Genomic DNA, 67,883 nt, shown 5'->3' with positions numbered 1-67,883 from the left:
GAAGAAAGAATTCATTTTTAAAATACAATCAACAATTAAATATACTAATAAATTAAGAAAATTATTCATTTAAAGATAAAATATAATTTTGATCCTCCTATTATTTCTAACTCACTAAATAAGTTATTTTATTTTATTTTTAAACAATTTTTATCGCCATCTCTAATTTTTGTCCAAAATAATGCTGATGTATAATTTTTTTAATTCGTGGAAGTTTCTTAGACGTGGCATGAGACTAATTATATTCGAGTTAGTTTTATATTATCCAAAAGTAATATTTTTGAAAATAATATATTAATAATCAATTAATTAATAATATTTTTAAAACATATAATAATTAATTAATAAAAATTTTAAAACATATTATTTAGGCCTAAGGCTCCAGCTCTCATTAATCCATTGTCCTGTGGAAATTTTCCTCCTTTTAATTATATTTTGTCCTAGTCCTCCCATTTTGAGAATTTCTCACCCCATTCCTTAGATCTCTCACGCACCACTGATTTGATAAAATTGTTTCTCTACTTCCGTAGATGTATCTCCGGAAGCATTCTTTTTTTGTTTGTTGTTTTGTTTCGTAGATGAACTTACAAAAGCTTCTGTAAATGCATCTAAATAAGTATTTGATGTTTTATTCGCATTAGACTATTCCTCTCCCCCATTCTTCACTTTCTCATTTCCAAAATCTCACTTTCTCTCAAACTCAAAAAACAAACTTCCAAACAAGTTCATTTCTTCCTCTCGAGTTCACCCGGGAACGTCAAGGTCAACTACCAACACATTCCAACAAGTTCCAAACTACATTTAATCGGTAAGTTTTCGACGTTTTGAGTTATTTTAGAGTTTTTTTAAAATAAAGATTGAATTCAATTTTTAGGTGTAGGAATGATTGAGTAGTGTTAGAAATGAGGTTTAACTATAATGTAGGTCCTGTTTCAAGTGTAAAATGGACGATCAATCCATTAAAAAGGGGTTTTAAATCCTCTGCAACAGTGACCAGACGTCATTGTTGTGTTTTGAAGGTTTTAGAACCTTCCGTAGATGAATCTACGGAAGAGTGACACATTGGGTCCTTCCGTAGATGCACCTACGGAAGAAATCCAAATTTTCAAATGTAAGACACTTTCGTAGATGCATCTACGGAAGGTTCTGTGCTAATTTTTTTCTTTCTTTTTCATGTTATAAGTACCGATTTTATTAAATGACAATGCAGACATTATGATCGACCATCCTGGCAGAATTATTCATGGGAGGACTGCACAACATGCACCCTTGCGACGTAAACGGATGCGTGTAGTATCACAGGTGACGTATGAAGCACCCATTTCAGTGGATGTACCTGCTACACCTGTGCCATCCGGGCTTTCTCCATCAGTTCCAGTTGACGAGCCTTCTCCGTCTGTTCCAGTTGACGAGCCTACTCCATCTACTATTGCATCACAGAGGCCTCGGGATGATGCGGAGGGTTCCTCACAGATGCCCGCCGCCCACATATGTCAATGGGGCAATTCTTCTAGGATTGTGCTTGTGTCAATGACGAATGCTGCGAGATCTTCAGTGCCATCTGCTAAGTTACGCGAGGATGATCCGGTGTCGAAGCCTGTCTAGTACCCGAGGGGTCCTTTAGATACGTCCCTACTGACAGAGTATGCAGATCATCTGGCTAGGCATATCTGAGAGAGGGAGGTAAATTTTCTTTGTTTATTAGTTTTTTTTTTAATTTATGACTTTGCTTGAAGGTAATAGTGGGAGAGGGAGCCCCAAAGGTTCTACAACCATGACCAGAAGATTGATGCTCTTGCACATTCTAACGAGTCGTGGTTCCGGGATGCACTGGCAGCTTTTGGTTTGAGGGACCTCTACACGGTCGGTTTACAGACGATCCATAACGGTATGCTAATGGAATTTGCATAGAGGAGGCATCCAGAGACCTCGTCCTTTCATCATCCTCATGGTGAGATCAACATTACTGTGGACAACATTGCATGCCTCCTACATCTATATATCAGGGGTACCCTCCTTAGTAACGGTAGGCTGACGAAGGAGGAAGAGATGGAGATGGTGATAGAGGAGCTGGGGGTTGATCCTGCTGATGCGCTTGAGGAGGTGGAGAGGACCCGCAGAGCGCACGTGAGGTTTCACACCTTGTAGTGGATATATAATGTGGAGCTTCTTGCGGCACACGAGGTTGCTGGTGACGAGGCATAGGCAGATATACACAGAGAGTGGGTGTTGAGATGTTACTTTCTATATTTGTAGGCACTCAATTCTTTGTGGACACGAGCTCGACCTACACAAATGTCGTTTACCTGACGTACTTTTCGAACATTGCATGTGTCCGTAAGTACAACTCGGGAGCGGCTATGCTGGCTTACACCTACCACCAATTGGGAGAGGGATGTTTGTGGAAGGCGAGGACTGTAGCTGGTAGCTGTACCCTCTTAGTGATAACAAACTTTTATCCTTCTACATTTTCTCAAAGTTTATTATATATTTATGATAGTATATTTGATAACCGTGTTTTTTTCCAGAGCTAGATACTACAACACTTCCTTGATATTATTGGCTGGGGAGAGGTGCCGGGTTACACTGAGGACATGCCGCGTGCCAGAGCCTTGGTTCCCCTTAGAGGAAACCAAGTGTCGGATCCTTGTTGGCGCTGTCTTGGCCGCATGGTTGCTGAGGACGTCCACTACGGCTGATACGCTGATCACCGTGAGGCAGTTTCATTTGATGAGATCGCGCTATATTCGCGATGGTTGGCTGCCAGTTCGACCATCATTGTTGGTTATCTTCTAGAGCGCGTCACACGTCAGTTTGACTACCAACAGACGATACCTCGCGACTCACATGTCTCCGCTCCTATCGCCATTACCCGTCGGCAGCTAGATGATGTATATGCAGACTTGGAGCACCACATGGTTCTTGCCGAGGCTCGGGCGACCACATCAGAGAGAGACTGGAGTTGCGCCTACGGGTACATCACCTGGTACTATAGAGTGTCACACCCATACATTTTTCCCACCACACCTGGATCACTGCCCATACCAGCACACGAGGAGATTTTGCAAATTCATCAGGCCGAGATGGACCATAATAAGGATGTTCTTCCTCGGTGTCATGAGATAGCTGACATGGGGCGGGCAGGCATTACAGATGGTTTTTTGCTAAGGGGTCTGATGGCAAGCGTGTAGTGGATGGTATGATTAGGATGGTAGAGGAGGCATTTTTGTATCGTAGAAACCGTGTTAGGACAGGTGGGGCACTTGACGGTAAAGGCAGAGTAGCCAGCAGACAGCATGGTGGACGCAGAGGCGGAGGCTCAGCCAGAGGCAGGGGAGAGGCATAAGATGATGTCCGACACACACAGTAGTGATGCCTATGATTTTTTGCTATATCTGTATTTTGATTTCACTTATGTACGTTTGTTTGGTGATGTATTTGACATTATGACCGACTATTTATACGATGTATTTTTTGGTGTACTATTTCCTTTAAGTTGTATTACTTTAATTTACTATAATTTGATTTTTCATTTTTTTAATAAAAATTGAGTTTTAGAATGAAATGTATGTCATTTTAAGAAATAACATACTGTTCTGTAAGTACATCTACAAAACACTCTGTTTTAACACGTTCCGTAGATGCACCTACGGAAAAACAATTTTTTTGAAAAAACAGGTGTTTTCGGATGTGTATCTACAAAAGCAGGGGGAATAATTGGAATTTCGTCAGGTGGTTAAGAGATTCAAAGGGTAGATTGAGAAATTCTCCCCATTTTTATGTATATCTTTTCTTTATCACTATATGGTCTTTATTTAAAAAGTCTCCTAACACACATAAGCTAACACTCTCCTGTGATTGTGAATGCTACATAAACACTAAGAAAAATAGAACAAAAATGAGGTGGAACTTATTCTATGAATGTATTTCTTCTTTCGTTCCTCAAGACAAGAGCTGGAAATTCGGGCTACCCGGCCCGTGACGAGCTCAGGATTTTGGCGGCTTGGACTTAAAAGTTTGAAATTTAAACGGGCTAAAATTACTTTGTTCAAGCACGACCTTTCACGGGTTACGATTATTTGGGCCGACCCGGGTTATATTGAATATTTATTTTTAAAGTTAAAAATTAAAATTTTAATATACTATATAGTTGTTCTGGTCTGGGCCGAGCAGACCCATAGGCGAGTAGGCCTAATCCGGTGTCCAAGCCCAATTCAACGTATGTTCCTTGGTGACCATTGGAGCTTCAGCCCCACGTGCTCCACGAAGAGCACGTGGTCAACCCACTAGCGGGAAACTCGATCATCACCTCTGAACCCTACGGTCGGTTCAACCACGATATGAGTCACTTGTTGACTCTGCCATATCAAGTGGAATCCTGGCAGTTTCTTATGTTTGGGCCTCCAACAATCCAGCCCAAAATAGGGAATCTTGGTCCAGCGCTGGGGACTATAAATACTCTCTTTCACTAAAGGGCCAGGTATTCATTATTATCCTCATTGAACCTTTGTACTTGCACTCTGTTTTGCTCTCCTTATTACTTTGGCATCAGTATCTTGCAGGTACACCCCCGTCTCAAAAGATCACCTGTTGCAGACCATTGACGACCCATTCTGATCAGGTAAGATCAATAGTAAAAACTAAAATATGTATAATTATTGAGTACCAAAAATAATATATTTCAACTACATACATAACATATTAGATAACCCCTATGGGTTGGCCTAGTGGTTGAGGCTTGGGCCTTGAGAGTGTGCTCCTCTCAAGGTCTTAAGTTCAAATTATGCTAGGTGCAAACAATTCATGTGGGGCCAGTCTATACAGAACTTTGCTCTGGCTTTAAACAGGACCCCTGCAAGTGGACGGTGGGATTGGTCCTCTTGGATTAGTCAGTCGCAAGCGGTGGAGGCTTGGGTCTTGAGAGTGTGCTCCTCTCAAGGTTCTGAGTTCGAATCCTACTCCCTCTTGAATTAGTCGGTCGCAAGGGCCAGATACCAAAATTTCCAAAAAACAAATATACATAAATAAAAATAATAATTATATATATATATATATATATATATATATATATATATATATATATGTATTAAAAAAATAAAGGCATTATTAGTAGAGTATATTAGAATTTATGTAATAAAAGAAGTTAAATAAAATAAGCCCCGCAATTCAGTCGGACTAGCCCGGTTAGACTTCGAGTTTTTAACAATCAGGTTTAAAAGCCCGGATAATAAACGAGTTCAAATTTTTCTGTTCAAGTGCGAATTTTTTTACGAGATTTCTGAACGGCACGGTTAATATGGCCTGTTTTGCCGGCTCTACTCAAGAACATACTCATATATTGGCAGGTGTTCACTGTTCCAAGCATTGATTCCCACTGTTGCAATATCCTGTTCACTGTTCCAAGCATTGATTCCCAGTGTTGCAATATCCACCATAGCTACCTCCACCTCAGGATTAAGAATCTCTCTTCCCCAGTCTCTGATATGAAAACTGATGGTGTAACAAAATTATTCCCCATTACCGCATTCACCTAGGTGATCAGGTAGAAGAATGGGACGAAAAATTTCAAAGAACTATTTTTTATATGTAAAAAACAATTAACAATACCATTTGGTTCAATTTTTTTTCTTTATATATATATATATATATATATATATATATATATATATATATATATATATATATATATATATATATATATATATATATATATATATATATATATATATATATATATATATATCATAAGAAATAATTTATTTTTTTAAAATACAATTAACAATTATATAAACTAATTGATTAAAAGTTTGATTTATTTTCCAATTAAAAAAGTATAAAAATTTATTTTTTCAATCTAACAGACCATTAACAATAATTATTTTAAAGTTTTATTTTTTGAAAATATATAAGCATTCAAAGTATAGAAACATATTGGAACATAATATTTTTAAAGAGAAAAAAATATCTTTATATATAAACTAATTGAATAAATATCTAAGTTTTTAATAAATAAATGCCAAGAAATAATCTATTTTTTTAAAATACAATCAACAATTAAATAAATTAATAGATTAAATTTTGGAAATTTCTTTACACACCTCCTAACCTTCTTGGTCACCTCTGGTGAATTTACCAAAATACCCCTTGTTTCGGAAGTTCATTTCCGAAAACGTATTATTATTGAAAAAAAAGGTGTTTTCGAAGATGTATCCCCGAAAAGGTGTTTTTTTAATGAAAAATGTTGATTTCGGAGATGCATCTCCGAAATAAAGTTGTTTTTCAGAAAAGTGGTGTATTCGGAAGTTCATCTCCGAATTCACCCCCTTTGGAGGAACTCGGTAATGTACTTCCGAAATAAGGTTTGGACCGAAGAAAAATAACAAACAAGAACGATTCGCTTTATTTAATCGGATGAAGATTACATCGATCACATTACATAAGATTAAAGTTACATATTGTTAAACACAGTAGGTGAGGATGAGTCAACATTTTGATAACATCAGCCCCCGATCTTTGAAGTTTCGCGTCCAACTCGATCGGACCCTTCGAAGAAAATCGGTCGAACGTTGTTCACAAAACTGCTAAATCTTCTTCGTTCTTGATCTCAAAAGGTGTGAACTCAATGTCTCCCTCGTCGTTAAGCGATGGCGAGCGGTACTCGAGCTTGACAACCTTTCGATTTTCGGGATATTGCAATAGCGTGTTGAGCGACGTTATCAACTCCGCAAACGGCGTGTCACGCGAGAAGCGAAATTGGAACGACATCGGGTAGCCGGTGGTGAAGTAGACGAATGCTAGGTGGGGGTAGGTTTGTGTCATTTGTGTTTTCTGGTGTGAAGAGGATGAAGAAGAGTGTGTTGTATTTATAGACTTATTGGAGCAATGATGGCCCAACAAACCTTATCCTATCAACCACAACACCGACTTTGATAACTTTACCGTTTTCATCCGGCCTATCTTTTGTCCCAACCGCGAGTTTCAACTTACTTCTCGCGTTGCAAGTTATGTGATACCGACAAAGTAACGCGGTCGATGTCGGGAAGACGGTATCAACCGCATTCATCAAAGCATTGTCCCGGTCGGTGACAATGATGTTTGGCACAACCTTTTGATCAACTAACAAAGACTTGCATATTCCCAAAGCCCATGTAAAGTTTTCTTCTTTTTCACACTCCAAAAAAGCTAACCCGACCGAATAAGTCTTATCCGTCGAGGTCACACCAACTATCTCTAGAAGAGGAAGCCTATATTTGTTTGTCTTGTATGTCAAATCCATGACAAGAACGGTTGGAAATTTGTTGAATAATTTGATACTTTCGGGATGAGTCCAAAATATATCACGCACCGTAACTTTGTCCTCGGACGTTCGGAAGCTTGACACATATTTGTTATCGCCTAATAGTTTCAAAAGTTGTTGCATTTACGACCGAGGGCCCATTTTCAAAACTTTGAGATTGTGTCGTTCATTGTAAACTTGCTTGATATTTGAAACTCTATCCGGTTTTTTACGCTTCAAATCGGCAAGTATGTTGCGAGGCGCCAATTTGACTATCGTTAAATCCGAAATCACATTCTTCTCTTCGCGGGACAAACGACACACCATTGGATGTCCGTGTAACTTGGCATCCAAGGCATGATTATGAATTCCATAAATTACGGTTAAACGCCACAAATCATAAACCCTCCGAGTCGCGCGCAACTTAAATGGACACCCACACTTTCTCGATCCCGTGTCTTCGTGTTTTAGCACCCGGTTTGATTGTGCATAACTCCCACCCCGTTCGCAATTCAAAACAACAAAATCTTTCCGCCTACTATTTTCATTGTCGGACCTTAAAATAACAATTCCAAATCCAAGTTTACTAGCTTCATTCCGAACCCAATCAATCAATTGTTCGCGACTACCGAAGCTCCGATCATTTGTAAATTGTTGCCGAACATCAACCGCATTGATCATAGATTTCACGTCGATAACCGGATCGTTATTAACGTTGACAACTTCCGGAACTACTACGTCATTGTCTTGCACAATATTGTCCGGATGCACCATACCTAACATATGCAAAAATTAGCAAAATTGGCCAAAACTGTTTTTTTAACTGCCAGGGCATATTTCGGAAGTTCATTTCCGAAATTTGTTAGGTAATATATTTCGGAAATGAACTTCCGAACCATCGCAGGTTTCAGCATAAATTTGTTGAATCAATATAGTGAAATAGGGGATGAAATGAGAGATGTTTACCTCAAATTGTAGCTTTCTATGCTCCCTTTAACGTGATCAACGGTTTGAAACTTGATTTTGAGACGAAAAATGGATGGAGATTGATTGAGTTTTGGAGAGGGTTTGGAGAAGTTGAGGAAAAAATGATGAAATAGTGAAGGAGGGAAAATTGTATATGCAGAAATGTTTTCGGAAATGAACTTCCGAAACATTCACGGTTTTGAATTTTTTTTGACTTCGAAAATGCATCTTCGAAAACACCACTTTTTTGGTGTTTTCGGAGATGCATTTCCGAAATGTATGAAAATTCAAAAAAAAAAAACTTCGGAGATGCATCTCTGAAGCAGCGGCAATTGGGGGATTTTGCTGGAGGTGACCCCTATAGGGAGGTGGGTAAAGAAATTTTCTAAATTTTTATTTATTTTTAATCTATAAATCATACACAATGATGTATTTTTTTTATAAAAAATAATTAACAATATTAATTGGTTTAAAACTTGATTTTTTTCCATTCCCAATATATATAAATCCCAAGAAATAGTATATTTTCTTAAAAAAAAATTAACAATCAAGTAAACCCATTGATTATAATTTTTTTTAGTTAACAAGACATATTTAAAGAGGTGGCTATTTGTCACTCACACATAGGAGAATAAATATGCGGATGTGCTTACGAGTATGGGTTGAGGAATTTGCCATAATAGAGTGCTTTTTAATGTTGTTCCATATTGCATTATGAGTTTTCTCGAGGAGGAAGCTAGAGATGCCTCCACCACTAAACTTGTATTTTAGATTTTTTCTTTACCCACCTCCCTATGGGGTCACCCCCAGCGAAATTCCCAACTTACCTCTGCTTCGGAGATTCATCTCCGAAGTTTTTTTTTTATAGATTTTTTTAGATTTCGGAAATGCATTTCCGAAATGCATCAAAATTCATTTATTTTTTACAATCAGGTAAGAAAACTATTACAGGACAAAAATTGTAATCAACCTGATTTGAAATTTCGAAGTGCCTTTTCTTTCTCCCCCACCACTCTCAGACGGTTACCTTCTAAGAAATGTGGTAACACTTTCCTACTTAAAAGCCTACGTAACAAAAATTGGGAAGCTCCAAAGCCACGCGCTAATTTCATTTTGTTACTTACAGTACGTAGTACGTATTTTTATTAAAAGAATAAAAAAACCTTTTGAAATTTCGAAGTTCCCTTTTCCTTCTCTCCACCACTCTCAGACGGTTAACTTCTAAACGCTTTCCTATTTAAAAGCTTCTCACCCATTTTTCTTTCAAAATATCCCAAATCATTTTCAATCCTAAGTCTTCTTCTTGGTTTAACGTTTTCTATCTCTTGTTACTGCTTTCATCACAATGTCTCGTCGCGGTGGAGGAAATCATCCCGAAAATCGCCGGAGTCAACCATCTCCTGCACATTCTCAACAATATCCGTCAATGCTGCAGGATCAGGCCGTGGTGATGGTGGCCGTGGCTCTCGCGGTGGAAGTACCTTTGGTTCTTCTTCCTCCGGACATCCACCTCCTCCGTCATATGCTCCGGCCCCGGTTACCTCTCCTCCGTCTGTTGTTGCAGTTCCGGTTGTTCATCCATCTGTTTCAGCGCCGTTTGTTCCATCTGTCGCAGCGCCGGTTGCTTCCTTGAGTTCGGCTCTGATCTCTATCGAGAGCCTGACTGCCGAAGTTAAACAGAAGGCTACTCTAGAGTCGGCTCCGTCGTCTCAGAAGGCGGTTAGGTTCCCTAACCGACCTGGTTACGGTCAATTGGGAAGGAAAATTCAAGTTCGTGCTAATCATTTTCAGTTGCGAGTGGCTGATAAGGATCTACACCACTATGATGTAAGTATAGTTTGCTCATAAGTTTTTTGTTGTTGTTTATTATGTTGGTAAGTTACAATGTGGTATGGATTTCTAGAGGATCAGGACTTTCTAACCTGTTGCAGCGTCTCCTCCATCGTCTTCATCCGATTAAATAAAGCGAATCGTTCTTGTTTGTTATTTTTCTTCTGTCCAGACCTTTTTTCGGAAGTGCATTTCCGAATTCCTCCAAGGGGGTGAATTCGGAGATGAGCTTCCGAAAACACCACATTTTCTGAAAAATAACTTTATTTCGGAGATGCATCTCCGAAATCAATATTTTATATTAAAAAAAACACTTTTTCAGAGATACATTTCCGAAAACACTTTTTTTTCAAAAATAGTACGTTTTCGGAAATGAACTTCCGAAAATAGGGATATTGTCGTAAATTCACCAGAGGTGGCCAAGAAGATTAGGAGGTGGGTGAAGAAATCTTCGTATTTTATGCGCGTAGTTTTTTTGTTTTCGAGCTTCAGCCTCCTTGTAAAAAAAAAACTATTTTTTTCTCTAAATGACAATTAACAATATTTATTGAATACATATTTGATTTTGGAAAGGAAACGAAATTGCATCTCCTAGCATCAAAAATCACAATATAGTCTGATTAAGACTTGAAAGATAAAAAAGTACATTTTGTTCTCCTAGAGAAATATGAATAAATAGATCGTTGGAGGTGGAAATTGTGATTTTTCGATTGTAGGCAAGAGTTCTTAAAAATGAAGAAACTGTAATCAAATTTGCATGTTATCTAGTTGTTTGAAATGTTTTTAAGATTGTGTATTGCACTCAGCTTCATAACCAATTTTTTTTCCTTATTATCTTTCATGTTAACATTCTTTACTTTGTGATGCTTCATAACAACAACTTCAAATTTGTTTGCATATACAACTATTATCTTACTTATTTAATCAAGCACATTATCTTTATAAATGTTTGCCAAAGAAATATTTTAAAAGAGAGATAATATGAAACAAAAGAAATGTTAACTGAACTACTATCAAGTATTGAATCCTTTGAACTAGCAAATAATACTCATTTAACTCAATTATAATTCATATAAGTTAAACTATATCACCTAATCAAATTTTCAATATATAAAATATATTAAAATATACAATTAAATAAAGAATCTTACATGATAATTTATCCTTAAAAACATATATGAATCTCAAAAATAATATATATAAAAAAAATACTAAACTAAATAAGGAATCTTCCATAATAATTTATCCTAAGAACATATATATAATTCTAAAAATTAATAATAAATTCATAAATTCACTTTCAAGTCTAACCTACAAACAATATAGGAAATTTCTTTACCCACCTCCTAACTTTCTTAGTCCCCTCTGACGAATTTACCAAAATACCCTTTGTTTCGGAAATACATTTCCGAAAATGTACTTTTATTGAAAAAAAAGTGTTTTCGGAAATGCACTTCCGAAAACACGAAAAAAGGTGTTTTCGGAGATGCATTTTCGAAAACACCCCCTTTTTGAGTTTTCGGAGATGCATTTCCGAAAACACAATTTTTTTGAGTTTTCGGAGATGCATTTCCGAAAGAGTAGTGCTATTTAGTACGAAGCAATTTGAAGAAGAAATGCAAGAATGAGTATGTGTCACTATTTTAGTGGTAAATTTTAAATTAATTTTAAATTTAACTTTCATTTTTAATAGGAATTATAGGGTGGTGGTGATAATGGATGGTTGAGATCTATTCTTACCTTTCTTGTTTTTCTATTTTCTTACTAATAAGCATTTTCCTTTCCGAAAACACCCTTTTTTGAGTTTTCGGAGATGCATATCCGAAATATCCCCGGATCAAATTGGTCTTGGAATGTTTCGGATACACATTTATGAAATAATTCAATAATTATTAAAAAATTAAAATCAAGGTAAATCAATACAATTAATAGGTATAAAATGAAGGTGAATCAATAAAATCAAGGTGAATCAAAATTTTCTAAACAATTTTAAAGTTAAAAATTATTTTACTAACTTATATAAATCAAAAACATTTTAATTTCATAAACATTTTAATTTCATAAGTAAATTTTGAATTATATAGAGTTAAATATAAAATTTATTCATTAAATAAAATTAAGACAAAATCTTTTTTTAATTTTTTTAAACTAAATAAAAAATTATAACTCATTTTTAATTATGAATCAGAATAGAAATATATAAATATATAATAATATATATTAATTTTGTAAGTGAAATATATAAATATATAATATATAAATATATAATAATTATTATAAATTAAAACACTCAATTTTTTTAATTTTTATAATTATTATATAAATATATAAATATATTTATAATTAATATATAATAATTATTATATAAATATATAATAATTTTTATAAATATATAATAATTATTATAATTATTATATAAATATATAAATTAAAACACTCATTTTTTTAATTTTTTTTGAAAATATATAATAATTATTATAAATATATAAATATATAAATATATATAATAATCATTTTGTAAGTGAAATTATTTTAATTATTTTAATTAAAATTATTTTAAATTTTAAAATATGAATCAAAATATAAATATATAATAATTATTATTCATAACTCATAAATTATATCAACATATATAATTATTATTATTATTCATTACTCATAAATTATATCAAATTTATGATATGTGAATTAATTAATATTTTAAAATTAATTTTTGGGATTTTTTTTTTTGTTTTTTCAGAGATGTATCTCCGAATTAATCAAAATCCCAATTTTTGGGATTTTTTCGGAAATGCACTTCCTCTAGGAAAATTTAGAATTTTTTTTTTTTTTTCGGAAATGTATTTCTGAAGCGAGGTAAAGTGGGGTTTTCGTTGGGGGTGACCCCATAAGGAGGTGGGTAATGAAAAAACCACAATATATTATTTTATCATGGTGCAACTAAGCTTGGTACAATTGTTGCTTGCAGTTTACCATCTATTCTCTCGATAAGGATTAAGTGATCATTCTTGAAAGTGCCTAGAGGTGGTAAAATACTTTCTTGATCAATTTGAAGAGCGTGATAACTAAGTTTCAACAAATGAGTCCATGAACTTTCAACTCCATACTCATTCATTTGCCATAAAACAAAATGAGTTCTATTAATATCATCATAAGAGAAACACAATTGATCTTTCAAAATTCCAAGACCTGGCTTAGCATGACCACCATTGACACGATGGACTTGATCAAAACAAGAAGGCAGTGAAAATTGTTTATACGTTTCGTTGCCAAGATGAAGTGAAACAATATAAATAGGATTGTTACAATGAAAGTTATAAGTTGCAAACCAATTAATAGTGTCATTCAAATATATTCCCCAAGTTATTCCTAAAACGGTAAAACCAGGAAAATTTTGAATATTTCTCCAACAATTATCACGATTATTAAAAATAATTACTTCGGAATCTCTGATACATCTTGAACTCTTGAAGTGGACAACTACGACTTTGTAAGTATCGTATAAACTATCATAACCAAATCCAAACATAACGTAAGAATATGGATAAGAATGAACTAAAAGACCAGGTTTATAGGATTTTGACATGGTGATATTTTGTAGGTTTTGAATAATTTTTTGCTACCAAACAAACCAATCCGTTACACGAACCAACAACTTCTTTAAACTTGAACTTTGATTTCAATTTAGAACCAAAATTAAAATCCTCAACGATTGTGGATAATGAGCCAATATCTAAATCAAGAGTTCTAAAGCAATGTCTGAACTTGCATAGTATGTTGACACTTTTTTGTGAATTTAGAAGATGTAATTTCACAAAAATTGGATTAGAGATTAAGGATTTCAAAGAGTTAGATAAACATTGGAATCGGAGAAGAGATTTCGCAGGAAGATGTGCGAATATTTCAACTAGGAGATCTTCACATAAGAAGGTTTGTGAATGTGTCATGTTGATATAACTTTGAGGTATTGCAATTTCAACTCTTATATAGAGAGAAAACAACAACAAAATAATTCAAACTCTTTTTAAAACCTTTGAATAAATCTTTTTTTTCATAACAAAATCTAACAGTATTTTCGAGAAATTTGGTCTTTAAGCATTATCAACATAAACTCAAGGAGAAGATGTCACAATAGTTATATATTAGAATATTAAACATAACTATTTTAATAAAAATATTAAACATAATAATAATTTAAAAAGATTAACTATGAAATTTGTAATAATAAAATAAGAGTTTAATTTATATGTACTAACAGTGTAAAATTATTTTACACTGTCATCCAATAGAAAACTAGCAAAGTGTCTTGTCATTAAAAGAATTTTTAATTTAAAATGTGATTTATTCTAAAACAAGGTTGTGATTGGTTGACAGTGTAAAATAATTTTATACTGTCAGTGTCTGAATCTTTTTCTCATAAAATAATTACCCCCACTACTCAATTTATCCCACTATTCAATTTAATTAACTAATTAAAATAAAATAATAATTATTTATTATTTACTATTTAGAAAAATGGGTGAAATTTAGTGAAAAATTATTATTTGTGATAAAGTGTAGCTAATGTGAAAATATATAGTGAAGTGAGATTTAGAAACCTCCATATGCAATTCTCTCAATCTTGACAATCTTACATCTTAACTATTTAATTTATCTAATGATAAAATAACAAAAGTGCACGTGCTAACAGAAATATTTTTTAATAAAATCTTTTTAAAGAGGAAAAATATTTTTATATATAAATAATTAAATATTTGATTTTTATTCAATAAATATTAATCATAAAAAATAATTTTTTAAAATACAGTCAACAATTAAATATACTGATAGATTAAGAGAATAATTGTTATGTATTGTTAATGTAAAATATTTTACGTAATCAATGCATAACAGCCATTCACTAATAATATTTTATATGTGATTAAAAAAAAGTCAAATATCTACTAAAATTTAATAATTATAATTTACTAATAGTGTAAAACTTATTTAGAGTGTATTCCAATTAAATTCATAGAGTAACAAAAATTAATATATAAATCATATGTAATGTTCTATTTTTTAATTCCTCTAAAAAAACAATTTACAATACTAATTGGTTTAATTTTTTTCGTTATATGTAAATCATAAGAAATAATTTTTTCTTTTAAAACACAATAAACAATTGAGTACACTAATCGATTAAAGTTTAATTCTTTTTCAATTAATAAAGCATATTAAAAGATCTATTTTTCTCTAAAAGACAATTAACAATACTTCTTGATTAGAAATTTGATTTTTTTAATCTATAAAACACACAAAACAAAGAGAAACATATTTGAACACAATATTTTTAAAAAGAAACAACATCTTTATATATCAACTAATTGATTTAATATTTTATTTTTATTTCAATCTGTAAAAATCATAAGAAATATATTTTTTAAATACAATAAACAATTAATATGCAAATAGATTAAATTTTTAATTTCTGTCAATACATAAATCATACTCAAAGATCTATTTTTTTCTAAAAAAAATTAATAATACTAATTAGTTTAAAATTTGATTTTTTTCAAAATATATATAAATCATAAAAATTATTATATTTCTTTATAAAATACAATTAACAATTAAGTATACTAAGCGATTTGATCTATTTTTTCTCTAAAAGACAATCAACAATACTTTTTAATTAAAAAAAAAAAATACTTTTTTCAATATATAAAGCATATGAAATAACCTATTTTTCTTAAACACAGCCAACAATTAAGTATACTAATTATTTTAAAATTTATTTTTTTAATATATAGAGCATTCAAAAAAATCTATTTATCTCTAAAAAGTAATTAACAATAATTATTAATTAAAATTTAATTTTTTTCTATATAAACACATACGAAAATCTATTTTCCTCAAAACAATTAACATTTAAGTATACTAACTGAATTAAAATTTTTCAATGAAAAATTGACAAGTCTCCTCAACTTACAATATTGCATCAGTATGATTTTTTTTGAAGACGTGGTAGATAAGAGGTTTATGTTTATTTTATTTTTAATCAAGTAGGAATTTGTTAATATGAGATTCTTTAATGAAAGGAAATATTACAAAACAAATTAGGAGGCAAAGCCGAAAATCATCAGGAAGTACAAAAATTAAAAGCATGCAATTCTAGCCTATTTTGCACAAATTTCATTCTAATGCCTATTGAGATTGAATTAAAAAAAATAAAAAAATCTATCTATCTATAATATAAGAAAACAAATGTACATGAAAAAGTCAAATTTTATCCCATGCTCTTTTGCCAATAGGGGTGGGAATAGGCCAGGCCGGCCTACAGGGGCCTACGGCCCAGCCTACATAGGCCTAGGTCAGGCCAGGTCTATTTAATAAAGAGGTCAGGCTTAGGCTTTTTTAAAAGCCTATTTTATTAAATAGGTCAGGCTTAGGCTATTAAAAAAGCCTATGAAGCCTTATAGGCCGGCCTATATTTTCATATATATATATATATATATATATATATATATATATATATATATATATATATATATATATATATATATATATATATGTTAAATAAGTTGGTTCATGTATATGCATATATATTAGAAAAAAAGCTAAATAGGCTACCCTATATATATATATATATATATATATATATATATATATATATATATATATATATATATATATATATATATATATATATATATATATATATATATATATATATATATATATAACAAATGCTAAATAGGTTCACTTATATATGTATATATAGGCCGACCTACAAGACTTCTTAAGTTATATAGATTAATTGAAAACTTTAATGAGATACAGGCTTTTTAAATAGGCTTTCAGGCCAGGCCAGGCTTTTAAAAAGGCAAGGCCAGGCCAAAAAACTGAGCCTATGATAGGCCTTAGGCCAGGCTCAGGCCTTTTAAGTTTATCGTAGGCCAGGCTCAGGCCTTCTAAAGCCTAGCCTAGCCTAGCCTATTTCCACCCCTATTTGCCAACACCTATTTAATTTTGATTATTTATTGTTTTTTCTCATTTTTTTACATATTTTATAATTATTAAATTGAATTGGTCATTTTATATAAAGGCTATTTTATATAAAGGCTAAAACATTGTTTTCTACATTTGCAAACTTCTCTTTCTTTTCTTCTCACGCTTTCTCTCTCTTTTCCCAATCACTTTTCTTTTCTTCTCACGCTTTCTCTCTCTTTTCCCAATTACTTTTCTTTTCTTCTCACGCTTTCTTTCTCTCTTTTCCCAATCACTTTTCTTTCAATCTAATTTCTCTTCCTACTTTTTTTTTAAGCTAGAATATATTGAAAATGAGTACTAGGTGTACTCAAAACCCAGATACAAAAAAGGGGGAAAGGCCAAAAGAAAATTATAAAACCAATAGAAACTTAAACAAGATAGTACAAGGGATCTTTGCAAAAGTTGTAAAAATTACTATTGGTATGAGTAATATCCCCCACCGTCAGCCATTTCCATGCCGTGATCTTGATGTTCCACCGTAAATCCGACATCGAGAAAGAATCTTGCTTAAAAATAATCGCATTGCGAGTGTTCCAAATGTTCCAACAAACCACCAACCATATGAACTCTTCCTTTCCAACCTTAGTTTTCTTGCTACTGAAAAATTCAAACCAGAAATTGAAACTATTGCATAAGGATAGCTCTTGTTCCGCTCTAATGCCAAACCAATTACCTATATCTTCCCATATCCGTTTTGCAGAAGGACAAGAAATCATAATGTGGTGCAGTGATTCTTCAGCATTAGAACAAAAACAACAAGAAGTATCTGTTGTGTTACTCGCGAAACCTCTTATTGAAAGAAGGTCTTTTGTAGCTACTCTGTTCCAGAAACACCTCCAACCAAACGCTTTGACTCTATACAGAATTTTAGTTTTCCATAGCCTATCGAAAACATTTATTTGAACTGCCTCCACCACTCTTTCATTTGCCTCCGGTGGAACAAACAAGTTGTCGTATCCTTCCTTGGCCGTGTAACCCTCTGAAGGATGGTTCCTCCATAAAACTCTATCTTGTTCCTCACTGCTTAACGTAACTACCTGCAAAGAACAAAATAATTCTTCCAGATTAACAGATTCAGCATTATCCAAAGGAAGCATAATGCCAAGGTCTCCCCAAGTCCAATGATTCTCAATAACCTTCCCTGCTTCTGCGACACTAATATTCTTCTTAGAACTAAGCTCAAACAGATTTGGATATAAAGATTTCAAAGGAAAATCTTTTAGCTAAGCTACCTTCCAAAAAGAAACTGAAGATCCGTTGCCCACCTTGAAACTGCAACTGCTCAGAAAATCCTCTCTGTTGTAGCGATTTTCCAGCTTTGTTATATCACTCCACCAAGAAGAAGATGATCTTCTGCACCTCACATCCTTGCCGTTTTGGATAATCATCTGGATATTCCCATATCTAGCGGATAACACTTCTCTCCACTTAGCTTGTTCCCCTCCGAGAATCCTCCACTTCCATTTTAACATCAAAGCCGAATTGAAATCCTCTATGTTTTTCATACCTAAACCGCCTTCTTTCATGGGTAGACATGTGTATTTCCACCCTATCCAGTGGACCTTCCTCCTGCTGCCGTCACCTCCCCATAAGAAACGACTTTGAATGGAGTTTAACTATTGACACACCTTTTTCGGAGCCCTGAAAAAAGAAAGATGGAAAATAGCCAAACTATTAAGAACAGATTTAATGAGAGTGATTCTGCCACCTAGAGAGAGCATCCTTCCTTTCCAGCAGCTAAGACGGTCTTTAAATTTCTTCACCAGAGGAGCCCAAGTGATAATTTTTCTTGGATTTGACCCTATAGGTAAATCGAGAAAGTTGAACTGTTTATCTTCAACTTTGCAGCAAAGGAAATTAGTTGCTGCAGAGAGGAAATGAGGACTAATGTTAACTCCGATGAGTTTGCTCTTATGGTAATTGACTCCCAGTCCCGAGATCAATTCGAAACCTCTGAGAATCGTCTTCAGACACCAAACTTGCTGCCAACCACTCTTTCCTATAAGCAAGGTATCGTCGGCGAACTGTAAAATGTCCACCGAGCATGCGCCCATGACCTGAAAACCAGAATAATCGCCACGTTCAGATGCCTTCCTAACCAAACCTGCTAGAGCTTTAGCCACCAGAATAAAAAGAAAAGGAGAAATGGGGTCTCCTTGATGAAGGCCTTTCTCGACTCTGAATTCTTTCGTTGGGCTCTCGTTCACTAGAACGGATAGGTTTCTAGAGAAGACGGTCGCTTCCATCCACCGCTTCCATCTATCACCGAATCCTATATTATTCATCATGTGCCTAAGAAATTGCCAAGTGACCCTGTCGTATGCTTTCTCGAAGTCGGCCTTGAAAAGCAAGCACTCTTTTTTCTCCTTTGTGGCGAAATCAACAACTTCGTTCGCGATTACTACTCCATCCATAAGCTGCCTTCCAGAGACGAAAGCAGTTTGAGAAGGAGAGATAATTCTGCCTATAACTCTTTTAATTCTTGCTGATAGTAACTTAGAGATTATCTTGTATAAGCATCCCACCAAACAAATAGGGCGGTATTCTTCTAATCCAAGAGGAATCTGCTTCTTCGGGATCAAGGTGAGAAATGTAGAGGAAATAGCTTTGGACAAGACATCATTCTCATGGAAATCATTGACAATACGGATTATGTCCTCTTTCATAAAAGACCAGCACTTTTTGAAAAAGAAGAAATTGTAACCGTCCGGTCGCGGTTTTTTGGAACTGTTGCATCCCCACACTGCATGTTTGATTTCAATCTCTGTAAAAGGAAGCTCCAAAGAGATAGACTCTTCTATAGATAAAGAGTTAAACACCATTCCTTCAAGGACAGGGCGATTATGTTCCTCTTCTTTGAAGGTAGCAGAAAAAAATCTCCAAACTTCATCCTTAACATCCCTAACTGAGTGAATGGTACCGGATGAAGACGGTAAAGCTCCTATATAATTTCTTCTTCTCCGCTCCTTCAACTTACTATGGAGGTATCTACTGTTAATGTCTCCTTCATTGTCCCAATTTGTTCTTGATTTTTGAAAAATCATATTCTCTCTAATTCTGATGTCCAACCACACACGGCTAACAACTTCACTACGAATTGCCAATATCTCTTCTGAACCTTCTTCCCTGCAAGATTCAAGGAGATTATCTACCTTATTTATAGCCTTCACGTTAGATTCAATCTCCAAGTTCCTCTTCCCAAAGACCATCTTGTTCCACTCTACGAGCTTGATTTTCAGAAATCATAATTTCTCTTTGATAACGTAGTCCCCTCTTCCTGAAACTTCTATGCAATTCCATTCTTTCTCGACGAAAACTAAGAAATCCTTATTACCAAACCATTCGTTGCTGACACGATTTGGTTTAGGACCCCAATTCGATCCATCAACCATAAGCCAAACTGGGCAGTGATCTGAGATGTCTTTGTCCCCAATCAATTGTCCCACTATGTTCAAATTAGCAATCAGATTCTCTAATACTAAGAAATGGTCTAGTCTGCTCATTGCTCCTCCTTTCCCTCCGTACCAACTGAACCTTTTCCCTTTCGTAGGAACGTCTATCAAATTGCTTTCTTCGATAAAACCTGGAAAACCTGATATTTCCGCTCCTCTAATAAGCTGGTTGTATCCTTTCCTCTCGCTACTATTGGACACAGAGTTGAAATTGTTAGAACAAGATTTGTTCTGATCAATATTCTTAGTTTTGATGATAACAAGCATATGAATTTTGTATGAGATAATGTGGTACTCTAATACTATGCAATTTCCATTTCAGGAATTATATAAAGAGTATGCACAAAATCAGCGCAAGAATCACTGACTCAGAAGGTTCAGCATGCAACATCAGAACATGGTCTGGCAAGACATCAGAAGATGGTCAAGCAGAATCAGAACATGGGTCTATGGAAGCATCAGAAGAACTTGAGATCAGAAGCAGAAGCACTGAAGTTCTCATGGTATCACGCTCAGAAGCACTTCAAGGTCAGAAGACAAGAAGATGCTCTACACCAAGCTGTTTGACTCTGATGATATTCAAACGTTGTTTATACAAACATCAGATCAGAAGCAAGTACAAGATGGCAGGCTATGCTGAATGACAAAAGGAACGTTATAAGCTATTAAAGGCAACGTCAGTAGATACAGCGAAAGCAAGGCTCGAGGTAGTTGACAAAAGAGTGAAACATTAAATGCAATGTTGTAAGGATTACGCAAATCATTAAATGCTTCCAACGGTCATCTTCTCAAGCGCCTATATATATGAAGTTCTGATGAGAAGCTAAATACAACACTTGCACAAATATACAGAAACGTTGTTCAATTCAAAAGCTCTCAAACTTTATCATCAAACTCACTACATTGCTGTTGTAATATCTTAGTGAGATTAAGCTTAAACTTAAGAGAAAATCACAGTTGTGATAATAGCTTTATAAGAAGCATTGTAACTCTTAAAAGAATTGTTTACATTAAGTTGTAAGAACTAGAGTGATCAGGTTGTTGATCAGTATACTCTAGAAAGTCTTAGAGGGTATCTAAGCAGATTGTTCCTAGAGTGATCAGGTTGTGATCAGTATACTCTAGAAGACTTAGAAGTTGTCTAAGTGGAAAACCATTGTAATCTCGTGTGATTAGTGGATTAAATCCTCAGGTGAGGTAAATCACTCCAAGGGGGTGGACTGGAGTAGTTTAGTTAACAACGAACCAGGATAAAAATCATTGTGCAAATTGTTTTTATCTTACAAGTTTTAAAGCTACACTTATTCAAACCCCCCCTTTCTAAGTGTTTTTCTATCCTTCAATTGGCATCAGAGCGCCGGTTCTAAGGTGCAAGCACTTAACCGTGTTTAGAAAAGATTCAGGAAGAGAAAAACGCTTCAGTAAAAGATGGCTGGTGAAGATCCAACAAATACATCTACATCTGGCTCTGCTGAGCAATGCAATGGAAATGGTAACAATGGTTATACTAGACCACCAGTATTTGATGGTGAAAACTTTGAATACTGGAAAGATAAACTTGAAAGTTACTTCCTTGGTCTAGATGGTGAATTATGGGATCTTCTGATGGATGGTTACAAACATCCAGTGAAAGCTACTGGCGTAAGGCTTACAAGACAAGAAATGAATGATGATCAAAAGAAGCTTTTCAAAAATCATCATAAATGTAGGATTGTTTTGCTTAATGCTATCTCTCATGCTGATTATGAGAATATATCTAATAGGGAAACTGCCTATGATATATATGAGTAATTGAAAATGACCCATGAAGGAAATGCTCAAGTCAAGGAGACCAAAGCTCTTGCTCTAATCCAGAAATATGAAGCCTTCAAGATGGAGGACGATGAAAACATTGAGAAGATGTTCTCAAGATTTCAAACGCTAACTATTGGATTAAGAGTTCTGGATAAAGGCTACACCAAGGCTGATCATGTAAAGAAGAACATCAGAAGCTTGCCGAGAAGATGGGGTCCAATGGTGACTGCATTCAAGATTGCAAAGAATCTGAATGAGGTGTCTTTGGAAGAGCTAATCAGTGCCTTGAGAAGCCATGAGATAGAGCTGGATGCAAATGAGCCTCAGAAGAAAGGTAAGTCTATTGCTTTAAAATCTAATTTTAAAAAATGCACTAACGCTTTTCAGGCTGACGAAGTAGATTCTGAAGAATCAAAGTCAGAAGAAGAAGAAGATGAACTGTCCATGATCTCCAGAAGCGTAAACCAACTCTGGAAGAGCAAGCAAAGGAAGTTCAAGAGCTTCAGAAGTTCAAAGAAGTTTGAAAGAGGAGAATCTTCTAGTGGCAGAAGATCAGACAAGAAGAAGGTCATCTACTATGAGTGCAATGAACCTGGACACTTCAAGAATGAATGTCCAAAACTTCAGAAGGAGAATCCCAAGAAGAAGTTTCATAAGAAGAAGGGTCTTATGGCAACATGGGATGATTCTGAATCAGAATCAGAATCTGAAGGCGAGCAAGCTAACTTTGCACTGACGGCCACAGTGGATGATGGATCAGAATCTACATCAGAATCAGATTCTGAAGAGGTATTTTCTGAACTATCTAGAGAAGAGTTAGTTTCCAGTTTTACTGAACTTCTGGAACTCAAGGCTCATCTTAGTATCAAATACAAAAAGCTTAAAAAGCAATTTGAATTTGAAACTAAGAAGCTGGAAGTGGAAAACTCTGAACTGAAGGAAAAAGTTTTAAAATTATCCAAAGATATTGGATCTCCTTCTGAATCAGAAAAATCCATTCCTAGTCTCAATCATATTCTGAAAGAATATAATTCAAGCTTCAGAAAGTTCCTATCTAGAAGTATTGGCAGAAGTCATCTTGCTTCTATGATATATGGTGTTTCTGGAAACAAAATGTTTGGTTTTGGCTATGAGGGTGATACCTCACATAAATTTGAACCTGTTGATGATTTGAAAATCACATACAAGCCATTGTATGATCAATTCAAATATGGCCACTCACATGATATTAGGCTCACCTCACATGCACAAAGTTTTCACTCTACACACACCAAGAAGCATGTGACACAACCTAAAAAATATCATGCTGCCAAACCTAAAGAATATCACGTTGTTCCTCCTGTTAACTATTATGCTAAACCCAAGTTCAATCAGAACTTGAGGAAAACTAACAAGAAAGGACCCAAGAAATTGTGGGTACCTAAGGAGAATATAATTTTTGTTGCAGATATCCTTAGCAACAAAGAAGACAAAACACAAAATGTCATGGTACCTGGACTCTGGGTGCTCGCGACACATGACGGGAAGAAGGTCTATGTTCCAAGACCTGGTGCTTAAGTCCGGTGGAGAAGTCAAGTTTGGAGGAGATCAGAAGGGCAATATTATTGGCTCTGGAACCATAAGTATTGGTGACTCTCCTTCCATAACTAATGTACTTCTTGTAGAAAGATTAACGCATAACTTATTGTCCATAAGTCAATTAAGTGACAATGGTTATGATATAATCTTCAATCAAAAGTCTTGCAAGGCTGTAAGTCAGAAGGATGGCTCAATCCTATTTACAGGCAAGAGAAAGAACAACATTTATAAGATTGATCTTTCTGATCTTGAGAAGTAGAAGGTGACTTGTCTTATGTCTGTCTCTGAAGAGCAATGGGTCTGGTACAGAAGATTAGGACATGCTAGTTTGAGAAAGATTTCTCAGATTAACAAACTAAATCTGGTCAGAGGACTCCCAAATCTGAAATAAAAATCAGATGCTCTTTGTGAAGCATGTCAGAAGGGAAAGTTCTCCAAACCTGCATTCAAATCTAAGAATGTTGTCTCTTCCTCAAGGCCGTTAGAACTTCTTCACATTGATCTGTTTGGACCAGTCAAAACAGCATCTGTCAGAGGGAAGAAATATGGATTAGTCATCGTAGATGATTATAGCCGTTGGACATGGGTAAAGTTCTTAAAACACAAGGATGAGTCTTGTGGTGTCGTTTTTTTACCTCCCCGTTTCACTTGGGAGGACGGCACGCTAGACCCTTCACGCGAAATTTGGAAGGAGAATGCGCCCGTGACTGGATGAATTTTATTTCAGTTCTTCCTACGATATCACACGAACTTTCTTATTGTCCTACGAGTAGGAAAGGGAAAAAAATATCTCAACTAAACCCTAAGAGTTTGCTAAGTGTGGGGATTTCACCTAGACTAGAAATTCTGGAGTCCGGAAGGTCGGTTATACATAGGGAAGTGTTTAAACACCCTACATATCTGTAGTACTCTACAGGAACCTTCTCTGTGTCATTTGTGATTGTGTTTATTGCTAATGATTGGGAAAGTTTCTCCTTTGTGTTAGGAGAGAGAGTTGAATTGATTTTAAAAGACAGACAGACAGATAGACAAACTGACTATTTTTGGTATTTTATTAGCTCGCTGAGATTCCTTGTGAACCTCATGCCTACATATCCCTAGTGGAAGTCAGAGCTTAATGTAGTTCGGGGAACTAACTAGGGAAGTTAATTATTTTTGGTGCCTTTCCAGGGGTTTTTATTGAAATGAAAGAATGTGTGGAGGCTAACCCTTTCCAGGGATTTTTGTTAAAAATGAAGGAATGTGTTGGCTGAAAGATTATCTAGTGGAGACTTCTTATTTTAAAGCCCAAGATGAAGGCTGACTCTTGCTGAGGAGAAGCAAACATAGATCCTAGACTCTGCTAAGGAAGATTAATGAAGATAAGGGTGACAGAGACTATCCATGTCTCTCATTCCAAAAAGTGTACTCAATATGAAATTGAGACAATCTTAGCTTGTTTAAAGTCTGGTTTTAAAGAGTGGAAGAAACTCACCAGGATAGGCTAAAAGGTGACTAAAGACCTGTTCCTATGTTTATAAGAAACCTGATGGGTCCTTGTATACAAGCTCAAGAGGAAGCTGGAAATGCTTTTAAGAAGCCTGTGGGTCCTTGTACAAAGCCCAAGAGGAGGCTAATCGAGGGTCCTTGTTATAGCACAAGAGAAAACTATGTGGTTTTGAACTTATTTTGGCTTTAAGCAAATGGGTAAGAGGTTTCACCGGGAATAATTCCTCTTTGGGTGGATGTGTCCTATTTTTTGTTCTAAAGTTTTTGCCAAGATGTTTCACCGGGAATAATTCATCTTGGGGGTTTGAACTACAGATCTCTAATTAGGAAAGAGCCTTCACCGGGAAGACATTCTCAATCCTAGGCCATATTCCTATAATATATATATAGTTTAACTGTCCTAGGGTTTACACTCAAACGTAGTTTTAAACAAATATATGCACAGTTTATATTTGACAGTAATTTAAACAAACACTGTAAATTGAAAACTTGTAAAGCCTAACCTGGATGGAGTGGAGGCCTTTGAAGAAGTATGTACAAAGCCTTACCAGCAATTTTTGTTGTTTTGTTGATAACAGTTGAATATTTATCATAAGCAATTAAGGGTTTTTGAAAACAGAAGAAGTGAAGATGGACAAAGGTCACATAGGTATCTGAAGAGTTTCACCGGGAATAATGCCCTTCAAATACCAAAAGAATGTTTTGAAAACAGAAAGAAGATTTTGAAAATACAGTTTTGAAAACAAACTATGAAAAGAAAGAAGGTGTTAGGTCTTACACTCTAATAGAGGCCCAGAGATTATTTACTGTTTGTGAAGTAGTGAAAATTAAGATTGGAATGATATAAGTTTTTGTTGTTTGAAAACCTTAATCATCTTATTTAATCAGAGATTGAAAACAATTTTGAAAATTGACAAAAAGTCAACTTAATTAAGGTAAAAATAAAGATTTTTACCTAATTAAGACCTAAACAATTAGGGTTTTATCATAAAATTATCCACAAAATAATTAGGTTAAAACAAAATGAGTATATACATTTAAAGTATTTAAGAAAACACTTAAAAACATACTATTTTAAACCTAATAAAAATATATGAAATAAATAATATTTTTATGATTTTTTTGACTATTCACAAAATAGATATATTAAATAACAAGTGTGTGAAAAATGAAGTGAAAATGACTTAATTTGATAGGTGAATTAATTGTGTGAAGTTTGTGAGAAAAATGAAAGAAAATGGGTGTAAAAAAAATAGTTTTGGCCCTTGGAGGATTTGAACCCACGCCCTCTAGGTCACACACCCAAAACAAACACCACTGAGCCAACGCGCGTGTGGTGATAGTAAGCTGGTTTCAATGCAATTTATATAGTGTTCAAGTGTATAGAAGCAAAAAAGAAAATAAAATCAAAAGGTCTGAGGCGAGGGGGATTCGAACCTCAGACCTTGGGCATGAGGAGACTAAGAGCGCATGTGTGGCCACTGGGGCAAGTTATTCATTCGTTTATGAAACACATATCATTAAATATAAAATAAACTTTGCCCTGAGATTTGAAAAATGGCGCCACCCTCCATCTTCGTCTTCAACCTCAAGCTCCAACATTTTTGAAATTCTGATTCTCTCAAATCTCAACCAATGGCCAAGGTGTAAACACGAAACTTGTTCTAAATTCACTCACGATTCTAAATATGTAACTAACATAAATTTATATTAACTACATCTAACTAATTTACTAGAAAACGTGAAGAACCCTAAAATTTAAAAATCAAATTAAATGGCTATACTGAAAGATAAATGAATGATGATAGAGGGTTTTCAATCCTCTGATGATGCTGAACAAGATAGAATCGAGCTTTATCACAAAGAGTGCTTAAATTAAAGAGGTGGAGTTCAGAAACTTACCTCTGAAACTGAAGGTCGTGAGGATGATAGAGAGCACCTGGGTTTGTATGAATGATCCTAAAAGCTTCCTTGGGACTCAGTGATGCTAACTGGATGCTTGTTATGACCTGAATCCTTCTGAATTGCTCTACTCGACTCCTTCGATTTGAGCTTCAAGTGGACATGGAGGGTGATGAATCTTGAGTTGCAGATGAGCTGCAGCCATCCACTACTAGAAATTTGGCCTACGACCACGCTAAAATTTTCCACAGCTCATAAACTGTGGCCACATATATGATTTGGCCATGGTTATCAAAGCGTAGACGTATGTTATAGAATATTGAATCCGGAGTGTAAAACTGTGGCCCGTACTTCAATTGCCACGGTTATATAACGGTAGATATTTTAAGCCGCAACTAAAAAACTGAGGCCTATAATTTTCAGTTCAAACTGTGGCCAAAACCCCAAAAAAAACCCCTCCAAAAATTCCCTCCTTTTTTTTTAGTTTCCCTCTCCTTAATTATTTTTTTCTAATTTATTTTAAATACAAAAAAAAAACGTTGAAAAGGCAAATACCACATCCCTCTTATCTCCTAAAACCAAAACCCTATCTTCCACATTAAAGGGACTGCTCAGCTCCATCTGCTCCATTTCCTTCCACCTCACACTCCGCCTCTCATTCATGGCTTGCTCAGCACCATCTGCTTCTCTCCTATCTCCAAACGCTAACACACTCCTCTCTCCCAACTTCTCTTCTCCGCGTCTCTCTTCTCTCTCCATCCCCAACGTCTCCAATTCTCTCCCCAAACTACGTACCTCCTTCCCTCTATCCCTCAACCGCTCCTCCTCCTCTCACTGCAGTTTCGCCGTTAGGGCTTCTGTAAGTTCTTCAACAACCTCTCTTTACTTCAATCTTCACAATTACTAGTTTGAAATTGTTTTATTTTTGTTATTGTTTGTTTGAATTTTTGGTTATTATGATTTATGGTTTCAAAAGATTCATGTGTGTGGTTATGGTTGAATTTTTGTTTGCTGCATTGTTGAGCTTGTTAGTTGATAGATATGATAGTTACTGTTGCAGTGAAATAAAAATTGGTGCTTTGTCCTTGCTACTAATTACTTTCAAAATAAAGAGTTTTTCTTCTTGCACACAAGGTGTTTGATGAAAAGTCTCAACCAAGTTCTTTTAATTTTTGTTCTGTTTTAGTTTGGCTTTTGTTTTTTCATACTCATATCAGTTTCATTTGGAATGGATATTTGATACATATTTGGTCGGTTTCATTTTTTTACTAGTAGCAGGAACTATGGTTGGTTCTCTCGAGTAAGAGATTCTTTCTTATAAACATATGCCATCTTGTAAATTTTACAGTTGAGGTTTGTGTTCTTAATCTTATCCTATGTTACAGTGAATCAGGCTATTTTTTCTCGTCTGAGTTTCTATGATGGCGTGTCTCCAGTACTCAATGTTGATGGTATTCTAAGTAGCAAAACTCCACCAAGGCTCTGGTTGAACTTCTAGGTTATCTTCCTCGCTATCTCGTGACACTAATAATAACCCGCGTAATCATTTTATCACACTTTCTGATGTTGAAATTGATTGTTCTATTGCAGTACGAAGAGTTTTATAACCAACACGGTGTAAAGCTGGTTGATAAAGTAATAGAAATGTTGAGACTTTATACTATAGACTTTGTTTCATCTCCTGAGGTAGGTTTCTTAAGAAGCATCAATGGAAAAGTTAGGACGAAAACAAAGTTCGTTTTTCAATTTCTTAACACGAGTGATGTCGAACCAACAATGAATCAACCATATGACACCATTGTGAAGGATCTTGAAGCAATCAAGTCATATGCATCTGGTATAATGGTTCCAAAAGAATACATATGGCCAGTAGTTAGACCTATTACATTCTGAATTGATCGTATAGTCTTTATGATTTCTTAACAGATAACCAGTAGAACAAGCCCCTTTCAAATCTCACATACAGGTACCAGACTACTCTAACTAATATACTATCAAGTGTTTTATGATGACTTGGATTGATAATATATACCAGAAGTTTGAGAATATGATCCAGGAGGTTGAAGATACAATGTTGGAGGTGTGCATTTGTTGCTAGTTATACTTATCCTATCATGTGCTTCTCTTAGAAAGTGTTGTCAAATAGCAGCTATCGCAACTATGTAGCGATGTTGAAAACCGAAATTTGAATTTGTGATATGTTCTTTAGTACAAAGTTTTGTCAAATAGATGCTATATTGACGTTTTTTTATGAATAGACAAATGTTAGTATATTAGTTGTTATGTTAGTATTTTTTGTTCATCAGGGTTTGAGTTTTTGATATCTCATATGTGTTAGAATTCTTATTACAACTTATAAATTTGCTTTTCGATTACGTTAACATTCTGTTATAATTGTTTTCTTTTGTTTTTTTGACAATAGGAATTTCAATACCTAGAGAATCAAATGAGTATTGCTGGAGAAAGTGTTAAGAAATTATATTCAACTGCCATGGAAGATTTGCTTCCTCCGTCTACAACCTCGGCTCTTGTGTTGCCTATGGGTCACTATGCTGGTATATCAGAGAAGTCGATTCAACGTACCAAGAAACTAAGCGGTACATTATGAATGGTGATTGATGCCCTATTATATTTTACTTGGGTAACAATTGCAATTTGAATTTGGCTCGGCTGAATCTCTGTTAGAGTTGTTCCTTTGCAAGTTGAATTTAGTTCCATGATGTTGTATATTTTATTGTTGAATAGTAGCTTGTGCTAGTATGTCATGTTGGTTATGGGTGAATTAATTAATATAAGAAAAACCATAATAGGAGAAAAGGGATAGAAGCAAGAAAGACACTACTTTTTATGATAAAGAAAAAAACATGTAGTATAAGTTTGGAGTGTAGTGTATAGTGAATCAAAAAACAATGGCTTAAACAATAATAATTGTCTAAATGTCTATTCATGACTTAGTTATTTCCTTTAGTAATTATTATATGGTCAAATAAATATAGTTTGAAAAATGCTAGTTTAATTGCATGCTAGCATAGGTGATGATAATAATTGAGATATGTTTTTTCGTTTAAAGAGATGAGAAAGTCATATATGTTGTAGTGTAAATATTTAAATTGTCTAAAATCTAGTTTAGTTTAGTATAATAAACATTACAATTAGTTTAGCTTAATATAACACATGTTTTGGTGCTGTGTACATGTGTTATATTTCTAAAATGGTGAAGATTCTAAGAGAGTAAATTGCAAGATAGATATAAAACAAGTGTATGTGTTTCTCAATCTGTTAGATTACACACATAAACACAACATTTTGTTAATGGAATTGCCTTTTTCTTAGCAGATACAATTGTTGGGCACTGTCATGGAGAAATATAGAGGAATTGCAAAATTAATGATGGATCAACTGGACCTCACAAACCAAGAGGATTACAAAAGTAAATCTAGTGAGTCTTTTTTTTAGAAGATATCAATTTCTATTTAATGTATATTTATTCACTCCTACATAGCAGTAAATCTAGTGAATGTATTTATATTGGTTTTCTATATCCAAAGATAACATGTAGTTTCCCTCCTCTCTTAAATTCATGTACATTGATTTATTTCTTTGAAATTTATGGATCAACAGTCATTTTTACACATCTTTAATCATGTTGCGCCATACTAATGTTTTCTACTCTGCTGGCGACCGTAGTTTTATAACTTTGTATCAAATTTGTTGATATTTTTTCTTTTGATTTTGATTTTGGAGGAGTGGTTGATTTAATTTAATCATGGGTTGATTAACTTAAACTAAACTAGCTTTATATCCCGTGTGGTGTCCTAACTTGGTACACTGTCTAATATCCCGGTTTTTGAAGGAAAATAATATGGTCATGTAGCTAGTGTTTCAGGTTTAATGTGTGCTCTAGATCTGAAATCAAATTCCTCTGCTTATTCCTATATTGTTTGTCTACTCATTGTAATACACCCTGTTGTCCAAAAGTTGTAATATATCCAAGAATCTGATCCAGTTGTGTACTTCTAAATAGCTAGTTTCTTTGCCATCATATAGATTTCTTTCTTGGATGACTGATTCTTGGCGCTGCTATTTTTTTAGAACCTTCCCATTTTATTTCCTTGTATACAATCCTGTGTATGTGTTTGTATGATCTGTATGTCGAACTATTTGTTTCAGGGCATACTAGGTTGTTTTAAGATTTGTTATGGAAAGTGGTGCCAAGGGATGTGAGGATAGTTCTACCAAACAGCTTGAATCCAAAAATGGGAAATCCTCGTCGAGATGAAAAACCAGCTCCATATGCACGTGAAGCAAAGGAATTCTTGAGAACGCGCATGCTCCTGTTGCTTCTACTAGTCACCAAACTAGGTTGAATGTCGGCGAATTGATAATTGATAATTAAGTGTGGTTATAAAAATTAATGATGCACTCTACAAGGCTTCATGTTTGTAAATATTTTTATGAGGATATCAATTTCGTTTTGATGTATATCTGCTCAATCATGTCTCTAAAGATAATGTGTAGTTTCTTAGACTGCACAATATTAACACATGCCTTTTAAATTTACATGCATTGGTCAAAATGGTCCTTTTATCATAGACTGAAGAATGCATAACATATAACCACGGTTTTAAATATGTAGTCATAACCAAACCGTGGCTATATCTTGAATCAAAACTGCATCATAAACGTTAAATTGAAACCGTGGCTTTACCATATAGCCACAGTTTTGCAGTCATGGCAAATACAAACCGCGGCCTTAATCAAGCTACCTAAACCGTGGCCTAAAAATGCTAAGGTTGTCAAAAAGGCGTGGTCTATACCAAAAAACCGTGGACTTTACTTTAGGCCACGACCGCATACTCCACAGTTGGATTTCTGTGGCAAAACTGTGGCCTCAGCGTTACGCCACAGTTATTTTGCATATAGCCTCGGTTTCTTGGGCGTGGCAGAAGACTTTTTTTTTTGTAGTGATCTGAACAGCTTCACTATGATCTGAGGAACGTGCCTGGATGCTTAACCTTGCTTGGAACATCCTGAATTGATCTGTGGTCCTCCAACTGCAAGTGCTCCAAATGAGAGGTGGAGATGATGATTCTCCACGCCCAGAAGTGTTCCAGAGGTTTGGATCACCTCTAAATGCCTCCCTCAATGTGTTTGAATACTTACTTTCAAAGAGAGAGCTTTGGTTTGAAGAATCCGAGTCTTCTTGCCAAAGGACCTTTGAAAAAACTAAGTATGAAGAAAGAAAAGAGAAAGCAAGAATTCTGTTGCTTTGGTGTGTTTTTCTACTGAGGTATGCTCTCCTATTTATAGGCAAATGGTTTAGTATAGTTGCAGAGGAGTGAGCTTGCTTAGTGAGGTTGATTTGGTTTTCTTGGCCATGAAGGAAGTTTGCAAATATCTCTTATGCAATGATGAGAATTTTGATTCCATTTGATCAATCCCCTAGCCCTCAATTTTGCTTGATCCTAGGGGACAATTCTGAGACATAAATGAGCTCTAATTGGTTGGTGAGAAGATTCCTTGGGTGATTCATCAATTTGCCATAAATTCCCAAATGTAATCATTACATAATCACATGTTCTTGTTTTGGGAATCTTCCTCAATTCTTATGCTATGGTGAAAATGAATGCATGGCATGTTTTCAGATGTGGTATGGGTCGTGTAGCATCCATAAGTGAGGTCATGTGCACAAAATTTCAAAGTTCAAAAATGAGGCATGACCTATAATCTCACTTCATGAGGCCAACTTTGAACAAGCATAACTCTTAGCTCAAAATGAATTTGGAGAAGGTTGAACACAATTTGGAAAGCCCTAAACAACTACTTCAAATCATTAGTTTATGGTTCCTTCAGAATCATTTGGGAAAGTTGTGAAAAATGAGCCCAAAGTTGGATGAAAACTAGGTTAAAAACACTTAGAAAAATTTCTAAGTTTTTATAACCTAAAGCTTCAAAATTCCAAAACTCTTAAATGGTTGATCTTTTGAAAAAAGTTCCTATGTAAGATGTTGTTTTATTTTGCAAGATCTACAACTTTCATGTTGGAGGTTTTTTGAGTTGTGTAGGTGAAATTTTGAGTTCCCACAATGCCCTCAAAAAACCCTAATTCCCGACTTTTTGCTCCTTGGTGAATCTCTTTGAATTTCTTTGGTCAAATGACTTTAATATCCATATATTGATGATATTGATCTTTGAAAGTCATGGTTTGACCAAAAATCTTAAAAGTCAAAGGTGAACCCATACAGTTGACTTTTTCCTGATAAAGTGAAAATTTGGACTTTTGTGTAGAATCAAGATCTTCTCCTCAAATGAGTGATGTAAATGGGTTATATTGAGGTAGTAGAGGTTCTTGAATCATCTCTTGAGTTTTGGATCCGTGCCCTGATTAAAAGTCAAATATCCTGGTGAATTAGGTCAAAAACCCTAATTGTCGACCATATGAAAATAATGACTGTAGACTTTGAATTGAGGTGTGATGTCCAGTGGATCTTGTCATATGAGCTATTTGAAGATGATTGATGTCTTTGAATGATCCCCTGGGGTTTTTTAGGGTTTCCCAAAGGTGATCCCTGATTTTAGTCCTTGATAGGCTCAAAAACCCTAGTCTAGTGACCTGAGTAAACCTGTACTCATATGACTGGGTGTCTAATCAATCATATAAAAATGAAACTCTTGAGTCCTATGATTGTGTTAGAGACTAATCCTTCTACTGATTGATCCTTTGCCTGAGTTTTCTTGTCTTTGAACATCCTCGATTAAATGCCAGATGAAGAAGTGACTGCTCTGGGTAATTGCTTTGACCTGATGAAAATCCTGAAGATATGTCATCTCAGGGGGGTCAAAAATTAGGGTATGACAAGTCTCATTCAGTGCTCTTTGAATTCTGCACTCAGATCCAATCTGAGAAGGAGTGCAAAATCATAAAGGTCATAAGTGATCATGGTGGCGAATTTGAGAACAGATTCTTTGAGGAGTTCTTCAAAGAAAATGGTATTGCCCATGATTTCTCTTGCCCTAGAACTCCACAGCAAAATGGAGTTGTAGAGCGAAAGAATAGGACTCTGCAAGAAATGGCCAGAACCATGATCAATGAGACCAATATGGATAAGCACTTCTGGGCAGAAGCAATAAACACTGCATGTTATATTCAGAATAGAATCTCTATAAGACTTATTCTAAATAAGACTCCTTATGAATTGTGGAAGAACAGAAAGCCCAACATTTCATATTTTCATCCTTTTGGATGTGTGTGTTTTATTCTGAATACTAAAGATCATCTTGGTAAGTTTGATTCTAAGGCACAAAAATATTTTCTTCTTGGATATTCTGAACGCTCTAAAGGCTACAGAGTATACAATACTGAAACATTGGTTGTAGAAGAATCAATCAATATCATATTTGATGATAAGCTTGGTCTTGAAAAGCCAAAGCAGTTTGAGAATTTTGCAGATATAGATATTGACAGATCAGAAGTTGTAGAACCAAGAAGCAAAGTTCCAAAAGCTGAAAGTCTCAGAAGCAAAGGATCAGAAGATCAAGTTGCTGCATCTTTAGAGAATCTCAGAATTTCTGAAGAGCCAACAGTCAGAAAATATTCAAGACTCACCTCAGCTCACTCAGAAGATGTAATCCTTGGAAAGAAATATGATCCTATCAGAACAAGAGCATTCCTTAAGAACAATGCAGAATGTAAATTAGGTCTTGTCTCTTTCATCGAGCCAACTTGTGTTGATCAAGCTCTAGAAGATCCAGACTGGATAATTGCCATGCAAGAAGAACTAAATCAGTTTACAAGGAATGAAGTATGGGATTTGGTTCCTAGACCAAAAGGATTCAACATCATTGGTACAAAGTGGGTGTTCAGAAACAAGCTTAGTGAAAAGGGAGAAGTGGTAAGAAACAAAGTCAGACTGGTGGCTCAGGGATATAGTCAGCAAGAAGGGATTGACTATACAGAAACCTTTGCACCAGTGGCCAAGTTAGAATCTATTCGCTTATTAATTTCTTTTGCCACTCAACATAACATCACTCTATATCAGATGGATGTTAAGAGTGCCTTCTTAAATGGCTATATAGATGAGGAAGTCTATGTCCACTAACCTCCTGGTTTTGAAGACTCTAAGTCTCCAGAACATGTTTTCAAACTTAAGAAATCATTGTATGGATTGAAGCAAGCTCCTAGAGCTTGGTAGGAAAGATTAAGTTCTTTCCTTCTAGACAATGGTTTCACTAGAGGGCAAGTGGATACGACTCTTTTCTGTAAAACGTCTAAGAAGGACATTTTAATTTGTCAAATTTATGTTGATCATATTATTTTTGGAACATCTAATGCTTCACTTGGAAAGGAGTTTGCTAAGTCTATGCAGGCTGAATTTGAAATGAGTACGATGGGTGAACTCAAGTATTTCCTTGAGATTTAAATCAATCAAACTTCTGATGGAACTTATGTTCATCAAATGAAGTATGTGAAAGAACTTCTGAAGAAGTTTAATCTTTCTGAAAGCAAAGAAGCCAAAACTCCTATGCATCCAACGTGTGTTCTAGGTAAGGATGAGGTAAGTAAGAAGGTAGATTAGAAGTTGTACAGAGGTATGATTGGATCTCTTCTATATTTAACTGCTTCTAGACATGACATCCTATTCAGTGTTTGTTTGCGTGCTAGATTCCAATCATATCCTAGAGAGTCTCACTTAACTGCTGTTAAGAGAATTCTGAGGTATCTGAAAGGTACTACTAATGTTGGTTTAGTCTACAGAAGATCTAAAGAATACAACTTAGTAGGATTTTGTGATGCTGACTGGCGCTACCGCGAAAAATGGAATCAGAGTCGCCACTAATATATTTATCCCATAAGGGAAAGGAATACCAGGAAACCTAACTCAGAATAAGAACAAGGTCTTTCGACCAGAGAACAGGGCACGGGAGTCGGTTACGCAAGGGGAAGGTGCTAGCACCCCTCACGCCCATCGTACTCGATGGTATCCACCTATGTTTGTTTCTATCTAAAGGGTGTATCTATGTCTAAACCTAAATGCGAATGAATGCAAAAGAAATACGGGGAAAAGAAGGAATTATTTACAAGTGTGCTCGCTTAGGCCCCGCGACCCAATGCCTACGTATCCCTTACCAGGAATCAGAGCGACCGTAGTTCGGCTCCATAGTTTCCATTTGTTTTGTGTTTTTTAGTTGAACAGCGGTTAAGGTCACAATCCACGATGCTCGACCTTTGGAGACTTATACGCCTACTTTTGGAAAGGACTTAACTTGTTCTTAGGCGCCTAACAAGGCAAAAGAAAATGAACTTGGGTTTGTGTTTTTTATGTAACTACATGATGAACAAAACCCAATACAAGGTTTCGCACCACTTCATTACTTTGTTTTAATTCGAGCCTTTATTAAGTGTTTTAAATGTTTTTGGTTGGGTATTTTTTAAGGGAATTTACTTTGCGATTCGAATTACATAAAATGTATAATGATCGAAAAGCAAATTAGAGAATGAATCCCACTCACTTCCATCCCATTATATAACGTTCAAGAAACAGATTAGGGAATGAATCCCACTCATTTCTATCCCATTAATTAATGTTTGAGAAACAGATTAGGGAATGAATCCCACTCATTTCCCTCCCATTAAGTAGTGACCGAGAAACAGATTAGGGAATGAATCCCACTCATTTCTATGCCACTAAGTGATTGAGAAATAGATTAGGGAATGAATCCCACTCATTTCTCTATCACTTTCTTAATGTGATTCGCATCTTTATGTTATTAGTGTTTTAATGTTGAAAAAAGAAAAAGAATGAACAAAGGGGAACTAACCTATTCTCTAATCTAAGTTATTCTATTCTACAAGTGGCCCTAAGGTCAAGGATAAGGGATCTCTACCTATGTTATCATGCATAGACTACAACTTAAGTTGTTCTATGTGACTAATCTTAATGAAGATTGAAGTCACCACCCTAAGGGAACATGGTAAGCATATAGTAAGAGATAAGCAAAAGCAACAAGCAAGGTAGGTGACTTAATGAAGTCCCTAACCAAGTCTACTCCTAAGAGAGACTACACACAATGAATCCCAAGAGAAAACAATCCACAAAAGGTGGAGGAAGAACAAACAATCATCGCCTCTTAAACTAACAACAATCAAGGTGTGCAAGAAGAGGCAAAGCATGAGAAAGAGGGAAGAAAGCCCTAGGGCAGTATCAAACCAAGGAAATTAGTGTCCTAAATCAAACACAAAAGCATCATGTCATCACACGAAAATATTCACAAGAAGTTGTCAAAGTATCGCATGAATCGTTACTTAACAATTAGTGAACACACATCAATTAATCAAAACAAAAAGAGAATGAAAACATGAACTAAATTTGAGGTCAGTAGCATATTATATCATTTATAGGTCTAAGGCTTTGTACCAATCTATGTTAGTCAATTAGCTTGAAACAACACAAAGTTCTAACAAAAACTAGACAAAACTAGGTCAAAACTAGTTAATAGAATTCAAATGGCGAATGAAGTTAGAAGAATGCAATCAAATGATGGAAGTCAGTAGCTAACAACCTCTAATATTTGTCTAAACAATCATGGAATCAAGTCACAAAGTCTCATACAAAATTATAGGTCATTTGGACAAGTTTTGATACAATCGTTAACTAAAAGCGAGTTATTTACATGCGAGAAAGAAAAATCAAGTAAAATAAGAAAACATGACTTAAAAAATTAAACTCCAGGTCCTAGGACCTCTAAACATCCCTAATTATATGTACAAGAAGAACCTAAGTCAATTGCATAAATGCAAAGCAAATTATAGGTCAAATTCACATGGTTATCCGTTTAGAAACGCACATTAGTCGGGTATAGAAAACCCAATGAAAACCTAACCAAAACATAGAATTAGACTTTTATTTTTTACACACATTATGACATACGAGTCTACTGAAACTACACAAAACTTGGTAATTAGATTCAATCCCTAAGGTACTAAACGAAATTAATTTGCAAAATCTATCAAAACCAAGAGAAACATGAACATACCAAAGTAAATGATTTATTAAAAATATCAAACTAATTTCTAAAAATCTATAAAAAATACTACAATTATTTACACAAATAGAAGTATCTAAAACATATTTTTATTTATTTTTTGTTTTAGGGGAAATTGATTTAAGACGAGAAAGTAGAAGGAAAAACAATTTTGTAACAAAATGCAATTCTGTCAAATACTGGGGGTGCAAGAGCAATTGTGAGATGAATTAAAATTAGTGTTGTTAACACTCAGGGCCTAAGTCGGGAGGTGCAGACAATGAAAAGTGCTTAAGACCAAGGACATGTAGCCCAACATGCATCACTATATCACTTATTATTATTCATTTCAACTTGTTTCGTCAATAATAACTCTCAGCATACATTAATATCACTTCATTTCCATCATTTAGCAAGACAAAAAACGTGACATGTATATCAATCTTGCATCAATTGGACAACTCTCATTTAACACACATAAGAAAAAAAAACAAGCCCATAATCAATCAGGTCGATCCACCTCATATTCTCCAACTTTGAGAATTTACAGAAAATAAAAACAAATGGGACATGCATGGACCACGTGACTGATTGCAACCCATGGCCACGTGAACAGTACCTGCCATGGTACTATTCATTCATCTTCTCCGGCGGATGAAACGGCAGCCGTGACGGCGCCAGTAATGAAATTTCCGGACAAAAACATTGTTCCCGTTCGATTTTCGCGTAGATCACAGATTCGGCCTTAGATTTCCCCGAATCTTCCTCTATCTCCTAAACCGAATCACACTTGTAAACCCTAACATAAACTAAATTCACCAAAGCTCAATCTAAACATATCAATGCACTCACAGTCGATCATAGGAGACAAAAATGTGACTCAAGCATTCAAACAATCATCATCTTAGCGAAAACGAAATTGAATTCAAGAATCCACAAATTCCATACAAATGCAACAAACACTTGAAAACATGGTGGTACTAATTGTCCTAACCCAATCCCTGATGACGGGTTCCAGGCCTATACATGCTTCTAATGCAAGGGAAAAAGAATCTTACTTGGAGAAGTCTTGATCAAGATTTGAAAGAAAATTCTACATTTCTTTATCTTTCAACTCTGATGTGAGCAGCTATAGAGTGGATATGGATCTTTGAGAAATAAACTCAAAGATCCTCTTGCTTTGAGGCTTGAATGCTGAGACCTTTTTTTTGTGGAATCGTAGAGAAAGCAAAATGATGATGATGATGATAATGGTGACCGTGTGGTAAAGTTTGTGATGATTTTCAGACGAGAGTGATGAAGTTGTTGGTTCTGTTACAAAGATGAAGGAGAAGAGTAGATGAGTAGATGAGAGAGACGAAGTTGTTGTTATGGGGATGGTGGTGATGAAGAAGGTGGTTGAAGAAGTTTGTTATGGTGGTTATGGAAGAGAGAAACGAGAGAGAAGTGAGAGGAGAAAGATGAGAGTGAAGGTGAGATTTTGTGTTGTGAAACTGTGAAAAGAAAATTGTGGAGCCCTCGATTTGTGAAGGGTTTTTGATACATATAGTGTGAGAGCATGAATGTTATGGCGTGGGTGATGCATTGGATATTTTCTGTACAAGCCTTAATGTGCAAGTGTGGTCCTTTTTGTAGTAAGCTTCTTATATGCTTTCTGGGCTTCAGAATATGCATGCATATTTGTAGTAAATATGTTGACAGGCTGTTATGTGTCACACGCATACCTGTTATGGTCATGTAGCCCACTTTGAGTGGTTGTATCTCTAGCCTCTAGTCACTAACCAACTCAAGATCATGTTCATTGTAAAGAGCATCTGGGATAGGAGAATGTTTATGTTGGGATATCCTTGACATGGTGCTTAGAAGCATGAAAAAATTGGTCGTAAACATGTTGGTGCGCCGCTGCCTCCTGTACGCGTGTGCTTGCTCAATTCTGGTATGCTTGATTAGACGGAGCGACACTTCCGAGGACGTGACTTTAAACTCTTGTATCTTACAATTTATATGACCAAACATTATGTTTCTCGAATCACTAGAAAGAGTACATGGAGTAGAACATCTTGATGCTTGAATTAGATCGAGAATGCGCTTGTGACTCTTTAAAAATTGAATTGAAAACGGCACGCCATGTGTTTGACATAATGCATGCGTGTGCCTTAGGAACCTGACCCAGCTTGCCATGCAGTGGTGATTTGATGAGGGTGTGACTTTAAGGCTTTGTATCTTCCCCAAAACTAACCAAAAGTCAATGACATTCAATTTTTTGGATAGAGGGCATGGAGGAGAGTATTTTGATACTGAGATTGGGTCAAATAGATATTTGTAACTCCTTATAATCAAGTTCCAAAATGGCACGCCACGTGCTTGTGAAAATGCTGCCCGTGACTTAGAAATCTTGCCCAGCCCCATGACTTGCACAAATGAATTTCTTCAATCTTCAAACCTTTATAACTCTTGATCTAAACTTCAAATGGAAAAACTTCCAACTACAAATTTGTAGAGGGCTGTGATTTGAACACTTTTGATGTTGAGCTTGTCTTGAATTGGAGCCTCTTTGTTTGTGAAAAGTGGACCTGAAGTAGGCTGTTCAGCCATGTTTAAAGCTTTCAAATATTCTTCTAAGTGTTAGAACTTGCCATTTTTAGAAATTTCCCATTTTAACCAACTTTCCCAAAATGGTAAACTCAATGATTTCTTGATTTTATTCATTTCTTTGACTTTTCTTTGACCGATTACCCACAAAAAGTCAATATTTGACTGTTGACTTTGACTTTGACCAAAAAGTCAACATTTTCTGATTTTTCTAACTTCGGATGAATTTCCTGATTAATCCATTTCGGAACCAATTCTCAATCAACTTCCAACCAAATAAACTCCAGTGAATGATATTTCTTCAAGACAGCCATATTTCACGTCCACAGACACCTCCTGATTAAATCCTGACCAGGACGTCAACAGGGTTGAATTTGGTCAAAAACCTTAATCTGAAAGCCCTGATGAATATGAGATTTGTATCTTTTAACTTGAGCTTTGATTTGGAGAGAATAAAACCCTGATTTTAGGAGTATGCTGATGGAAATGATCCTCTATAATCAGACTTCAGATCCTTTCTTCTGAACCAAGGGGTTTTCTTAATAAGAGCTCTTTTGTCACTTTTCTTGAACATTAACTGTGATATGGATGAATGTAATGGATGAATGACTTATATGAGATATGCACATGAATGTGATATGAAAGCCGATTGGGTATAAATAAGTGGGCAAATTTTGGGGTGCAACACTGACTATGCTGGAGATAGAATTGAAAGGAAGAGTACTTTTGGAAGTTGTCAATTTCTTGGAAGTCATTTGATCTCCTGGTACAGCAAGAAGCAAGCTACCATATCCCTCTCAACAACAGAAGCAGAATATGTTGCTGCTGCTGGGTGTAGCACATAAATGCTCTGGATGAAGAGTCAGCTAGAAGATTATCAAATATATGAGAGTAACATTCCTATCTTCTGTGATAATACTTCTGCTATATGTTTATCTAAGAATCCTATCTTACATTCCAAAGCTAAACATATTGAGATTAAACATCATTTTATTAGGGACTATGTTCAGAAGGGTGTTCTTTCTTTGAACTTTGTGGATACAGACCATCAATGGGCTGATATGTTTACAAAACCCCTTGCTGAAGATAGGTTTAAGTTCATTCTGAAAAATATCAGTATGGATTTAGGCCCAGAATGAGAAGATGAGAAGATCTTATGTATGGTTATCTTCTGAAATATGTCAGAACTAGGTGTTTATAAGAAGTTCTGATATTGATCAATTAGAAGTTCTGATTCTGTTATCACTAACGTTTCATTATCTAAGTTGATTCAGAAGCTCTTTTAAAGCAAAACAACTGTCACCAGTCTTTCTAGAAAATGAACACGTGTTCACTATTTTTGGATAAGCATGCGTGCAGTTGAGGAGACGCCGCCCTAGGTAACTGTGCAAATCATTTCATTTTGTCACTTTATCTCTCCTAACGCCATATCTCATTAAATGCATATTGATGTCATGTTTTTCTGTAATCATTTCATTTAAACAATATTTCATTTATTATTTTCTTTTATTCAAACCGTTTAAATAACCCGCTTCATCTTCATTTCATCTTTTTCGCTCTCTCTCTCTCTATTCATTTGTCTCTCTCTTTGCATTCTTCACTCAAACCCTATTTTTTTGATTTGTAACCAAGCATTTCATCATGTATTCTTCATCAAGCTCTTCTAGCCCAGCAAAAATCACTTCCACACAAATGCTTCTTAGAAAGCATGGGTATGCTCCGTTGAAGACATGCACTATTCCTTCTGAGGATTTGGAAGTTCTTTGTGAGTCCGTTGTGGACTTTGAAAATCTGAAAGCTAATGGTTTCCATCCTGATGCAAGAATCCTGGCACAAGGATGGTCAAACTATCTTAATAGATTGGTTGGACCAATTTATCCTGATCTGGTGAAAGACTTCTGGGTTCATGCAACGGTTACTCCAACTGCAATCATCTCCTTCGTGTTAGGGCATGAAGTTGTAGTTACTGAGAAGTTAATAAGGAAGTTATACAACCTGGATGATGAAGAAGGATGCACTGGTCCTCTTCCTGGAAGAGTTAGTTGGCTACAGGTTGAAAAAAAAATCTCATTTGCTACCGGTATTGAATCTCATAAAACTGGTACATTGAGGGCATTTTATCAAGTGTGGGCTGAAATTATTCTGGGTTCTCTCCATCACAGAAAGCAATTATTCTCCTCCTCCTCCTACATCAGTCTTGATCACAAATACACTCTCTTCTGCATTGGAAGAAGAATGGAACTCAACATTTCCCACATTCTTTTTCAGAATCTGAAGACATCTATTGTAGAGTCTAGAGATGAAGAACGTGCGAAGTGTCCTCATCTTCCAAGAAATACTATTCCTTTCGCCAGAATGATCTCAGATATTCTGATAGAAAGTGATTTGCTGGATTCTATAAGGACTACTGGAGCGCCCCAATTTATTGGAGTTGTTCAAGGTCCTGTCTTCAATGGTGTTGATCTGTTTAGACTGGATCTTATCAGGGAGGTAACTTCTGTTGGTACAAGCTTCCCAGATATTCTGTCTAGAAGAGTCCCTGTTGCAGGCTTTGCCATTTTGTTCCAAGCAGAACTTTGCAAGGCTGCCAAGCATTACTTGGAAGCGTCTGTTAGGACTCAATCTTCTGTTGATCCTGTGTGGATTCGTGGAAGAGTGCTTCCTTCTCTGGCTGATCTTCAGAAGAAACATCAGAAGAAGCAAGAAGCAAGGCTAAAAAGAAAGTCTCAAGAAGATGAGGCCAAGCAAGCTAAGAAGCATAGGGTTACCTATGATCCTGACAAGGTTAACACTCCAGAATATCAACAACAGCGCATAAGAGAAGCTCTTCGTTCTTCAAGGACTGCAAACACCTCCAGGCATGTTTTCACTCCTCTTTCTGAACCTCAAAACACCTTTACCATACCAAATCCTCCTCCACCACCTCTTTCTACACCTGTCCGGAACCCCACACCACTAAATATCCATCCCCTAACTCCTTCTGATATGCCATCCTCATCAACCCCCATCACAGACATACCATCCTCCTCAATCATCCCCACATATATTCCATCCTCTTCAACCACAACACCTCCACCTTCCATATTCCATCCCTTTCCCACCAGAAAATCCAACCCATACTGCCTTCTCTACCCTGACTACAAATTCACCTTCAACCCTCCTGAACTTGAACCCCATATCTACCTGGAGCTGTTCAGAAATGAAGTTATCAGTAGGCTGGATCTCTTGAAGGATGCTTTCTTCAATGATCTTGATGATGTTTCTACAAGAAACCTCTGGAGAAGCTTTCGCCAGGATTTTCAAGTTGGAGCTATGGCTGTTTAGAAGAGACTAGTGGCTGCTGCTCCTGGTTATGCTGGATATCTTCTTGAGGGTGATAACGGTATCTATTATCATCCCATCAGAAACAGGAGAGTTCTTGAGGAGAAGATATTTGTTGATGAGCTTGTAGAAGCAAGAATTGCTGCAGCAAAGGAAGCTAATCCTTGCAGAGACATTGTGGTCTAGAGACCTAAGAATCCAGTTCTGACTAGAGACTTCAAATCTCTGTTTGAATTTTTAAGGGAGAATCCTTCTGAGAAAGACCCCAACATGATCATCCCAGAAGTTGCTGATCCTCCAAAAGTTGAAGGTCCTTCTGCACCAAGGAATCCGGATGCCATTCTTTAGGCTCTTGAGAATGGAGATTCTGATCTGCCTGCTGCAATATATGGATATGCTTCTATGGAAGAACCTGATGCTGAAGATCATCCTGCTGAGACTATTCCTGCTGAGGAAAATCATAATGATGATCTGACTATGGAAGTTGCGGTTCAGAATGTTGTCCCTCTGGATAGAAGTTGTGAAGCTTCTTCTGGTGAACCTTCTCGTCTGGCGAAGACTCTGGAGGTTATTCAGAAGAATCAGGCTGAGCTTGTGTCATACCCCAAAATTTACCTCCCACACTTCTCTCATAACAAGGTTTAAAAGCAAACTCCAAAACCTTGCTCACTCAAATGATCAAGATAATTCACAGTCAACTGATTCAAACTGGAGGGTCAATTACAATCAAAGCATGATTCAAACCATGATAATTAGGCAAACATCAAGTGTAGGATGCATAATCATCATTTGATCAAGAATTGATCATGATTCCATTAATAGAAACTCAGAGATGAACAAATACAAAAAGGTTCAAATTAGGGTTTCTGCAGGAGAAAGTCAATCCAACTTTGACTGGGCATAACTTTCACATGGAACATCAAAAATGCCCCACTCAAAGCCTATTTTGAAGGAAATTGGATTCTCTACAACTTTGTGTCTCACAAGCCAAGGCTAGAAATACTTCATTTAAAAGATACAAGGCAAAAGATTACAGGTCATTTTCAGGCATCCTTCAGAAACAGTTTTTTCCCAAAGAGAATATGGTCAAGATAAAAGCTTCAAATGAGAAATATGTTCCAAAGTGGCTTGTAGAGGACCTCTTGGGGTTTCTAAAAAGTATTAGAACTCCCTCATAGCTTAAAAATTGAAGGAGATATGCTTGATCAAGTTAGGTAATTTTGAAGGACCAAATGTGAAAAAGGAGGGTTCAAATTAAGGAATTTTGCAAATGGGCCTATGGTTTTCTTATGCAAACTTGGTCCACAAGTTATTAACATGCCCAAAATAAGATGCCACGAAATTTAAACATATTATTTAATTTTTTTTAAAACATTTATTTCATAAAAAAATTGATTTTATGATTTAAATAAGTAAGAAAATTAAATATTTTGTTAGAAAATATATTTTGTTGATTTCCAATCAATGTTAATAACAAAATATATTATTAATTTCGTGGTAATTGGATTAAGGAAAAATAAAATCAAATCTTGGCCAAAAAGAGAAACTTGTGATTCAAGAAACAAAACAAATTTCCAAGGATTGCAAGAATGGATTTGAAAGGCTTTGGGCTTGGTTCTTTGACCTAATTTGGTTCTCTATAAGTATGCAAGACAGAACAAAGGATTAGGGGTTGGAAAATTCGGATCAGAGGCAAAGAGCAAGGAAAAAAAAGCTTTCAAAAGTGGAATTCGATTTTGGAGTTTTAAGAGGTTTCAGCAAGAACCAAAGGTTGCAAAAGATTCCTGGGAAGATTCTGAACGTGTCTGGATACTAGCATAGCATCAACACCCCCAGAAATCTCTCCGTTTAACTCAGGTAGGCCGTTCTGAAAACTTGTTCGATCTGAATGATTCATGCATCTACTTCTGAAATTGATTGCATATTTAAGTTTGTCTTGTTGCTCTGATCGTTCCCGAATCAATCGTTTGGAGTTTGTATGCTTTAATCATGTTTTGCCATTGACGACCGGTTTGAGTTTTTTAGGGTTTAATTTGGGGTTTTGCGTTAGGGATAAAATTGGGTCAAATTGAGGGAAGGGACACGTTCGTATGGTTGAGACGAGTGTTTCTGGTGGGGTGCGAAATATTTATTATGGGGCATGTGCTGTTCGCTATTTTTCAGGTCCTTTTGCTACCAGCGAATTCGTAGCAAATTCCTAGCCTGTTAGTCTGGTTTTTTGCAGGTGTGTGGAGGAAGACGATTGCGTGTCCTCATCTTATTGGTTTCGTTTAAATTTCGCGCGCCTTTTTTTTATGCCATGGTGTGTGTTTTGTATAATGTGATATGAATGCGTATTGTAAACGCATGGGGTGTCTGGTTGCGTTGGTTAACGAATGCATATGTGAGAGGAGGGTCGCAGGTTCGAGCCCTCCCTCCAACATTATTTTTATTGAACAAGAATGCTTCTCGATCCCATACACTTGTAGCCTGGGCGCGTACCATGTGCCCTCAGATCTGGGCCTTTAGTCCAGTCATCCTGCCAGATCTAAAGCCCTAGATTTAGTCCCTATATTATAAGCCATCAAAGCTGCCACACCTAACCATAACCCTTAATAAAACTTAATTGATTTTAATTATTCTATTTGGTTTTAAATTGAAATATCATTTTTAAATATACATTAATTATATAATTATTTTATAAATAAAATAAATACATAATAGTTATATTAAACAAAAATGTTAATTTGTTGTTCGTGCCAATTAAATCGATTAATCGCTATGGTCAACAATGATTTTAATTAAAATGCTATTTAAATAAAATACAAATCAAATTATATTCGATTAAATGGTTGCAATTATCTTATTGATTGTGATGATTAATCTTTCCTTGTTCTAAATTTAATTTGTTATTATTTGTAATCGTATTAACCGGTTATGAGGGGTAACAATACAAAATAAAATTCACAAAAATAATAAAACACATTAATTCATTATTAGTGATAATCGAATCAATCGGTTTGAATTGGTAATGGTGCAAAACCCCTAATCTTTAAACTATGGTGATCAAACCTATTGATCATTGCGGTTACTTGTGCCAAATCAGGGTTGTACGCCCAAATCCTAAAATAATTCTAAAATCCATTCAAAATTACAAAATCATCAAACTACGATAGGCCATTCAAAAAGCCTCTAAAAACACATCTATAATCAAATTCAATTCTAATGGCGTACAACCTTCCCCGAACTACGTAGACTCTGATCCTCCCTAAGGAGGTACGTAGGCACTTGGCAACAAGGCGAGTCCCCCTCTTCAAAATTCTAATCATGTCATTATAATTCTGTCTGCCATATTTCTTTATGAACCCTGCCATGAAACCCTGATCTTTGAATTATTAGCCTTTAGGAAAGGGCTGGGGGTGCCTAACACCTTCCCTCAGCCTGATTATAATAACTTACCCCGAATCTCGTGTCTGCGTAAGGTTTCCTATTCGCCTTGGTAGAATAGGTGGCGACTCTCTAAGTTAAAATTTTAGGCAGGTTGCTACAGCTGGCGACTCTGCTGGGGACAACACTTTTAGTCAAATTATTATGCTCCTAAGGCTTGAGTGGGTTTAGGTTTATGGCTCATGGTTTGTGGTTTAGGGTTTGTGGCGCACTTTAGGGTTAGCAAATTGCAACATTTAGGGTTTGGGGGGAGGTTTATCTTTTAATGAACATTAAATTGTTTATTTGTTTATTTGTTTTATGTTTTTATCTGCCTAAAAATATTTGCCTTTATTATTATATATTTTGCTCTATTTTCATGTCGGTTAAACCTTAAGTGTGGGAGTTAACTTTGAGACCAAAAGGGGACATGAATCGCCTTACGAATCTCACTGATAACTCCACTCGGAGTGGGTTAGGTATTAGGAAAGGTCCGAAACGAAGCTTGACTTTGTGGAGGGCTGGACTGGATACTTAGCTGATCTCTCTGGGAACCTACCCCAAAAATTCGAACCTCATGGATAAAATGAGTTGTTCCAAAATCCGAAGAGACGAAAAAGTCTCGGAGGCTACGAACGACCCCATGAGACCTTCTAGAACCCCCATAAAAAGGTTGGCTCCCAAGAGCCCCCTACGTCGAACCTATGAACCTGGGTTCTTTGAAATATCATGTTAATTGTTTTTTTGTTTGGTTGTGTTTTATATGTTTGTATTTTTTGTTTGTTTGCATGCATCATCTATCATTTGCATTCTCATCATGTCTTATCCACAAAAAAAATAATACACATATGTATATATATATTTTGGTAAGATTGTGTTTTGTTGGTGGATGTGTAGGAAGGATGAGTACGAAGAAAATTGTCCACTTTACTGTTTCTACTCCAGACATCAAGAAATTGAAGATAATCAAAGAGAAATTACCATCAGGTGCTTTGGATAGGTTTGAGATCCGCTATGGAAATATATTGGATTTGCTAAGGGTAAAAGTACAAGAGGAAGCTATCACCGCTTTGGTACAATTCTATGATCCGCCTTTGAGATGTTTTACTTTCCACGATTTTCAGTTAGCTCCTACCTTAGAAGAAATGGATGCTATGTTGGGTTTCTCGAGGATAAAAAAGGAATTCTATACTGGTGTGGGTAAGGAAGTTGACTTTTCAGATTTAGAAAAGGCTTTGGGAATGTCCGCTGCGGAATTAAAAGCTAATTATAAAACTGAGGGAGAGGTGCATGGGATCAAAAGATCTTATTTAGAAAATAAAGCGCTAATGTTTGCTCAAAGGAAACAATGGGACATTTGTGGACATGTGTTAGCTCTCTTGGTTTTCGGTGTTGTTTTATTGCCAAAGAATATTGACTATATTGATCCTACCGCTATTCATGCTTTCACTTCTTTTAGGCTTTTTGACAAAGATCCAACTCCGACTATCCTTGCTAACATTTACTATGCTATTCACATGAGGTATGAAAGAAAGAGAGGAGTGCTAGTTTGTTGCGTTCATTTGCTCTATTCTTGGTTGACTTCCCATCTCTACAAAGCTAGTTGCTTTATCAAAGAATTGACTAGGAACGATTGGTCTCAAAAATTAAGGGCTCTTAAAGCGGACTCTATTCTATGGTATGCAAGAAAATTGAATTCAGATAAGATTATTTACAAATGCGGAGAATTCGACAATATACCATTAATAGGAACTCTTGGTTGTATCAATTATAATCCTACTTTAGCACTACGTCAACTGGGTCATTCCATGGATAAGGAACCTTCTGAGCAACGCATAAAAGAATTAATTTTGCATGACAATGGTAAAGGTGAACCAAGAACATGGAAAAAAGTAATTCAAGCTTGGAGCAATGTGCAAAGGAGAGACTTTGGGCCAAAGAATGTAATTGCAAAAGCATCTTATACCGCATGGGTTCAAGAAAGAGTTAAGAAAGTGTTGCTTCCTTTTGTTGTGGATCCCGCCTACAAGCCCGATTCTCCTGATCCTGTTCCTTTATCCATCGAAGAGATAGAAGGAATCAGGGCTGCCCTAGAGGCGTCCCGAAAGGAGAAAGAGAAATTAGAACTTGATTTGCATCAACTTACTAATGAAAGGAGCCAACTACGCTTTGACCTTAAAGAGAAAAATCAAGAACTCCAAGCGATGAAAGAAGAAAATGATAGGCAAAGAAGTAAAAGAAAGCGTGCAACCGAGGGAGTTCTAAGTGCTAATTTTAATCTAGAATCACATAATGAAAGGTTGGCACAAGCGGATGTGGAGATTGCAAGATGGAGGAGGCGTTATGAAAAGGCATCCCATGACAAAGCGGAATCCGAGAAAAATCTAGAAGCTGTGGTCTTTGAATTAACGGATAGAACTAAGGACCAAGAAGTAGAAATAAGGGATTTAAAGTTTGATCTTCAAGAGGCTCGCAATGCTGGACAAGAAGAACACACAAGAAGAGTGGCCGCGGAAGAAGCACTTTTACTACGCACCGATGAACGCCTTAGAGCACTTCAAGCTTTGACTTTGATGAGGCAATTACTACTAAGGCAAAAGGAGTTATGTGATGCTGCAAGGGATGAAAGGGATTATTGGAGGAGACAATACACAATTGTTTCTACCGCTTATGAGCACGTAAGCATGGTTCCTATGATGCTTGAAGACTACGAGAAATGCCGTGATAATTATGACAAGCTGGTTTACTTGTGCAACGATTTAATCCTAGACATTCCAAGGAGTTTGGCAAAGGCGGAGTCATCTCTTGTTATCCTTCCTAAAGAGGTTAAGGAGTTTATGGAGCTTTGTAGAGTTATGGTGGACAAGTTCAAAGAAGACATCCAAAGGCGTTCTTAGCTTTAGGCTTTTTCCTTTTATTGCATTCCAAGTATTTTCAATTTGTTATTTCAATTTCTATCTTTGTCAACCAACAATGGAGTTTTTTTAGTATTTTCTTTCAATAAAGTGTGTTTCTTTTTTCGTTACTCATCGTTTCTATAAATATCTACCAACCCTGTTTACCTCTCTAAAAAAAAAAAAACATATGTGTATATACATGTACAAAAAAAAAAGAAAAATAAATACATATGCAAAAAAAAATATATACATAATACATATGTGCAAAAAAAAAAGAAAAATGTACATGTATATAAAAAAAAAGGGGGGAATAAAAATAATATATAAATATATATGTGTATTATAATAGTGTGGATAAGACATAAACTTTGCATAATCATATCATTCATAGCATGCATATCATATTTATTTTTTTAAACATTAAAGTAAAAAAAACTATCTTCATCTCCAGTCACACCATTGCAACTCAACCACAAATCAAGACCAGAGCTCAGAAGAAGAAAGCGATGGAACAACTAGAGCAGAATCAGGCCGCCCTTCGTGAAGAAATGACTCAACTAAAGGGCACTGTTGAAGACCTCAAGGGAGGAATGACCCAAATGCTAAGCTTCATGAAAGATCTTAAGGATAAACAAGACCAAGCTAAGGAAGTTCAGGAGCAGTATGAAGAAATGCCGAATGATAAAAACCTATTGCTAGGATATGTTAAAGGTCATGACCCTCACAAGGCAAATGCTCACTCCTCAAAAAGGGTTATTACGACTCATGAAGAGGGAGAAGCCTCCCGAGAAGGGTTTATTCCTGCCGTTCAGAAGGAAGGGACATCCCGCACAGTTCACATTCCTGTCAATAATTCTCTTAGGGATGAGGACTATCTGGACCTGCAATATGGGGACACCAATGACACAAACCAAGTTCCCCAACCAAAGCTGAACTCTACTAATTCCGGAGAGGATTCTAAGGACAGTGGACAAATCAAGGCACTGGAAGAGAGACTGAAGGCTGTGGAAGGGTATGATGCTTTTGACGTGGATACTTTTGAAATGAGCTTAGTCCCAGATCTAACAATTCCACACAAGTTCAAGGTTCCAAACTTTGAAAAATACAAAGGGCTCACCTGCCCAAGGAATCACCTGCGCATGTATGTGCGGAAAATGGCTGCCTATGCTCATGATCAAAAGCTGATGATTCATTTCTTCCAAGATAGTTTGAGCGGAGCATCGGTCGACTGGTATATGTAATTAGAGAAGTCTCACATCCGAAGTTGGACCGACCTTGCCAATACATTCCTTAAGCAATACAAGTATAATTTGGATATGGCACCCAATCGAATGCAACTCCAAAATTTGTCACAAAAGAAGGAGGAATCGTTCAAGGAGTATGCTCAGAGATGGAGAGAGATGGCTTCCCGAGTCCAACCTCCCTTGTTGGAGAAAGAACTGGTGGATATGTTTATGGCTACACTGCAAGGGCCATACTATGATAAGATGGTTGGAAGTGTGTCGTCAGGGTTTTCAGACTTAGTAGTCATCGGTGAAAGGATTGAGAACGGAATCAAAAATGGGAAGATACAAGGGGCATCATCTGGATCTTATCAGGAAAAGAGGCCTACCCCCAATTTCCCGAAGAAAAAAGAAGGTGAAACCAATGCAGTGGTGCATCAGGAAGCTAGGCCTACTATGCCACTCCCACCGCAACAAAATAGGTTTCAAGGGCCCCAAAGGAGATTCGACCCGCTACCCACCTCTAAAAAGGAGATACTGAGGTACTTAATAAATGAGTCCTTAGTGGAAGTCAAACCATTGGCGCCTATTCCTCCAGACAAAATCACACCCAACTACAAACCAAATGAAAGATGTGAATATCATGCCAATTCTCCCGGACATACCTTGGAGAAATGTTGGGCTTTTAGACACATAGTTCAAGATCTGATTGAGTCAGGGGCAATCGCCTTTGACAAACCCAATGTGAAAACAAATCCGATGCCACACCATGATGGCGCAGTCAATGCAATAGAAGTTGTCAATGAGCAAGAGTTGGTTCAACAACGGAACTCCCCCATAGATGCACTTAAGAGGTATCTTCTTATAAAGGGGTTTATCCTAGAACATAACGAAGCTTTCAAAGACACCTTGCAAAAGCTCATGGATCAAGGATTGATCCAACTGGAGGAACACCCTGAAGAGGAATATGTGGCGATGGTGGAAAGAAACGAGCCTTTAATGATACCTGCACAAGGGGCAAGGAAACCATTAATTATCCCATGCTCTAGACCACCAGTGATGATACCTACGCAAGAGCGTACCAAGATCATCCCAATCAGAGGACCGTATCCTTTGGACAAGATGAAAGCGGTACCATGGGAATATGAGACTGATACTACTACTGCAGTATCAAGCATCGTTGGATCTGGGGGCATGACCCGTAGTGGGCGCATATTCAAAACTCCGCAAGTACAACCAACGTCTAGTGAAAACTTGACACAATCTGGAGAACAAGTTGTTATGAGACCAAGTGACGAGGTTGAACCTAAGGATAAAGAAACTTTTAATAAAGATGATGAGGAGTTTCTCGCTCTGATTAAGAAGAGTGATTATAGGGTGGTGGATCAGTTGCAACAGACCCCATCTAAGATATCGCTCTTATCACTATTGATACACTCCGAGAAGCATCGAGATGCCTTGATGAAGATCCTAAACGCTGCCCATGTAACTAAGGACATTACAGTCAATCAATTTGATGGGATGGTGGCCAATCTAACTGCTGGGGCATGCCTGGGTTTCAGTGACAATGAGCTACCCCTACAAGGAAAGTCACACAACAAAGCCTTGCATATCTCCATGCAATGTGGGAAGGCTCATCTGGCTAGAGTTTTGGTTGACACAGGGTCATCTCTAAACGTAATGCCAAAAGCAACACTTGACAAGATAGCCTTAGAAGGACTGGTAGTTAGACCAAGTCGTCTGGTGGTAAAAGCTTTCGATGGATCACATAGTCCGGTGTTGGGAGAAGTGGATCTGCCTGTTGTAATTGGTCCTCATACTTTCTGCATCAATTTCCAAGTGATGGAAATTGAGCCAACTTATACCTGCCTACTAGGACGCCCTTGGATCCACGCAACTAGGGCAGTCACCTCCACCCTCCATCAGAAACTAAAGTTTGTGAACGGGAACTCCATAGTGACCATCAATGGAGAAGAGGATATATTTGTCAGCAATCTAAACTCGTACAGATATATTGAGGCTGGAGACGAAGCATTGGGTACCGCATTTCAAGCTCTAGAAATTGCAACCGCTATCACACTACCGGTGGAGAAGATAAGAAGGGCGGTAACATCATGGAAGGATCTACAAGACGCAGATGCTAAAGGCTGGGGCAAGCTACCAGAGGTTTTGGAAAAGAAAGACCGCTCAGGGTTAGGATACCAACCCACCAAGGTCACAAGCATTAAGAAGGAGGAACAATCATTTCCCCCAATAATGCAAACTTTTGTGACTGGCGGGTATGAACATGTGGCTATGGTGTCCAACAAGGATTCTCGAGAAGGGACGTCCAACTTCATTCGAGAAATCAGGCCCGGAGAACAGCTTCAGAATTGGACAAGCCTGGAGATACCGGAGATAGTTTTCATTTCAAAGTAATTTGCTTTTGTGTGTTTTATTTCTTTTTTAAAATAAAGAAAAACAATAATGCTCATGCCTCGCCCGAAGCATAGTGTTAGTTTGTAAGGGCCCCATTTGTTTTCGAGTTCGAAGTTTATTAATAAAATTGTCTTTGCATTCTGGTATTGAAAACATTGTCTCTTCCCGCATTTATTTCTTTTCCTTTCCGAAAATGACAAATAAATTTCTTGCACAAAAAAAGCACGTTCATATCTGCATACTAAAAGAAAACAAAACATAAAACATGTGCAGATCACCTTCTGACACCACCGATAATAATACTGCTGAGACCCTATACAAACTCGAGGCTCTCGCTAATCAGGCCGAAGAAGAGGATGAGGAAGACGATGAACTTCCGGAAGATTTGTCAAGGTTAATGGATAAGGAATCCAAGAGCATGCTCCCTCCACAAGAGGCCATTGAAATCATAAACTTGGGAACGGATGAAGAACCCAAGAACATTAAGATTGGGGCAACGCTAGGTAAGGACGTAAAAGCAACGCTAATCAAGCTCCTCCACGAGTATGCAGAGATTTTTGCTTGGTCATACCGTGACATGCCGGGGTTGGATACGGACATCGTGGTACACAGGTTACCTCTCAAAGAAGGATGTGCGCCGGTAAGGCAAAAGCGCAGAAGGGTTCGACCAGATATGGATAGTAAGATTAGGGAAGAGGTGCTCAAACAGTTCGATGCCGGGTTTCTTGCTGTGGTTGACTACCCACCATGGATTGCAAACATAGTGCCAGTTCCTAAGAAAGACGGGAAAGTGCGCATGTGTGTAGATTACAGGGATCTAAATAAAGCAAGTCCAAAAGATGATTTCCCACTACCACATATAGATATCTTGGTGGATAATACAGCATAAGCTTCGGTGTTCTCCTTTATGGATGGGTTCTCCGGATATAATCAAATCAAGATGGCCCTTGAGGATATGGAAAAGACCACCTTCATGACATCTTGGGGCACCTTCTGCTACAAAGTGATGCCTTTTGGATTGAGAAATGCAGGGGCAACATATCAAAGAGCCATGGTTACATTATTCCATGATATGATTCACAAAGAGGTCGAAGTATATGTAGATGATATGATTGCCAAATCTGGCAAAGAAGAAGAGCATATCACAAATCTACATAAGTTGTTCGAGTGCTTAAAGAAGTACAAGCTAAGGTTAAACCCGAACAAGTGTACGTTTGGTGTAAGGTCGGGAAAGCTGTTGGGATTCATTGTAAGCCAACGAGGTATAGAGGTTGATCCTGACAAAGTAAAAGCCATACAAGCGATGCCCGTTCCGAAGACAGAAAAAGAGGTACGAGGTTTCCTGGGCCGATTGAATTACATCTCAAGGTTCATTTCACATCTAACAGCTACATGCGAGCCTATATTCAAACTACTCAGGAAGGATCAACCTATCAAGTGGAACGACGATTGTCAAGTAGCCTTCGAAACTATAAAGAACTACTTACAAGAACCACCGATACTTTTACCTCCCGTACCCGGAAGACCGCTGATCATGTACCTCACAGTACTCGAAAGATCTATGGGGTGTGTACTGGGGCAACAAGATGAAACAGGCAGGAAAGAACACGCTATCTACTACCTCAGTAAGAAATTCACGGATTGCGAGTCTCGGTATTCACCATTGGAAAAGACATGTTGTGCCCTAGCATGGGCCTCCAAACGTCTAAGGCAATATATGCTGAATCATTCCACATGGCTAATATCGAGAATGGATCCTTTAAAATACGTGTTCGAAAAACAGGCACTCACGGGTAGAATTGCAAGGTGGCAAATGTTGTTGTCCGAATACGACATACAGTATGTAACTCAAAAAGCAATAAAAGGGAGTGTATTGGCAGAACATCTTGCTCACCAACCCCTCGAGGAATACCAATCTATGAAGTTCGACTTCCCCGATGAGGATATTATGCTAGTAAGAGACTATGAAATACCAGGACCCGACGAGGGACCCGAACCGAGTTTGGTATGGAAACTCATGTTCGACGGTGCCTCAAATGCACTAGGACATGGCATAGGGGCAGTATTGACATCTCCCGATGACCGGCACTTACCCTTCACTGCAAGACTATGTTTCGACTGCACCAACAACATTGCAGAATACGAAGCATGCATATTGGGGTTAGAAGCTGCAATCGACCTAAGGATCAAACTCCTTGATGTATACGGAGACTCAGCATTGGTAATCCACCAAGTCAACAAAGAATGGGACACTCGAGATGCAAAACTAATCCCATACCGAGACCTTATACTGGAGTTAACGGCTGAGTTTGATACCATCACTTTTACTCATATCCCGAGGGAAGAAAATCAAATAGCCGACGCGCTAGCAACGCTCTCCTCTATGTTCAAGGTGACCTGGCCAAACCATGAACCACGGATAACTGTTAGACACTTCGACGAACCTGCCTATTGTCTTGCGATTGAGGAGCAGTCCGACAACGAACCATGGTACCATGACATTAAAAGGTACCTGGAGAAACAAGAATACCCGGAGAACGCCTCAACAATTGATAAGAAGACGCTAAGAAGACTAACATCCAAGTTCTTCCTAAGTGGAAACATCCTGTACAAAAGGAACTACGACTCGGTGTTATTAAGGTGTGTGGATAAAAATGAGGCCAGGGAGATTATCAGGGAGGTACATGAAGGAACCTTCGGAACTCATGCAAACGGACATTCAATGGCTAGAAAAATACTGCGAGCAGGGTATTACTGGTTAACAATGGAGGCCGACTGTTTCCAATATGCAAGGACATGTCACAAGTGCCAGATTTACGCTGACAAGGTACACGTACCGCCAAATCCGTTGAACGTCTTGAGTTCACCATGGCCATTTGCAATATGGGGAATTGACATGATAGGAATGATAGAACCGAAAGCTTCAAATGGGCACCGATTCATATTGGTTGCCATAGACTACTTCACCAAATGGGTTGAAGCTGCCTCTTACACCAACGTGACGAGACAAGTAGTCACTCGGTTCATCAAGCATAATATCATATGTCGGTATGGGGTTCCAAGCAGGATTATCACCAATAATGGGTCGAATCTGAACAATAACATGATGAGGGAGCTGTGCGAGGAGTTCAAGATTGAACACCACAATTCTTCACCATACAGGCCTAAAATGAACGGCGCTGTCGAAGCTGCAAACAAAAATATCAAAAAGATAATACAAAAGATGGTGAAAACATACAAGGATTGGCACGAAATGATTCCCTTCGCCCTACACGGTTACAGGACCTCGGTGCGCACATCTACAGGGGCAACCCCATTCTCCCTAGTCTACGGTATGGAAGCAGTCCTCCCAATTGAAGTGGAGATCCCGTCATTAAGAGTCATAACTGACACAAAGTTAGAAGAATCGGAATGGGTAAAAACTCGTTTTGATCAGCTTAATCTCATTGAAGAAAAGCTACTGACAGCTTTGTGTCACGGACAACTCTATCAGAAGAGGATGAAGAAAGCGTTCGATAAGAAGGTCCGACCTCGAACTTACAAAGAAGGTGACATTGTCCTCAAGAAGATACTATTACCTCGACTTGACGCTTGTGGGAAATGGAAACCTAACTACGAAGGCCCATATATTGTAAAAACGGTGTTCTCAGGAGGGGCATTAATCCTCACTACAATGGATGGGGATGAGCTACCGCACCCAATCAACTCGGATGCGGTCAAGAAGTATTATGCCTAGCAAAAGCAGGATACCGGACATAAGCCGAATACAAACTATGAAAGATGGGGGTCGTGCAATCATCTACTTCTGAGGTCGAAGGATTATTGGGGCCCTCGATAACAAAAAAGAGCAACGGCAGTATTAATATCATTTTTATTTGTCATTTTCTTTCTTCGCATTTCTGTACACTCGCCAATTCAAGGCAATGTCAATAAAATTTCCCTTTTTGCATACTGCGCTTCATTTTCTTATTTCAATACCATCTGCAAAAGACAAACTATTTTCAAACTTAAACCTGGATTTAATATGAGAAACTTACAAACTTTCAATACAAAAACAAAAACAAAGATTATGAAATCTCCGAAAGGCTACATACGCCCCACGCTGATACATATGGTTCTTTCACAAAAGACAGGGGCAATAAGTTATTCGAATACAATCCGAGCTAGGACTCCCCAACATCTCAAAAAAATTAAACAAAGGCAATGGGTGATAAGGAGATGAGACTAGGAATTATTGCACACATTCATTAACATACATGCAACATATACATGTGTAAACATTCATACATATACATTATAAAAACAACAGAGGCATGCGCACAATGCATAAACATGATGCATACGCATTCACAAACAAACGTCTATGCAGGTAGCCTTACCCAAACCAGGGTAAGCAGTCCATTGGTGCAGGTACATTCGCGATAACCCTCGCAGAGAACCTATTGGTGCAAGAATATTCGCGATAACCCTTGCGAAGAATCTATTGGTGCAGGAATATTCGCGATAACCCTCGCGAAGAATCTATTGGTGCAGGAATATACGCGATAACCCTCGTGAAGAACCTATTGGTGCAAGAACATTCGCGATAACCCTTGCGAAGAATCTATTGGTGCAAGAATATTCGCGATAACCCTCGCGAAGAATCTATTGGTGCAGGAATATTCGCGATAACCCTCGCGAAGAATCTATTGGTGCAGGAATATTCGCGATAACCCTCGCGAAGAACCTATTGGTGCAAGAATATTCGCGATAACCCTCGCGAAGAACCTATTGGTGCAGGAATATTCGCGATAACCCTCGCGAAGAACCTATTGGTGCAAGAATATTCGCGATAACCCTCGCGAAGAACTTATTGGTGCAGGAATATTCGCGATAACCCTCGCGAAGAAATTATTGGTGCAAGAACATTTGCGATAACCCTCGCGAAGAATCATTTTGATACAGGCAGACTTGTCAGAACTATGGCAAGTAACCCCCTGGGGGTTCATGAATTACAGAAACTCACTAAGAGAATAGCCCCGCTATGTAAGACTCAGGCGTTAGCAGGGCGGTTCTTTCGCATAACTCAAACACGGGATAAATTTAGGGGTCTTCCAGTATTTAATAACTCTTCGATCTGAACTACGCGAGGTCCATACACTCTTGTCATTCGATCCAAGGTAATTAAATAGGGGCAGTTGTCATACCCCAAAATTTACCTCCCACACTTCTCTCATAACAAGGTTTAAAAGCAAACTCCAAAACCTTGCTCACTCAAATGATCAAGATAATTCACAGTCAACTGATTCAAACTGGAGGGTCAATTACAATCAAAGCATGATTCAAACCATGATCATTAGGCAAACATCAAGTGTAGGATGCATAATCATCATTTGATCAAGAATTGATCATGATTCCATTAATAGAAACTCAGAGATGAACAAATACAAAAAGGTTCAAATTAGGGTTTCTGCAGGAGAAAGTCAATCCAACTTTGACTGGGCATAACTTTCACATGGAACATCAAAAATGCCCCACTTAAAGCCTATTTTGAAGGAAATTGGATTCTCTACAAATTTGTGTCTCACAAGCCAAGGCTAGAAATGCTTCATTTAAAAGATACAAGGCAAAAGATTACAGGTCATTTTCAAGCATCCTTCAGAAACAGTTTTTTCCCAAAGAGAATATGGTCAAGATAAAAGCTTCAAATGAGAAATATGTTCCAAAGTGGCTTGTAGAGGACCTCTTGAGGTTTCTAAAAAGTATTAGAACTCCCTCATAGCTTAAAAATTGAAGGAGATATGTTTGATCAAGTTAGGTAATTTTGAAGGACCAAATGTGAAAAAGGAGGGTTCAAATTAAGGAATTTTGCAAATGGGCCTATTGTTTTCTTATGCAAACTTGGTCCACAAGTTATTAACATGCCCAAAATAAGATGCCACGAAATTTAAACATATTATTTAATTTTTTTAAAACATTTATTTCATAAAAAAATTGATTTTATGATTTAAATAAGTAAGAAAATTAAATATTTTGTTAGAAAATATATTTTGTTGATTTCCAATCAATGTTAATAACAAAATATATTATTAATTTCGTGGTAATTGGATTAAGGAAAAATAAAATCAAATCTTGGCCAAAAAGAGAAACTTGTGATTCAAGAAACAAAACAAATTTCCAAGGATTGCAAGAATGGATTTGAAAGGCTTTGGGCTTGGTTCTTTGACCTAATTTGGTTCTCTATAAGTATGCAAGACAGAACAAAGGATTAGGGGTTGGAAAATTCGGATCAGAGGAAAAGAGCAAGGAAAAAAAAGCTTTCAAAAGTGGAATTCGATTTTGGAGTTTTAAGAGGTTTCAGCAAGAACCAAAGGTTGCAAAAGATTCCTGGGAAGATTCTGAACGTGTCTGGATACTAGCATAGCATCAACACCCCCAGAAATCTCTCCGTTTAACTCAGGTAGGCCGTTCTGAAAACTTGTTCGATCTGAATGATTCATGCATCTACTTCTGAAATTGATTGCATATTTAAGTTTGTCTTGTTGCTCTGATCGTTCCCGAATCAATCGTTTGGAGTTTGTATGCTTTAATCATGTTTTGCCATTGACGACCGATTTGAGTTTTTTAGGGTTTAATTTGGGGTTTTGCGTTAGGGATAAAATTGGGTCAAATTGAGGGAAGGGACACGTTCGTATGGTTGAGACGAGTGTTTCTGGTGGGGTGCGAAATATTTATTATGGGGCATGTGTTGTTCGCTATTTTTCAGGTCCTTTTGCTACCAGCGAATTCGTAGCAAATTCCTAGCCTGTTAGTCTGGTTTTTTGCAGGTGTGTGGAGGAAGACGATTGCGTGTCCTCATCTTATTGGTTTCGTTTAAATTTCGCGCGCCTTTTTTTTATGCCATGGTGTGTGTTTTGTATAATGTGATATGAATGCGTATTGTAAACGCATGGGGTGTCTGGTTGCGTTGGTTAACGAATGCATATGTGAGAGGAGGGTCGCAGGTTCGAGCCCTCCCTCCAACATTATTTTTATTGAACAAGAATGCTTCTCGATCCCATACACTTGTAGCCTGGGCGCGTACCATGTGCCCTCAGATCCGGGCCTTTAGTCCAGTCATCCTGCCAGATCTAAAGCCCTAGATTTAGTCCCTATATTATAAGCCATCAAAGCTGCCACACCTAACCATAACCCTTAATAAAACTTAATTGATTTTAATTATTCTATTTGGTTTTAAATTGAAATATCATTTTTAAATATACATTAATTATATAATTATTTTATAAATAAAATAAATACATAATAGTTATATTAAACAAAAATGTTAATTTGTTGTTCGTGCCGATTAAATCGATTAATCGCTATGGTCAACAATGATTTTAATTAAAATGCTATTTAAATAAAATACAAATCAAATTATATTCGATTAAATGGTTGCAATTATCTTATTGATTGTGATGATTAATCTTTCCTTGTTCTAAATTTAATTTGTTATTATTTGTAATCGTATTAACCGGTTATGAGGGGTAACAATACAAAATAAAATTCACAAAAATAATAAAACACATTAATTCATTATTAGTGATAATCGAATCAATCGGTTTGAATTGGTAATGGTGCAAAACCCCTAATCTTTAAACTATGGTGATCAAACCTATTGATCATTGCGGTTACTTGTGCCAAATCAGGGTTGTACGCCCAAATCCTAAAATAATTCTAAAATCCATTCAAAATTACAAAATCATCAAACTACGATAGGCCATTCAAAAAGCCTCTAAAAAACACATCTATAATCAAATTCAATTCTAATGGCGTACAACCTTCCCCGAACTACGTAGACTCTGATCCTCCTAAAGAGGTACGTAGGCACTTGGCAACAAGGCGAGTCCCCCTCTTCAAAATTCTAATCATGTCATTATAATTCTGTCTGCCATATTTCTTTATGAACCCTGCCATGAAACCCTGATCTTTGAATTATTAGCCTTTAGGAAAGGGCTGGGGGTGCCTAACACCTTCCCTCAGCCTGATTATAATAACTTACCCCGAATCTCGTGTCTGCGTAAGGTTTCCTATTCGCCTTGGTAGAATAGGTGGCAACTCTCTAAGTTAAAATTTTAGGCAGGTTGCTACAACTTGCAACTCGCATGGATGAGCAACACACGATCAATGTTGAGTTTCACACTTTCATGGAAAGGCAGACTGAGAGGAACAATGGGATTCATGACATGCTGGCAAATATTATGTCTAAGCTAGGGTCATCTTAGTCTTTGAGTCTTAGTTGTCTTTCCTTGTTTCTTGCATCTGTTTTCTATGCATCTTCTTGTACTTGTTGTGATATTTGTCCTTCTGACTAATCAATGAAAATTATCTTTTCTTCTCTTATATTGTCTGTTTTTTCATCTGAATCTTTTATGTTTTTTGATGTTATGACAAAAAGGGAGAGAAAAATGTGATAAATGATCTGATTTATTTTATCAGTTGCTGGGAGAAAGTCTCCACATTTCTAACAGAACTTGCAAGTTCTATGTCTTTGAGTGTTTTGCAGAAATTGAAGATCTTCTTAAAAGCTCAACATGAAAAGAAAAGACATGGGAAAGGCAATTATGTATGAAAACAAGCTCATGAAAATTGAAGCAAGCTGAGTGCTATAAAGCTTCAAGAATCAGAAGCAAGAAGGAAGAATGTTCTGATAGTCTGGTGATAAAATATGCTCTAACTCATTCTTATTCCTTATATGTTCTGATGCATGTTTTTAGTTCTAAAATATGCTCTGAAACATTATTGTTTGCTCTAATACATAATTATATGTTCTGATACATATTTTATGTTCTGACTCATTCATGCTTTGACTTTTGTCGTTCAGTTTGTTCTGTAACATTTCAGGATGTAGAGATGCTCTGATGATGCTCTGGTACATTCAACAATGTTCTGATACAATCTAGCATGCAATGATTCAAGAAGAAATTCAAGCTCTGAAGCTGTCCTATGGAAGCAAGAATCAGAAGCTGTGAATATTCTGAAAGATCTAAGCATATGTGATCGTCTCAACTGAAATGGAAAATACTTAGGGAAGTCCTTTATTTATAAATTTCTTCCAGTATTTATTTTAGGGGGAGATTATTTATCTCAAGGGGGGATTGTTAATCTCAGGGGGAGACATATTCACACACAATGTCTATATGCTTACGCTAAGCTGTGTAACTGTCTTTAGCCGTCTGATATTCTGATTGCAAATTCATATCATTTATGTATGTTTTTGTCATCATCAAAAAGGGGGAGATTGTTAGAACAAGATTTGTTCTGATCAATATTCTTAGTTTTGATGATAACAAGCATATTGTCATACCCCAAAATTTGCCCATACATTTTCTCCTATTCAAATTCAAATCAATACACAAAGCTCTAAGACACACTCTCCTATACAAGGCTCTGAAACTAGGATTTTGTTCATTCAAAAGGAAATCACTGAATCAATGACTCTAAGGCATCTCATATGGCTCAACATATCCCACATTACCTCCATGACAAGTATCAAAAGATTAGTCACCCAAAAGTCATTTTGAAACCAAAAGGATATTCATTTGATTGAAGATGAGGGAGATTTTCTTGGTACAAGTGGGTCAATTTTCAAGAGGTGCATGAAAGTCAATGTGAATAAATTTTGCATCTTTTGACTGACGGGCTTATGTTTTGAACCTGAAACGTGATCATAAGCTTGCATAAGGCCCATATTTCCACTCCTTATTTTTTATATTTTTATTCCATTTATTTTTGGATTTTATTCATTAAAATTCAAATTAAATCTAATAAAATGATAGAAAATACTAAAGGAAAGATTAGAATCATCTTGCATCCATCATTTTGTTTTTTGTGATTTTATTAATGTTTATTTGAATTTTTATTCATTTAAATATTTAATAAAACATTAAAAATAAGAAAATTGGATTAAGTCATATATGGAATCTTTCTAAACAAAAACAACAAGAAAATATGATATGAGGAGGGCAAATCGTGTGAAACTTATTTCCAAACAAAATATAAACCAAAAATAACAAGTTTGGATATTAGTTCTAAATCAAATCTTTATGGTAAAAATTGCAAAGATTTGAATTGATTCTTAACCTAATGGCTTGTGCTATAAGTATAGAAGAAATTCACAAGGTTTAGGGGGGATTTTTTGGCTGCAAGGAGACCTAGACAGAGGAGGAAAAAACGGCGGCAGCCCCAATCACGTTCAAGAATTCGTGAAAATACAAGAACAAGACCAAACTCGGTTTCTAGATTGCAGCCGGATTCAGACTCAACAAAGTATCACAATCAATTCCTTCGGATACCTCTGGACGTAACTGTGCCGTCACCCTCCATCTGTACGCACGGAATCAATACTATACCACACACGGTTCGCTTGTTTTTTTCTTGAATTCGATTACGTCTGTTTGCGCATTCTAAACCAGTTTTGGTTACATGTTTGTGTTTATATTGACGTTCATAAACTTTATGGATGATTAATTGGAATTTGGTGAGGGATTGAGTGACTCACCATTGTAGGGCTTTCAAAGCTCTGAATTAGGATTCATAGATACAACCCGAATTGGGCCAAATTAATGCAAGCATCGAATCCGTGATGATTATACGAGCGTAACCATGTTTTATTTTCTTGATTTTCATGCCCGTATGAAGTTTTGCGATTTGCAGGTCTATGGGAATGTTGGTTCACGTTTGCAGAAAGCCACGAGGAAGAAGAAGACTCATAGCGCATGTTCATGTTTTTTTTAATTCTGAGTCCATTATTTTCTATATTATTCTAATTGATGGTTAAAAAGACACAAATGTAACATGGCGCAAGTGGCAAGAGATAAGGCGTGATACTGTCCATAGCAACTGGGGTTCGATCCCCAGGAAAAACATTTATTTTTGCACTTGCAGTTTCGCGCGATCCTGTGTGCTACTCAAAGAGAGGTCCACAATATACCTTCCTCCAGCAGCCATCTGATATGTCTCTATTCCAATCCAACGCCCACAGCTCGCAGGAACATCATGTTCCTTCAGGAACCAGCCACATACAATCAAGCTGAGTCCTTTTTTTAATTTTTTATTTATTTTTAGTTAAACAATGAATCTTCTATTTATTTATATACATATATTTGTTTCTTTTTTATTCTGTTTTCTATTAACAAACTATTTTTATTCAAAATCTTCTTTTTAACAAATGATAAATTATATTTATTTTATTTATTATATATTTTAATTATTTTACTTATTTTAGCTATTTAGTTGTTAAAATTAATTAATTTAAATATATTTATACAAATCATGTCTTATTGGTTTTAATTCATAGAAAATTATGAGGATATTATTTTTTGTCCGGTTAAATTATTTTCTTTTCCTCGATTTAATTAATTAGGTTGCGAAACCAATAATTGATTAAATTGCGAGAAACTTTCATACACTGAAAATATTTCTTTGTGCATTGTTTCAGGGTTATCAACATGGTTCCTTCCGACAACGCGCCACGTCAAATTCAAAAGCTAAGTCTTAGTCTTTAATTATTTAAATACTTTCCTGCCTTTTATTTAATTAGGGTTTGATCACTCCCATCGATGAATTCTTCCTACACTCACTTCTTCCCATTACTTTTTTCTGTCAATCTTCCGAGGGTCAGAGTCAATGCTTCGGGAAACCTCCGACTGCCAACCATACCAGATCAAAAACCCAGAGCTAAGTACCTTATCTTTAAAGCCTACTTTATTTTCTTTTAAAATCAGGGGTTTGTCTTGCCTTCACTATTTCTGCCTTTGCCTTTTTCAGGGTTACCCCCGAGGTTTTCCGCCAACCATATTCGAAGCTAAGTGACTTTTATTATTATTTTATTTATTAATTTCATTTTTACTTTTATGGTTAATAAAGTTCGCCTTCGAACTAATAGTGCACTCACTCTCTGTTTTTTGTCTCTTCTTTTTCCTTTTCAGCGTTTGTCGAATGCCAAAGCTACGTCATTGGTAACCCTAAACCCTATTTTATTTTATGTATTTTATTATTACTTGTGCCAAATCCTGTTGGGGGATCCGCTGGTTTCACTTTCCCTTCCCCTTTATTGCTTTACAACTGCGTGGTTAGTAATTTAGGGAGTGCAAAATTGTAATTGACTTAGAATAACTAAATACAAGATAAATAACTGAATTGAACCACGTGATTGTTGCACACACGCACGCTTTTATGGTAATCCCTCTGTTGCCTTGTTGCCTGTTGCCTGTCGCTTTTGTGTTTTTTTGCAGAATAAGCCATGTCCCTCGAATACGAGGATACCTCAGCCATGCTGCCTCGATAACTAAAGGTCATACGACCCTAAATGATGCTGCCTTCGATACACAAATATGACCTCGACCCTCGGAAGTTGCCTACGGAAAAAGGCTGAGGTATCTTCTGGTTGCCTACGAAAGGCTTATTCTGATCCTTGCCTTAGACTACCTGCCCTTCTATGGCATGGGATAGTCTTATGGCAAAGGATGCTTCGACGACCCTTCAACCTCCAAATGAAAGGCTTCCTGCCCTCTTATGGCAAGGACTGACCCTTTCATTCTGAAAGGCTAAAAAGAGACCTATCATCTGAGTTTAAGGTAATTGCCCCTAATTGCCTTGCCATGCTCTATTTTCTATATTCTTTCTCAAAATTCTTCAAAAACTGGCTACGCTCATTTACGAGCTAAAGTCCATTTTTTTTTCCTCTTTCATCTACATTTTCTGAAAACGAGCAAGCAAAGCAATTAAGAGCTCATGGGAAACCATGGATGCAAAGGGTGCCTTACACCTTCCCTTTGCATAAATTACCCCCCGAACTCAGTTTTTTATTTAAAAGGTTTTTCCTGTTCTTTTAGCCTTTCTGAATATTTGGATAAAATAAAAGTCGGTGGCGACTCTTGCTCAACCGTACATTTTCGATATAAAGTCAGTTCACCGTATTACAGAACTGGCGACTCTGCTGGGGAATAAATTTCGATAAAAGAGGGGTTACCTTAAAAGTTTAGGATTCACTTAAATGTTTCTATTGTTTGCTTTGTTTGTTTTATTTTTAAGGGGCGTTTTGGGAATTAACTGAAGGACGAATCCTACACCCGGATTCAAGTACATCTAAGATAGGAAGTGGCATAGTCATGGCGACCTCCTTCATGTATGTGGAGGATTGGTCAATATGAGAGTTCACGCTTAAGTTAGGCCTCTATGGGTGTTTACATGCTTCTCTTGTATGAGGGAGGTTCGTGTGGATACCTGTGGGTGAGTCGGAGCTTAAGGACCTTTAGTAACCTTTAACCCATCCTGACTTTTAGGAACGTAGTGGGGGGACTACTCTTGATGTATGTTGAGAGCATAGTCGCTACCCGATACTACAGCTCAGATAGGTTCTTTCTCAAAGTATCATTGCATGGTATGTATGTATCATGTTCGAGGGTGCTTTAGGAGGGCTGACAATTCTGGGTAACTCGGTAGAACCCATTGCTGAAATCTCCTTATCCATAGAAATACCCTTGGGAAGGACACCTGATCAGACTCCATGCAAGCCTTAAGCCAAAAATTGTGTGACTTGTGTGACTTATTTGTGTATGCTACTAACCCTTCATTTCCTTGCAGGAACAGTTTGTAGGACATTCCGTCCTTATTAAAATATGCTTTACCCTTCTATTTCCTTGCAGGATTTGCTTGTAGGACATTTCGT

General features: G+C 36.6%; 1 long non-coding RNA gene and 1 pseudogene across 9 annotated transcripts; one reads left to right on the top strand and one right to left on the bottom strand.

Annotated features, from left to right (window-relative positions):
• Positions 1-13,001: 13,001 nt before the first annotated feature.
• On the bottom strand, positions 13,002-14,019 carry LOC131614248 (F-box/kelch-repeat protein At3g23880-like; annotated as a pseudogene).
• Positions 14,020-27,882: 13,863 nt separating this feature from the next.
• LOC131609443 (uncharacterized) lies at positions 27,883-31,808 on the top strand. 9 transcript variants are annotated; one of them, XR_009286200.1, is made up of 6 exons: positions 27,883-28,174; positions 28,701-28,813; positions 28,906-29,152; positions 29,242-29,281; positions 29,738-30,754; positions 31,486-31,808. It is a non-coding gene; the product is annotated as an uncharacterized LOC131609443 (long non-coding RNA). The 9 variants fall into 9 exon arrangements; XR_009286197.1 differs by having other exon boundaries at positions 29,242-30,754; XR_009286199.1 differs by having other exon boundaries at positions 28,906-29,281.
• Positions 31,809-67,883: the final 36,075 nt, after the last annotated feature.

This window comes from Vicia villosa, linkage group LG6, assembly GCF_029867415.1.
Source record: "Vicia villosa cultivar HV-30 ecotype Madison, WI linkage group LG6, Vvil1.0, whole genome shotgun sequence".
Taxonomy (NCBI): Eukaryota; Viridiplantae; Streptophyta; class Magnoliopsida; order Fabales; family Fabaceae; genus Vicia; species Vicia villosa.
This window is presented reverse-complemented; position numbering and strand designations above follow the sequence as displayed.